At 50.5% G+C, this 56,601-nt stretch overlaps 2 protein-coding genes and 2 non-coding genes across 4 annotated transcripts; 2 read left to right on the forward strand and 2 right to left on the reverse strand.

Annotated features, from left to right (window-relative positions):
• Nucleotides 1-3,994: 3,994 nt before the first annotated feature.
• On the forward strand, nt 3,995-5,158 carry SLC35G6 (solute carrier family 35 member G6). The gene is made up of 2 exons (XM_056863624.1): nt 3,995-5,035; nt 5,102-5,158. Exons 1-2 carry the CDS (start codon nt 3,995-3,997, stop codon nt 5,156-5,158), a joined length of 1,098 nt encoding a protein of 365 aa, XP_056719602.1.
• A 20,462-nt stretch (nt 5,159-25,620) lies between these two features.
• On the forward strand, nt 25,621-50,389 carry POLR2A (RNA polymerase II subunit A). Its single transcript, XM_056863075.1, has 29 exons — nt 25,621-25,718; nt 26,858-26,990; nt 27,113-27,249; nt 29,424-29,597; nt 30,338-30,619; nt 31,120-31,281; nt 31,791-32,011; nt 32,096-32,228; nt 33,294-33,418; nt 34,551-34,761; nt 35,415-35,624; nt 36,685-36,853; nt 37,669-37,763; nt 38,638-38,841; nt 38,934-39,156; nt 39,997-40,180; nt 41,165-41,336; nt 42,043-42,148; nt 42,351-42,556; nt 42,948-43,172; nt 43,992-44,238; nt 44,361-44,461; nt 45,134-45,238; nt 45,440-45,622; nt 46,422-46,625; nt 46,740-46,920; nt 47,750-47,863; nt 48,987-49,136; nt 49,233-50,389. Exons 1-29 carry the CDS (start codon nt 25,629-25,631, stop codon nt 50,387-50,389), a joined length of 5,904 nt encoding a protein of 1,967 aa, XP_056719053.1. The 5' UTR covers nt 25,621-25,628.
• Nucleotides 50,390-53,628: 3,239 nt separating this feature from the next.
• On the reverse strand, nt 53,629-53,700 carry TRNAG-UCC (transfer RNA glycine (anticodon UCC)). The gene has a single exon. It is a non-coding gene; the product is annotated as a tRNA-Gly (tRNA).
• A 160-nt stretch (nt 53,701-53,860) lies between these two features.
• Nucleotides 53,861-53,942, reverse strand: TRNAL-UAG (transfer RNA leucine (anticodon UAG)). The gene has a single exon. It is a non-coding gene; the product is annotated as a tRNA-Leu (tRNA).
• Between the last annotated feature and the right edge of the window lie 2,659 nt (nt 53,943-56,601).

Consider the following 56,601-nt stretch of genomic DNA (forward strand, 5'->3'; position numbering starts at 1 on the left):
TTAAGTGGAATAGAAGCAACCTAGTCAGGAGCAGACTTAGGGTGAAAATGCATGGTCGCTTTATCCTCCTTTAATCCCTGTTTCAGCCAGGATTCAGCCTGGATCAAACGCATGCATTTCGCCTAATGTACGTTCGATCCAGGCTAAAACAGGGATTAAAGGAGGATAAGCGACCATGCATTTTCGCCCTTAGAGCAATAGGCGGCAATATAGATTGACTGGTTGAAAACATTAGCCGCCTTTCTCCCTTGCGGAACTCAAGGCGATTTACAATACAAATCAATTCAGTGGGGTGGGCCGCAGCCCTTCCCCCTTTACCAATGCAACTTTCTCACCGTTTCCTTACAGTAGCGTTCTATTTAACCTGTGCAAAAAGCCCTTCCGAATAATCCAGTTTTGCATAGCCAGGAGAGTGGGGGCCATTCTGTGAGGTGGGGGACACAACAGAAAACACACCCGTACAGGTGGTTATCCATTTTGCCCATTTGCAGGGTGGCCCCTCCAGAAGGCCCTGCTGTCATGGTGGGGCTTAGACAGTCCTGCAGATAAAAGGGGCCAAGGACATGGTGGCCAGTATTTTGAACTGAGCCTTATAGTGGAGGGCCTCCAGTCAATGTCTTCAAAGAAGGAGTTGATTTTTATATGCCGCCTTTTCCTGCCTCTTAAGGGAGAATCAAACTGGCTTACCATCACCTTCCCTTCCCCTCCTCACAATAGATACCCTGGGAGGTAGGTGGGGCTGAGAGAGCTGTGACTCGCCCAAGGTCACCCAGCTAGCTTCATGTGGAGAAGTGGGGAAACAAATCCAGTTCACCAGATTAGCCTCCGCTACTCATGTGGAGGAGCAGGGAATCGAACCCGGTTCTCCAGATCAGACTCCACCGCTCCAAATAAAGGTTCTGGAGCTCACACCTGCCTTAAAACCTCAGGTACACTTGGAATCTCTTCCTCCTTAACCCAGTTGCATGCACATAGACTTGGTGTGGTTGTGCAGCGATGCCCTCTGCACATGCTCAGAGACTCCCTGCTATTATTTCACCTGTTCCAGGAAGTTTTGCCAGCTCCAGGTTTGGAAATTCCTGGCGATATTAGGGATGGAGCGTGAGGAAACCCGGGTTTGGGGAGGGGAGGGACCTCAGTGGAGTATAATGCTAGAGAGGATAATGCTAGAGAGTCCTTCAAAGCAGCCACTTTCTCCAGGGAATCTGTAGACCAGATACTGATTATAACACTGAGAGATCTCCAGGCACCGTCTGGAGGTTGGCAGCCCTAGTTCCAGGCTCAACTGTTAGAACCACAAACAGATGCAGGGGCTGTGCTGCCCACCCCCGGCAAGCATTCAGTTGAGCCCCAGGCGTAGCTCCGAAATGAAAAGACAATGGTACCATTCTCTCTGCAAAGTCGTTTTCGTGAACGGACTTAGAACGGGGTCAGATGCTGGAAATCTTGAGTAAAAAAAAAAAAGAGAATCGCTCAATCATACGGGAAGGCCACAGAAGGCCTCACAGGCTGGTATTGTGGCGGCTGTGCTGGGTATGTTTATAGTAGGCGCTTAAACCGGTTTTGGCGTCATGGCTTGCTCGCACGGAATCCGGGAACTCTGGTTCTCTGGAGGACCAAGCTCGTTTTCACTGGAGATGTGCCAGACTGAGCCCAATCATTTTGGTTGCTTTTCATTGGGTGCTGTTAAACTGGTTGTGGGGGGAATTCTGGAAGGGTCCTGGCCCTGATGCCCTTTTACACTGGTGTTGTTTTTTAGACACTTTGAAAGTGTTCCTGCGCACCTTGACCCCTCAGAATGGGGCCGATGAGGCACATACGTTTTTGATTTTTAAAATATTGCATTAGGGTTAGATCGATGGCAATCGAAAAGATACTGCCCCTCCAACCTAGGGGGCTCTGTTTTAACATTTAAATTTCCTTTTCCTTTTATTTCAAGCTCATCCGAACAAAGATCTTGAGCACAACATACATAAGAAAAACAAAAACAAAATTTACAACATCATAGAGTGTTAAAATATTAAAAAGATACATAAGATAAAAACAAAATTTACAACATCATAGAGTGATAAAGTATTATAAACAATATGGATTTAAAATATTGGAATTCATAAATTATTTAAAAATTACAAATATAAGAATAGATATCTTTATAGAGAGCAATATAGACAGTACATTGATAATATTTCTGTTTAGCACATGATTTAACTTTATCTTGACTTTGAAGACAGAACTATTGCCAGATATTAACATTTATATTTGAAGGAGGCTTCCTGCTGGTCAAACTTTTAAATGCTATAGTTAAAAGAATTTTAAACATTGAAGTCTTAACTTTCTGGATTTCAATATTGCGCACTCTTGTTTTCTTAACCTTTCTAATCTCAACATCATCCATAGCTGAAATGTTTAAAAATATTCGAAGGAGAAAAAAATCCCATCTTCTAGCAGATTCATGTTAGAGAGTTCCCCCTCCCCTTCTGTATTTTATTTTTTTGGTCTGCATACGTGCGTGCGCACACAAATAGGCAGTGGTGAGAAAAAAACAACACATGAACACATGCCTTCTACTGAATCAGACTCTCGGTCCATCAAAGTCAGTATTATCTACTCAGACTGGCAGCGGCTCTCCATGGCTCTCAGGCAGAGGTCTTTCCCATCACCTACTTGCCCAGTCCCTTTAGCTGGAGATGCCGGGGATTGAACCGGGACCTTCTGCATGCCAAGCAGAGGCTCTGCCACTGAGCCACAGCCCCCATTCTCCCCAGCTTTCCCTGCCATGAAACAATTCCTTTGCAAAAGCTCCCACTGATGTTGTTACACAGAGAAATGCCCTCACCCTCACCCACCCCCCAAAAAAACTTCCACAGATGTGACCTCAGCCTGGAGAAAGGCCCCTGTGAGCTCTGGGGAAGTGATGTCACAGACAAGTGCGTATGACATCACAGTTCCTCCCAACAAGTGAGCCAGACCAGGTGTGGGGGGGTTGTTTGTACGGTGGCTGCAGAGGTAGGTGTGGCATGAGCTGACCGTTCTTCTACCATCACCCTTCTTCTCTCCAGTCTTGAATTCTGCCTCCCCTCCCACTAAGCCCCACTCCCTTCTAAAATTGGATATAGTTTTTATAAAGTGGTGTGGCCAGGTGGGGCTTGGGCCCGGCAAGGCCTCTGATTGACCGATGGAGATTTGATTGGCAGTGCAGATTTTTAACAACGTCCCTTTGGTAGCAGCTGCCACCACAGCACAAGGATCATCACTGTGGAACTGGAGGTCAGCTGCAGCAGCCATTTTGTGGCTGGCTCCGCCTCCAGTGGCAGCCATTTTGTGGCTGGGGCCACCACTCTGGGTCAGAATTCCGCTGGCTCGAAAAGTGACCCCTGTGCTGCAGAAGAAGAGAAGAAGAGTTGTCTTTTATATGCCAACTTTCTCTTCCACTTAAGGGAGACTCAAACGGCGTACAATCACCTTCCCCTCCCCATAACTGACACCCTGTGAGGTGGAAGGGGCTGAGAGAGCGCTAAGAGAGCTGTGACTAGCCCAGGGTCACCCAGCTGACTTCATGTGTAGGAGTGGGGAAACAAATCCAATTCACCAGATCAGTCTCTGCCGCTCATGTGGAGGAGAGGGGAATCAAACCCGGTTCTCCAGATCAGACTCCACTGCTCCAAGCCTCTGCTCTTAACCACTACACCATGCTGGCACTCCTCGGTTGCTTCAGAGCAGAGTACACAAGGGGCCACCACTGAGGCGGCCCCTTTCAGTTTGTTTTATTACCTTTAGAGCATGTTCATCCTCACAACAACTCTCTGAGGTAGGCCACTCTCATTTGCACTCCACACATGGAGGCTGATGCACGTGAGATTACCACAGAGGCTGTGGCAAAGGGGGGACTGGAATGCAGACCACAGATGTCTTGATGCTCTCCATTCTCCCCCCCCCCCCACAGGGCATCTGTGCTGTCAGGTCTGACCTTCCACCCACCACAGCAGGGGCCACCATGGCGCTGGACCGTAAGCCCCCTCCCCAAGCCTCTTGGACCATGGCAGACCTGTTACGGTTCCCCCCTCCGGGCTCCGCCCCACTGCCGCCACCTCCACACCGCCCGGCCTGGAATCGCTATCGCCCGTCGGAAAGCATGAAGGGCCTGCTGATCGCTCTCTTTGGGGGCGGAGTGCCAGCCGGCTTCGCAGCCCTGTTCACCCGCATGGCCAACGAGACGTCAGGCATCCCCTCCCTGCAGATCCTCTTCTTCCGCTGCATCGTCCACCTGTTCTTCATTGGCTACATACGCTATCAGAAGATCCCCTGCTGCGGACCCCCCGAATCTCGCAGGCGAACCGTCTACCACGCCTTCGTCAACATCATCTCCATCGGCTTTGCCTACACCTCCTTCATGGTGGTGCCCAGCGGAAACGCCACGACCGTCCGCAAGGGGTCTTCTACCATCTGCTCCATCTTGCTGGCTTTGTACATGGAGAAGAACCGCTTGACGGGCTACGACTGGTTTGGGTTGGTGGGCAGCACCTTGGGCGTGGTCATCATGGTGGTCCCGGACATACTGAACCTGGACAAGAGCACCCAACTCTACGACGCATTGGGTTACCTCTTGGCTTGCATGGGAGGGGTGTTACTGGCCCTGGGCCTGGTCATCTTCCGAAGCCTGGACTACCCATCCAAGCTGGTGACCGTAGCCTTCCTCTTTGGCCTGGTGGGAAGCCTGGCGTGCCTCCCGGCGATGTTCCTCCTGCAGGATCCAATCTTGCCCATGGATCTCCTGACCTGGACATGCGTGGGAGCAATCAGCGTCCTTGCCTTGGTGTCTTTCCTGTGCGCCAGCTACGCGGTGACGAAGGCCCACCCGGCCCTGGTATGTGCGGTGCTGCATTCCGAAGTGGTGGTGACCCTGGCGGTCCAGTACTACGTGCTGCAGGAAGCGGTGACGCCCTTCGACATCACGGGAGCGGGGGTCATCCTAGGGAGCATCGCCATCATCACGGCCCAGAACATCAGCTGCGATGCGCCCGATGATGACGATGGAGTGATGTGAAGACTTGTGGCGGCAAACAGCCAGTAGGAGCAAAAGCATCACGAGGCACCTCAGCAGGAAGAAGCTGGAGAGCAGAGAAAGCAGGGACTGTCTGCGGAGAGCGCGGCAAGCTGAGCGTGGTAAGGACTCCGGACCGCTGTTTGCAGAGCTGAATCCCAAGGCACGCAGCGGTGGAGGTTTTCGGCCTAGTCTTCTGGGCTCAGCGACACCCAAACTAGGTAACAGGGTTTTGGCCCTCCATCCTGACCCCCAAACCTTGGCCCCAGAATGCCTGCTGTCTTTCCTGCAGAACGTACCCAGTGGGGCTGCAGGTTTGGCAAGGAGTGGAGAAACCCCCAGTCATGGAGCTGGAGAGGACCAGAGATATTTTAAAAATAATAATAATTACAGATCTCAAATGGAAAAGGAATAGAAAACATGGTAACAATGGTGGCAAGACAACTCATAAGCAACTATAAAGGGTTTCCAAATATCTTAAAAAGTATGTTCATGTGCCACTGTCATCTATATGTAGGGTTGCCAACCTCCGGGAGGGGGCGGGTGGTGCTGAAGATCTCCTGAAATTGCAACTGATCTCCAGGCGACAGAGATCAGTTCCCCTGGAGAAAACGGCTGCTTGGGAGGGTGGACTCTGGGGGGGGGGGTGCCCCACTAGGGTCCCTCCCGTCTCCAATCCCCGCCCTTCCCAGGCTCCACCCACAAATCTCCAGGAATTTCCCAACTGAGATTTGGCAACCCTACCTATATGCTGTATGTTGACATGTTGATAACGTTGTAAGGTCCCAGTCCCTAGATCTAAGGATTACTCAGCTGTTGCCTCTCCCCTGGCATGCCTGCTGTCTCTCCTGCAGAACCTAACCATGGGTTCAGCAGGCCTTGGGGAAATCCACGCCCACTGATCTGGAGGGACAAGCACAGAAAAGCATTTGTGAATTAAATGTCTGGCGGCTGGTGGTGGTTTACCAGTGCCTTCCTCTGCACAGCAACCCTGGTATTCCTTGGTGGTCTCCCATCCAAATACTAACCAGGGCTGACCCTGCTTAGCTTCTGAGATCTGACGAGATCAGGCTAGCCTGGGCCATCCAGGTCAGGGGAGTAAGGACATACCAAGATGCATAAGAGACACTCTCCTTCTCCACCCCCTGCAAAAACTCAGTGTCCAAAGCATCTAAACAAAGCCCTCTGACGGCATATCTCCCCCCAACCTCAGTGCTAGAAGAGAACTTTCCTCTTCATGGCAACCAGATGCAGATGAAGGAGAAATTGGGGCATTTTCATTTCACACCTAGCAACCTTCTTGAGGTGGAATATATTGGTGCTGGCGCTGGAAATCTTATTCAACAGAAAAAGGCAGCTAAACAGAGAGAGCCAGGCACAGATATTGTTTGCCCAGAAGCCGGACTTGCTGAGGCCCCACATGAATACAGTCCAGGAAACTTGACCTTAGTCCTTTGGCACGGGGCTTTGTTTGGGGTTTTCTTGGTGGGGAGGAGAGACTAAAACTTAAACAGAAGCAAATTACTGATGGGGTGCCGCAAAACAAGTACCACAGGCTGACCTACCATTCTAGAAGGCATCACGAGGAGATGGGCTGTTGAGCTCCCGGGTCCAATTGCCTTCCAGTTCAGCCAGCAGGATTGGCCCCCAGCACTTCAAATGTCCGTATCAGATGGGAAGCCACTCCACATTCAGAAGACATTATAGAACCTAAGGCCACGCCAGCAGCCCGCATGCAAATCTTTCTTCTGCTCGTCAGGGGTTTCATTTTTCAGAGGTTTTATTTTACTCACTGTTAGTTTTGGGGACATGGACTGAGGACTTTAGAAGAGAAGAAGCCCAGCTTAGGGCTGCCAACCTCCAGGCGGGGCCTGGAGATCTGGAATGACAACTGATCTCCAGACTACAGAGATCAGCTCTCCTGGTTGCTTTGGAAGGTGGCCTCTATGGCATTATACCTTGCTGAGGTCCATTCTCTCCCAAACCCCACCCTCCTCAGGCCCCACCACCAAATATCCAGGAATTTCCCAATCCAGAGATGGCAACTCTAGAGCAGGAGTACGTAGAGTCCACTGGGGGAGCCGCACCAGCTGGAGAGGGAGGGGCAGCAGCCACTTGAGGCCTGGTTGTTCGGGGAGGGGCTATGGCTCAGTGGTAGAGCCTCTGCTGGGCATGCAGAAGGTCCCAGGTTCAATTTCCCCCGGCATCTCCAGTTAAAGGGACTAGGCAAGTAGGCGATGTGAAAGACTCCTGCCTGAGACCCTGGAGAGCTGCTGCCGGTCAGATTAGACAAGACTGACTTTGATGGATCAAGGGTCTGATTCAGTATAAAGCAACTTCATATGTTCATGCGTTCACCCTTTCCCCAGCAAGCAGCTCTTCTGCGTGGAATTGCCCTGTGTACAGAAATGCCTCTAGCCACATTTTGGCAACATGGCCAAAGGGGACTGGAACTAATCGGCTGGCACAGCCTAGCTATGGGAGGAGGGAAGGTAAATGGGGGGATTTGTTACTCACTGGATCTAAGGAAGTGGACGTTGGGGAGGTGGAATTTATTTCCAAAGCTTAAAAAAACCCCTGTGCGTTCAAAGCGAGTCGGGAAAGGGGCTCTCCAGGAGTGGAATGTAGGTAACAATTCCCCTTCAATGAAAGAGGCAACGCAGATTACCCAAAAAACGAGAGGTTTTTTATAAGAACATAAGAAAGGCCCTGCTGGATCAGACCAAGGCCCATCAAGTCCAGCAGTCTATTCACAAAGTGGCCAACCTGTCAATCTCCTATTGACACCCCACCCACTCCAGTGACCATCTGTCTCCACTGACACACGTGTCCACCAGACACGGGTGCACGCATCCCGATGTTACCAGCAGCCCCCATCTCCTGTTAACACCCCCCATCCCACCGTTCTCCATAAGCTTCTCTCCCCTTTATTCTTAAGAACCATTCACACACCCCTATCTACCAGACACGAGTGTGAGCATCCCGACTGTACATTATTCTGAGCTAGGTAAGGGAATAGAGGCACAACTTTAAATGCCGTGTAACATACGACTTTCCTGCCTCTAAGTTCTGTCCAACATCTGGGGTGAGCGGGAGTAGTTATCAGACAGGGCCTTGTGATCCCAGAGGGACTGGGCATATGCACTTTTCGATTGCTTATGTATTTGTCCACAAAATATTTCCCTTTTATTAAATAGCTTTTTCAGGGAAACATGAAACGAGCAGGAAAAATGCAGGGTACCAACCGGCAACTCAAACCAGATTGGGGTATTTGGCTCCAAAGAATCTGACGCATTAGTCTGGTTTTGAGAAAGAAGTTCTGTTCCTACAGGACTCCCTCCCCACGCACTCAAAGAGACCCAGAGAAGGGCAAGCTGCCCCAGTCCACAGGATCCACACCTTTAAGAGCCATTTCAGCCCGGCTTTGCCCAGAAGAGCCTCTTTCAAGAGGCTGTGTTGGCCTGCTCTGCACAGGGGAAGCGGCACGAAAAAGGAAAGAAAGGCTCTGGCCTTGTTTTGCCACCGTCCTGCCCTCTGGCGGCTCGCTGGCTGGGGAACGGAGCTGGCCGGAAGAGCTCCTGACATGCACAGCCAGACAGCGGCCTGGAAAGTTCACAACAAGCACTTCTGTTCTTGCTGGCGTTTCATCTCTTTCCCTGCGAGAACGCTGATCGACCGTGGGGGGAGCTTGGCACGGGCCACACAAGCTTCCTCCCCTCCCCCTGGCATCCCTGCTGTGCCTTCCCCACACACTCGGCAGCAAGGCCTTAACACTGACCCCAAGTTCCCTCCCTTGGGGAGGGGCTGTGGTTCAGTGGCAGAGCGGCTGCTTGGGCTGCAGAAGCTCCCAGGTTCAGTCCCCAGCATCTCCAGTTTAAAAAGGGCCAGGCAATGGGTGATGTGAAAGGCCTTTCTCTGCTTGAGACCTTGGAGAGCTGCTGCCAGTTTGAGTAGACAATACTGACCTGGAGGGACCAAGGGTCAGATTCAGAATAAGGCAGCTTCATGTCCCAGAAGGTCGGACCAGAATCAGTGGGTTGAAATTAAATCAAAAGAGTTTCCGTCTAGACATTAGGAAGAATTTTCTAACACCGATTCCTCAGTGGAACAGGCTTCCTCGGGAGTGGGTGAGCTCTCCTTCCCTGGAGGTTTTTAAGCAGAGGCTAGACGGCCATCTGTCAGCAATGCTGATTCTATGACCTTAGGCAGGGCATCTTGGCCATCTGGTCATGGAGTAGGGGTCACTGGGGGTGTGTGGGGGGAGGTAGTTGTGAATTTCCTGCATTGTGCAGGGGGTTGGACTAGATGACCCTGGTGGTCCCTTCCAACTCTATGATTCTGTGTTCACTCCCCTCTCCTGTGGCCTCCACCATGCTGCTTTCTGTGCTGAACACCCCCTCGGGCTACCTCTCCTTACTCCTTCAAGACCCCTGTCCAAATTCAATTTCTCAACTAGGCTCTACCTGAGCTTCATCTTTCCCACCCTCTCCAAGGCTCCCAAGCTCACTGCTTGGTCCCCCTGGTTGCGATGGCCGGGCAGCCTAGCCAAGGACTGCGGGAAGCAGCTCCAGAAGAGGCTCTGGCTTGGCAGATCGAGAGGCCCCAGGCTCAGCCTCTGCCTGTCTGGATCGAGAAAAGGGTTGGATGCATCCAGATGGAAATGCTTCATAGCATTTCAGGAACCCCCCCCCCCAAAAAAGCAACAGATCCCTTTGGACAGCCAATTCTCCCCCCCCCCTTGCTGCAAAGCGCAGTCCAGACTGATCGGGGCTCTCGGAGCTTTGCTGTTGCCTTGGTGAACCGCAGGCCGCTTTTCCTTCCCCTTTAGAGCCATTTGGGGGCTGGCTCCTTCCTGTTCTCACAGCACAAAATGTACCTGCAAAACGACACGGCGCTCCAAACGCCTCACATTGTCTTAGCAACCTGGGCGCTATTACTGCAGGACCGGTCAGCATTTTCGGACCGCAGCCACCGTCCCCAAGAGAAAGAAGAGGTCCGAGCCAGGGTGTCCCCCCCCCCCCGATCATCCTCTTTCGTCCCGGCAGCTGTGCCAGGCCCTGGAGAACTCCAGCCGGCTGGTGACAGGAGGCCCTTCTCCAGCCCAAGGCACAAGGGACGGGGAGGGTGGGGCAGTCCCAGAGGCTCTCCTTTTGGCCTTTGCCTGCTTGCAAATTGTGCACCGGCCTACACAGGCCTTGAGAAACAGTCCCTCTTCCACCACAACCCTGCACAGCTGCCCAGTTTTCCGGAGACAATCCTTGGCAGGTTGCGCTGCACAAACAGTCTCCGTTTTACCAGCGCGGCTCAGCCACAACCGCTGATCTTTTCTAAATTCCAAAGTCATGACTCAGTGCCTCAAAAGACATGAGAGCTGGAAAACAACAAACACAGGATCCGAGGCTTTCCATTTGCCTCCTGTTTTTTCCACCGTCCATTTTGGAACCGTTCTTACGGCCCCCGCTACGGATGAAGAACACCGGTGGTCTCTTTTCAGTGGCCGCCGTCTCCACAAAGAGGGCTTTCGGGGAGCCGATCGGCAGGGACGCACACGCAGGGCAAGATTTCAATTACTCAGAAAGGATGTTTGTTCACAATCTTTGACTACAAATTTCAGGGGGGGGGGTTCCCCCCGCGGAATGGGAAGCAGGAATTGCCACCGCAGGCGCCCCGGAAAGAGGCTCTGGTAGTGCGAGCGCCTCATTAAAATGCAAATGTAATCAGAGGCACTTTAAGGCATCAGACGTCCGTGACAACCAGATGGTATTTGTATTTATGAGCCCAAATCAAGATGCATTTCCCAGGAGAAGCGCAGCCTTCGGCTTGCTCAAGGGGGAAACTGGGTCTTTACCTTCCCTCTCTAGTAGCCCCTACAAAAGTACAGGTAATAACAGGACAGGGGTCTCCCCCTCCCTCCTTGTAGGAACCCCTTTGCGAGGAGGGTGCTGGTTTCTCCAGGAACCCGGAATTCAGCCTCCAGACCCTCAGAGTCAGGGTTGCCAGCTCTGGGTTAGGAGATTTGGGGGTGAAGCACGGGGACAGCACGGTTTGGGGAGGGGAGGGTCCTCAGCTGGGTATAATGGCACGGCACCCACCCTCCAAAGCAGCCATTTTCTCTAGGGGAAACTAATCTCTGTAGCGCGGCAATCAGTTGTAATTCCAGAAGTTCCCTTGCTACAACACTTTGCTTTAACAAGCAATTCAAACCAGCTCCCTACCCAAACCCCTTTCCTTTCAGCCTGCCAAGCCCCTGATGGGCGAGAAAAGGTGGGCAGGAGCAGCCTGGGAACGCCACAGCCGCCTGCACTGCTCACAAAAGCACCCAGCAGGCAGGCCTAAGGCCTCTTGCAGCCATTTCCAGCGCCGGCTCGGCCTGGCTCCGGTTCCAGTCTGGATGGGATGGCCGAAAGCTCAGTGAGGAGGGGTGCGGCAGTGCGCTCACGCCATCTGGCGGAGGACAGGCATCGGCAAGGAAGGAAGAAAGGAGTGGCACAGCACCCTGTCATAGTGGCTTTGGGTCCTCCCCCCTTCTGCACTTCTTTCCCCTCCTTCACCATCCACACACACCTCTGTGCAATTCCACACAGGCTTCCTGTCCCCCCAAAAGCTCCTGTCCTATCCCTCAGTTCTGAGGCCTCAGCCTGGCCCCCATCCAGCAAGACGCTCTCTGGTTCCCCCTTTTCTGCACCCCCCTCAGTCTCTCCTATTACTGTCATCACATTCTAGCTGTATCTGAAGAAGTGAGCTGTGGCTCATGAAAGCTCCTGCCCTGCCAGAAATTTTGTTAGTCTTTATGGTGCTACTGGACTCTGGCTCTTTTCTACTGTTATCATTACCCTTGCACACAAATCCCAAACCCTTTGAAAATCAAAGAGGAATCCTTTGGCAGTCTGGAAATGTATTACGAAGATGCGGGAATCAGAGCGAGCTGACTCTAGCCCTTAAAGGCTTAGGCCACAGTTGTTCTTAACCGTCTTTTTCTCCCTCTCCCAAAACAGAATAATAGAGTTGGAAGGGACCACCAGTGTCATCTAGTCCAACCCCCTGCGCAATGCAGGAAATTCACACAACTACCTCCCACCCACCCCAGTGACCCCCTACTCCATGCCCAGAAGATGGCCAAGGTGCCCTCCCTCTCATGAACTGTCTACGGTCATAGAATCAGCATTGCTGACAGATGGCCGTCTAGCCTCTGCTTAAAATCTCCAGGGAAGGAGAGCTCACCACCTCCCGAGGAAGCCTGTTCCACTGAGGAACTGCTCTGTTCTTCCTAATGTCTGGATGGAAACTCTTTGGATTTAATTTCAACCCGTTGGTTCTGGTCCTACCTTCTGGGGCAACAGAAAACAACTCGGCACCATCCTCTATATGACAGCCCTTCAAGTACTTGAAGATGTTATCCTATCCCCTCTCAGTCTTCTCCTCTTCAGGCTAAACATACCCAGCTCCTTCAACCTTTCCTCATAGGAGTTGGTCTCCAGACCCCTCACCATCTTTGTTGCCCTCCTCTGGACACATTCCAGGTTGTCTACATCCTTCTTAAATACTAGAACTCAAGGGCATCCAATGATGACGGGCACTAGATTCAGGATGGGAAAAGGAAATACTTTACACAATGAGTGATTAAAATGTGGAATTCACTGCCAGAGGATATAGTGATGGCCACAGGCGTAGATGGCTCTCAAAGGGGATTGGACAGATTCATGGAGGATAGCAGCTCCTAGCCATGGTGACTAAAGGGAACCTCCACATTCAGAGGGAGTCACCCTCTGAATCCCATTGCCAGGAGGCAACATCAGGGCCTCAGCCTCTGTGCCGTTACTGGACTGGTCGGTTGCTGTGTGAGACAGGATGCTGGACTGGACAGGTCACTGGTCTGATCCAGCAGGGCTCACCGGATGTTCTTTTGCCTTAATCTGTTACCCCTTTCTCCAAGGCTCTCAGGACAGGCTCCCTTGGCCATTTTATCCCCATAATAGGTTAGCAGGCATAAGAGACTCCAACCCAAGGCCGCACACAGATGCAGGACGTGAATCCAGGTGTCGTCCCCCCCAAAGTCCTAGCCTGTTCTAGATTACACAATGATGGTGGACAACTCTCCGGAGTGATGGGTTAGGGAACAAGCCCTTCCACAGCCCCTCCAGACCACGTCTTCTGCTTTAGCCCTTGCTCATTTGTGTTCCATTCTGGGCATCACATCCAAGATCAAAGGATAAGAGATCTACAAGGACCTTTCCAGCAGCCCTGCTGTATACGTCAGGAGTGATTCAAGAGTGCAGCGCTCCTAGAGAGGTTTCCAAGCATCTCGCTACCATCAATGTTGTGTGCGCATTACTGTATTTTAATAGGTAGCGCACTAGGGCCACATCTGTTTGGGCTGGGCTATCCTTAAGTAATGGTAACAGGAATTTTTCCCGTGGGAGTGCATGAAGATAGCAGTGTAGTAAAACGTGGGCTACCAATTCAGGTTGCCTCTTTGTGCAAACACAGAGCCTCTCTTCGTAAGGGATCTTGATGTATCTGCCTCTAGTCATTGCTGTTGGGAATAAATTTAAGCGAGCCAGAATAAACTGGTGTTTTAACATTGGAGAGTCAAACTCATCAAACTGATTACATAGCACTTTAAAAGTTAGAGGTTTTAATCAGTTTATTGATATCCTATCGTTCAAAGATTGTATTTTAATAACTGAATACAGTATTTAAAAGATTTATGCCAATAAAGATTTGATTTGATTTAAGAGTGAGGAAAGGGGCAGATTCCCCCTTCTTCCAAAAGAAATCAAGCATGGCGCGCACCCCCCCCCCCACAAGCACGGCACCAGCCTGCCGTCCCCACCTGAGGGTCCCAACCAAGTGACAAAGACCACCGCTCTCACAGGCTGCCCAACAGCTGCCTTGAACCACAAGGAAAGGCAGGATATAAAATATTTTAATAATATAAATGAATGCGCAATCCCTCCCACCACTAGCCACCATAAATTTAACCCACGCACTCACCTCCAGCACCACCACAACCACCCCACATTAGTCTGTATTCTGGCTGTCTCTTCATTGAAGCCACCGCTGTCCCAAACTTCATCCATAAATACCAAGAAATATTTTGATGAAACTGGCACTTGTCCATCCATACTTGTCACCAAACTATCTGACACAGCTGTTACTTCCAGTCTTGCCAAGGGGGCTCAGATCCTCTTGGAACATGTCAGATGGTGCACAGCTTTAGCTAAAAGGTTTTGAGGGCTGCTGGTTGCCCGTTTGGATAAAGGAAGAAGGTAGGGAGGGGCTGTGGCTCAGTGGTGGAGCATCTGCTGGGCATGCAGAAGGTCCCAGGTTCAATCCCCTGCATCTCCAGTTAAAGCACTGGTTCCCAACCAGGGGTCCACGAGAACTAAACCAGGTGTCTGCGAAACAAAGTTATAAACCCATAATAAATTAATATTTACGCAGGCGGCATGGCGGCGGCTCGCGGGCATAGAGCACGGCGGCGTGCGGTGGTGACTCGCGGGAGCGGCGCGCGACAAGTAAGGAACATGCGGGGGCGGGGAGGCCGGGGGAGGGTGCAAGCGAGCTTCACACAACCACACACAATAGGAGAAACACTCGTCAAACCTTGTTTGATGATAGCTGTCGAAGAGGTTTTAGGGATGGAAGCCAAAAAGAAAATACAAGAAATACCTCTATCGAACAACACGGTAAAAGCTTGAATTGAAATTATGTCAAATGACATCGAGGAGCAGCTTGTTTCGAAAATAAAAAATTTGCCATGTTTCGCTTTGCAGTGTGATGAATCGACAGACGTTTCTAATTGCAGTCAGTTGCTCATATTTGTCCGCTTTTTAGACGACGACAACACTATTAAAGAGGAATTATTGATTTCGCGGAAACTGGAAACAACGTCAAAAGGTATCGACGTCATGAATATAATAGCAGAGTATTTTGAGAAACATAGCATTATGTGGGAAAAGCTCGCCGGCTTCTGTACGGATGGCGCTCCAGCCATGTTAGGATCATGCTCCGGTCTAGCAACATTAATAAAACAGAAGAATCCTTCAGCAATAACAACTCATTGTATCATACATCGTCAGGCGTTAGCTTCCAAGACTCTTCCTAAAAGCCTTGTTAATACCATGGAAATGGCCATAAAAGTGGTCAATGTTATTAAAAGCAGCGCCTTAAATACACGCCTTTTTAAAAAACTGTGCACTGAAATGGATGCCGATCATGAGACTCTTCTTTTCCACACCAAAGTTCATTGGCTATCGAAAGGCAATATGCTGGGAAGCTTATTTGAACTAAGAAAAGAGGTTGAGCTGTTTCTAGCCAAGAAGAAAATTAAAGATTTACTAGAGCTGTTTTCTGATTCGAAAAGTCAGATGCATTTGGCTTATCTTGTGGATATTTTCTCACATTTGAATAAACTAAACTTACAGTTGCAAGGTTCTGGAAACATAAATTTAGCAGGTGTGGGAAACATTTTTATGTCTGAAGATAAACTGTGTGCCTTTATTTGAAAACTTCAGGTATGGGTAGGCGAAAACAATTATTCTGCGTTTGTGACATTAAAAGCACTGGTCGATGATAGTAAAGATGACATGATCACCGCAAATATACAAGACAACATCAGAAGTCATCTGCAAATGCTGGTCGATGAATTCCACCGTTACTTCCCAGAATATAACCAGACAGAATCAAAAGATACCCAAAAGCTGATTCACAAGAGGTTGCAGAAGAAATCCAGGAAGAGCTCATTGAATTCCAAAATGATAGGCACTGTAAGGATGCGTTTGAATCAGTTTCTCTTGAAGAGTTCTGGTGTAAAAAAGCAATTTCATATCCTACAGTTCGGGGATTCGCCTTGCGATATCTTATGCTCTTCTCCACAACTTATTTATGCGAACAAGGGTTTTCTGCTTTGCTTATAATTAAGAACACGACAAGAAATCGATTGGAAGCAAGTGATGATATTCGTGTAGCTCTGAGCAACAGTATTAGCCCCAGAATTGCCCAGCTTGTAAAAAGGATGCAAGCTCAAAAATCACACTGATTTACAATTAAAAGTTCTCTATTATAAAAAAATATATTCAAATATTATTCTAAGTTTAATGTTTCACTAACAGTTATGATTAAAGTTTATTTTCAAATTCTCAGAATTTTTATTTTGAACCTTGGGGTCCCTGCACTGAACAAAAATGTCCTAGTGGTCCCTGGTCAAAAAAAGGTTGGGAACCACCGAGTTAAAGGGACTGGGCAAGTAGGTGATGTGAAAGACCCTGCCTGAGACCCTGGAGAGCCGCTGCTGGTTTGAGCAGACAATACTGACTTTGATGGACCAAAGGTCTGATTCAGTATAAGGCAGCTTCATGTGTGTATCTTGAAAAACAGGTTCCACTTTCCTACAGCAGATGGAAGAGAAATCTCTTTCCCATGCAGTGAGATCCAAGAATCCCTCCCAAATCTTGGGCAGAACCCTGGGCTAGATCCAGCAGCACATTCCCCTGGCACAAGAAACAGACGCAGTCAGCAAAAGGATCCTTCTGCCACGGGAAAAGCACTGCAAAAACAGGCCTGCAGGATTCAACCCCAAATTTTCAAGGGCAGATTGCCACAGGTTCACAGCACCTGTTGAACCTCCCCATTGAAAATATCTCTGGGGTAAGGAAGCCCATAGAATTTTTGGTATGCCAACAACCACATCCTTTTAGCAATCATGGCTGTCGTGCAGGATATGAAAAATGAAATTTCCTCTCTGTAACATACAAGGGACATCAAATCTCAAAGCCCTGTTGCCAATTTTAATTGCTTGGTCTCTGCCAATTTCATTGATATTTTCACAGAGAGCTGTTAATAAAAAGGCTTCTGTTGATACTTTCCCATCCATCTGTGCTATTAATTGTTGAAAGCATTCTTTGCAACCAGTTTTCTTTATCTCCACAGCACAGCCTACCATAGAAGGGCTCCTCTTTAAGTAGTCTCTCCTACATGGTTCGTGATATAAGATCAGCAGGAAAAATACCTTTGCTCGACGACATGTAAAATATGAGTGGGAACATAGTTCTTCATAGCTTATTCTAAGGTGTCCTTTGGCTGCTGATTTTTACATATCCTATTGACCATTTCACTTTAACTTCTGTATCTTCATTGGCAAAGTATTCAATTCTTCGTGTCATATTTAGTTGTAGTGTGCAGGTTGGCATTTTCAATGTGTTTCCATCCAAAGGCAATCCCTCCTTCTGAAGCCTTTGTTACAGGTAGTTTCAGAGGGCAGCCATGTTGGGCTGCAGTAGAACAGCTAGATTCAAGTTCAGTAGCACCTTAGAGACTGACAAGGTTTTGGAGGTATAAGCTCTCGAGAGTCCAAACTCCCTTTGTCCAATCTAACACAGGGAGCTTTGACTCTCAAGAGCTTATACCCAAAAAATCTTGTTGGTCTCTAAGGTGCTACTGAATTTGAATCAATTTGTTGTAGTTCACATTTTAGCCAATATTTGGAAAGTTTTATATTTGAGGTCCTATATATACTTGCAAACAACTTATTTTAGCAATTTTCTTCTTTCAGCATTCTGTATCATTTCTGCCACGTGAATATTGTTTGAAAACCAGGGTCTCATTTCACCTTAAAAACCAACATGTTTTAGCAAAAGCTTTCATGGGAAAGAGCCTTACTTCATCAGTTGCATGTAACGAGTTCTCAGTAGGTAGCCATATATATATGAGGACCAGAACCCCCCCAAAATTGTAACTTTAGGGTCCAGGGGCCATGACATTCACAAAACACAGTGCAAAATATAGATAGGTAAAATTATTTTAGCAAAATCTGAGACTGCCAGTTTCTAGATTACGTCTGTATTTTACATAACTAAATCTCCCCATGTATTTGCGCATTTCATGGCATTCTGAGACCGCTGTGTTGTTACCTCAGCCCCTCTTCCCAGATGTGTGCTGTCTTCTCACTCCACCTTGGCTAAATTTGCAGCCATTTTAGGATCTAGCAATGCCAGGCTGTGGAGGTGAGATCAAGGGGCTCCTCAGGCGGTGCTAATGAGTGGCCAAAACCCTGGGCGGGAGATGGACTCATAGACTGGCACGTCTGCATGCCTGCCCATTCTCCCCCTCCCCCCCCCCCAGGGCTTGCAAAGCCAGGCTCAACCCTTGGTCTATCAAGGTGTAATTCCATCAGCAAATGCAAGCCTTCCTGAGTACAAAGCCTAATTACTGTCAAGCAACCAGGTGGGCTTGATTACTTTGACTCTGCCTTTTGCCCAATCTGCCTAGATGCAATCACCTATTGTTACCTTTATCTAGGCAGCCCCCTCCCTAACTCACAGTCAGGAAACCCATATATTCTCATCCAGGACCAACCCTGAATTCCTGGACTTTACAATTACTTATTTGATATCCTTTTGTGCGGGCCCCTATAACCATTGCTGTTCTGCCGGCCAGAAGTGTGCAGTCTCACCCTTCTGCTGGCTCGGAGGCTGCCTACTCAGTTCTTCTGAAACCAGCAAACCTTCTTACTATTTCCTTGGGACTTTTGAAAGCTCTGCCTAAAGTACCCTTCCCTGAATCGCTGGATCGTCTACACAGACAATGTACTCTACAGAGTGCAGCAGACTGAGGATAAGTAAACTCCTCTCTGCTCTCATTTTCTCTTAAAAACTCTCCTTTCCCCTTCTTTTAATTCTCTCTCTCTCCTCCTTGTGGCCATTCCCTGGTGCAGAATTCCCACTCAGCCAAAGCTTTGGCTCTCTTTTACTTTTGCTCCTCTCATGCAACTCTTCATATGCATGCCCCCCTCTGAAGACAATTGTACTGTTCTTATGCCTGAGTAGCTTTTGAATTCCTGTACCCCAACATTTCCCTCAATAAATTCAAACCTTCGCTTTGGAAAAGATCTGGTTGTTCTGTGGTTTCTGGTAGCCTATCAGAGGCACTTTGAGCTTGCCCACAATCCAGTTAAAGATCCCTAAATCACAAGTTATGCTCCCCCTTAATTGGGGAATGTGTCAGTCTTCAGAGTTAGCCAGGCTGTGGAAGCGGGAAGAGGCTTCCTCCGATACTGAGCTTAATTCCCCCCAAACTGGTTCTGTGTGAGTGTCTCCGATCCAAGTCAAAGTCCACATGTGTCAATACATGCGAAAGGGAGCACATGTGGTAACAGCTGTTACTTCGTTTTTTCTTCATTACCGACATGTATACATACACGTCTACCTTATGAGAACCCATCTCACACATCTGAAGAAGTGGGCTCTAGTCCACAAAAGGTGATGATAGAATAAAAACGTGTTGATCGTTAAGGTGCCACAAAATTCCTATTTATTCTTGCTGCAACAGATCAGCAAAGCTTCTTGACTGGTCTTTACACCAACAACGCAATCCCAAGAAGAGTTACACCCTTCTAATACCACTGACTTCAAAGCCCTTAGAAGGCTGTAAGTCTACTTAAGATGGCAATGTAAGGACTGAATTCAGTCCTTTTCACTCAGCCTCGCCCAATTCCCCTCCACACCATATTCCACATTACACGTGTCCTTTGTCCATGTAGGTCCTGTGATCTCCAGCGAAGACGTTTTGGTAGTCAAAAGGGACTCCCTCCTTTTCACCAGCACAAAAGCTGGTTGGAGCCAGTCTTAAGCGTTTGCTGTCCTTCTGATACATGTCACACAAATTCACTCCAAAAATCTTCTGCAATTTGGACTGGATTGCTACTGTGGAGAAAACCCCATTTGCCTTGGTTCAGACCTGAAAAACAAAAGACAAAGCCAGGCATTAGTTGGTGGACTGTAGCGCGGGAGAAAATGGTTACTCAAAAGGGAAACAGTTTCCCTGTCATGTTCAGCTTTAAAGTCTCCTGCACACATCTAACAGCTAGACTGTCTGTTCTGTGCCATTAGTTTTCACTTAGGGAAATCATATGATAGAGCCTTCAAACAAGAACTAAGTTGTTACCCTAAGAAATGGTGAGAGGGAGCATTTTTAGCTGCCATCACAAGATGGTGATTTCACCATCTTGAAATCAGATATATGGTCAACTCATAATATCACTTTTTCAAGTCTGTGAGGCTCATACATCAGGAAACCAGAAAAGACTAGCTTCGATATACTTGTTTGCACCTAGCCCCAGAACTAAATTTTTGCTTCCCTAGTAAAAATGTATTACAACTTTCTCAAAATCTGTAGAATCTCCAGGAATTAAAACAAAAGGCAACCCAGGTCAGATTGCACAGAGAAGCCATTGAAATTCATAAACATCTGCACAACTTTAACAAAAAAGAAGAGCGTTTAAGAATGAATAAGGCTTGGCTTCCTGTCCTGAAAACCTCCAGACTAACAAAGACTACAGTCCACAATAGCCATGCGGATTAGCTTTGGATTTCACACATTAACAGATCACTTTAGGATACAATGGTTCCATATTAACATACCACACCCTCATTAGCACGTTATCTTGATACTTACAGGACAATGACAATGATTCAGCTCAAACCCAACCCCTTTCTGACTATATATTACTCTTCCTACACACTTGACACTGAGAGACACTGTCCTTCAGTGTTACTCCTCTGAAGATGCCTGCCACAGCTGCTGGCGAGACGTCAGGAAAGAAAATACCAAGACCATGGTCACACAGCCTGGATAACCTACAAGAACCCGGATAACCTACAAGAAAATCTATTTATTTGTTGGATTTATATCCCGCTCTATCCATGCTGAAGCAGGGCTCGGAGCGGGTTACATCATCATAAAAAAACATACCTCATTAAAATACATATTAATAACTTAGACTTAAAAACTTCTGGTTCTAAGCCACACTAAAACCCAATGGCAGCATTCCAGTTACACACTGGTAGCAGCTAGCCTAGAGGGAAAGCGGTCAGGGATCCCTTACCAAGACAAAAGATTTGAATTAGCTAGGTAAGGTTGCTAAAACATTGGCACCTGAGAATTTAAGCTATTCTCTAGGTCCTGTACAGAGCTTACAGCTCAAAATGGGAATGCTGCTGCTGCTAGGAATTGCAAATTTTCTGGCGATGCGAATACCCCCCTTCTGTTCCCCATGTAAAAGCTTTGTTTCAGACCCCTCAAAAAACTTCAAAAAACCCCACTCTTAAATAGAATCATAGAGTTGGAAGGGACCACCAGGGTCATCTAGTCCAACCCCCTGCCCAATGCAGGAAATTAACAACTACCTCCGCCCCACATCCCCAGTGACCCCAACCCTCCCCCCACCATGCAGGATCCCACAATCAAAGCACTCCTGACAGATGGCCTTAAAGACCTCCAAAGATAGGGACTCCACTACCCTCCGAGGCAGTGCATTCCACCATCGAACAGCCCTCACTGTCAGGAAGTTCTTCCTGATTTTTAGGTGGAATCGCTTTTCTCTTAGTTTAAATCCATTATTCCGTGTCCTAGTCTCTGAAGCAATAGAGAACAAGCTAGTTCCCTCATCAACATGACATCCCTTCAAATATTTAAACATGGCTATCATGTCTCCCTCAACCTTCTCTTCTCCAAACTAAACAAACCCAACTCCCTAAGTCTCTCCTCATAGGGCATGGATTCCAGACCTCTGACCATTCTGGTCGCCCTCCTCTGGACACGCTCCAACTTGTCAACATCCTTCTTAAATTGTGGAGCCCAAAACTGGACACAGTATTCCAAGTGATGTCTGACCAATGCAGAATACAGTGGTAGTATTACTTCCCTTGATCTAGACACAATACTATTGATGCAGCCCAGAATTGCATTGGCCTTCTTAACCACCATATCACACTGTTGACTCATGTTCAGTTTGTGGTCCACTAAGACTCCCAGATCTCTTTCACATGTACTGTTGTCAAGCCAACTCTCTCCCATCCTATACTTGTGCCTTATGTTGTTTCTGCCTAGGTGAAGTACCTTACACTTCTCCCTATTGAAATCCATTTTATTACTTATGGCCCAGCTCCCCAGTCTATCAAGGTCATTCTGAACTCTAACCCTATCCTCCAGGATATTAACTATCCCTCCTAACTTGGTGTCATCTGCAAATTTGATTAGCGTGCTTTCTATCCCATCATCCTTTCTATCCCATCATCCAAGTCATTTATAAAAATATTAAATAGTACCGGTCCCAGGACAGACCCCTGTGGCACCCCACTGGTCACTCCTCTCCAGGATAAAGTGCCATTAATGAGCACCCTTTGGGTTTGGTTGGCCAACCAATTACCAATCCACCTAACGGTAGCAGTGTCCAGCCCACATTTTACTAGCTTTGTTTCAAGAAGATCATGGGGGACTTTATCAAAGGCTTTACTGAAATCAAGGTACACTACATCGACAGCATTCCCTTCATCTACCCTACTTGTCACTCTTTCAAAAAAAGATATGAGATTAGTTTGGCATGACCTGTTTTTGAGAAACCCATGTTGGCTGTCAGTGATCACAGCATTTCTGTCTAAGTGCTTACAGACGGTCTGTTTAATTATCTGTTCTAGTATTTGACCTGGTATTGATGTCAGGCTGACTGGGCGATAATTGTTTGGGATTTCTTTTCTTCCCTTTTTAAAGATGGGGACCACATTTGCCCTCCTCCAGTCTGCTGGAACTTCTCCTGTTCTCCATGAATTCTCAAAGATTATTGCCAGTGGTTCTGAAATCACTTCAGCCAGTTCTTTTAACACCCTTGGATGCAGTTTGTCCGGCCCCGGAGACTTGAATTCATTGAGAGTAGACAGGTATTCCCATACTATCTCAGTGTCTATACTATGCTGTAGTTCCCCTATTGCGTCCTCTGCTCCATTATTCTGTGAGCACTATTCCCCTTTTGGGAGAAGACTGATACAAAAAAGGAGTTAAGTAATTCTGCCTTTTCTGCCTCCCCTGTTAATAACTCATCCTCCTCTCCACGCAATGACCCAATCGTTACCTTGATCTTCCTTTTGTTATGGACATAACCAAAAAACCCTTTTTTGTTGTTTTTAACTTCCCTGGCTAGCTGGAGCTCATTCTGCACTTTAGCCTCCCTGACTTTCTTCCTACATATGCCGGCTACTTGTTTGAATTCCTCTTTGTTGGTTTCTCCCTTTTTCCACTTCTTGTACATGCCCTTCTTAAATCCTATCTCAACCAAAACTTCTTTAGACATCCACCCTGGCTTCTTCAAACCTCTACCTCTATGATAAGAAACTTGGGGCTGCTTTTTGCAAGCTTCCCTAAACCCACTTGCTCCCCTAGCTTCCAAACCTGCCTTTCTAACCTTATCCCCCCAGGGGTCTTTCTCGTCTCTGCCTCCTGACCCCCAGGCCTAGCAAACCTGCCATGTCAAAGATGACCCCCCACACACACACCAAAGTGGGCAAGAGGAAAACACTGAAGAAGAAGTGAGCTGTGGCTCACGAAGGCTCATACCCTGCCAGAAATCTTGTTAGTCTTTAAGGTGTTGCTGGACTCCTGCTCTTTTCTACTGGCAACCTTCTGCAAGAACCAGCCTTCGTTCTCCAGCTGCATTTTACTTCCTACTTCCATTACACCTCCTCTACAAAATCCAAGCTCCCACCTTTGAGGTGAAGGGACCTTAAAACCCTGAAAACCACACAGGCATTCCTGGAAGGTTACAAGTATCTTGACCCCCCCCCCATATTTACCCCTCCTCCCCCCAGTCCCAAATTTGAGTTTTCTTGACTCTGACCCTAATATTTCTTTCCCTAACAGCTCCAAACCCCAGAGAAGATTATAGTAATTTTTATCTTACCCCCCCTGTAAAGGCCTCAGCCCCATTTTCCGCCCCCAACACCCACCAGTCCCTAATCTCTCCCACACCAGCTCCGAAATTATACCGCCCTATATGTTAGAAAAGCCCCCCCGCAAGCACGTTCACTGTCCGAGCCCCCCCTCCCAAGGTCTCAAGTACTATTAACCCCCCCCCCACGACCACCCTGTAACTACTGGGACCCCAACCACATCCAAAACCAGGTCGCTTCTCCCAGCCCGGCCGACCCACATCCAACAATCTCTTCCCCACTCAGCTGCCACCCTCCGTACCCCCAAGGCGGTTCTGGGCGCCTCCGCGCGAGGGTCGGAGCCGCTCCCCGAAGTAGGCCCCGAAGCCACGTCCTTTCCTAAGCGCGGCCCCGGCGAGCCGCGCGCCACCTGGCGGCCGAGCGAACCACGCGAGCCCGAGGCTTTCAAGGCCGCTCGCCGGAGAGTTCCATCCGCCTCCACCTCGTTCTCGACAAAAGCTGGCTGTGATAGGACACCCGGCTTCCCACCCTCGGACCTGTTCGGAAACCGTCGGCAATTTCCGTAGCACAACCACATCCCTCCCTCCCTTTTGGAGGCAGGTTTATTTCCCCCACCCCTTCTTTGCAGACTGTACCATTAGCAAGGGGAGGGGGGAAAGTATACAGTTGATGGCGGCTGTAATCTCTTCGCACCCCAACTTGGGAGAAAGTCTAATTGCAATCGGTGGTCTCGCTTCCCATGCACAGCTTCGGGAAGCAGGTTGTGCATGCATGCAAGCGTCTGGAGATTGTCCTTTAAAGCATAAAAGAATGCATCGCCCGCTCAGAACGAAATGATTCCAACTTCGAAGTAGTGAAAATAGTTTTTGAAGGAGGGGGGCGGGGGTTGCAAGTGGATGGGGGGTCTTGGGGAACACAAACCAGGCAGCTGTTAAAGGGGGGGGGGCTTTGAAGCAACTTTTTGAGTTGCAGGGTTCTTCAAGTTTACAACAAAAAGACGTAATGTCGTCTGTTACTTGCCCAGGCTTAAAATTTTTTTGCAATAAGCTTTGCTTGCGTAGAAATTCTTAGGAAGTGTGTTATTATTTTCTTATAGTTGCAATCTTAAGACCAGTAAATTCGACCGTAAACGTCACTGAACTCAGCGGCCCTTGCTTACAAACAAAAAGGTATCTGACGAAGGAAGCTTTGACTCTCGTAAAAGCTCACATCTAGAACATTTTGTGAGTCTCTAACATACAAATCAAACACACAAAAAAGGACAAGCAGAAATGCCAAAAAAAGAAAAACACGGAAGTTAGCGCCTGGCACCGGGCTTCCTGCGGCTCCCTCCCTCCGACGCTTGGTACGGTCCTCTACCCATCCAGGGGACAAACTTAGCATAGCTGCGTTTCCTTCGGGCCGCCTCTGATTTGAGGACGCAACCGCAGCACCGCCCCCTTCCCTGCGCTCGCCCTTGCCGTTCGGCTCCTGTAGCCCCGTGCAGGGGGGCGAGACTATATAAACCGGCGTCTGAGCCAACCGCGGCTCAGTCGCGCTGAGGAGCGCGGAGAAGGAAGACCAAGGGAGGGGAAGAGGCGGCTGGACGTGGTCGCGCGCGGGAACCCGGAGGCGGACGGGAAGCCCTTTTATTCCTCCTCCTGTGGGCGGAGCGCCGCCTCGCCGCGTGTGACGAGTTTCCCCCCCCTCCGCCGACAGCGGCGGGTTCGGTCTTCGGGGGCCGCCGGGAGTCGACTGGGCCTCGGCTGAGCGGCGGCGGCAGTAGTGGACGGGGGGCGGGGCGTTTCCTGCCTAGCGACTGAGCGGGGCGGAGGCGGCGTCTTGCGTCACGTGACCCAGCAAGAAAAAAAAAAAGGAAGCGCGCAAAGATGCACGGGGGCCCGCCCTCCGGGGACAGCGCGTGCCCGCTGCGCACCATCAAGCGCGTGCAGTTCGGCGTCCTCAGCCCCGACGAGATGGTGGGTGGCTTTTTTGCAAAAGTGGGGCGAGCTCTGGGCTTTGCCAGGCAATTCGTGGCAAACCCTTGGTATTGCACTGGGGCGCATCCGCTTAGAATCCAAATAGGCTGGGGGGATTGGACTAGATGACCCTGGTGGTCCCTTCCAGCTCTATGATGCTATGATTGCCCCCAAAAAAGAAAGAAAGAAAAAGCTTCGAAAAGTGCATTCAATCAGAAGTCCTAACTGTTGGGTGACAGCGCTTTTGGGGTGTGTGTGATTTTTTTGGGAGGCCGGTGTCCCTTGAATGAGCTCCGGATAATTTCAGCCGGTGTGGTGGTTTGGAGTGGTGGAGTCTTATCTGGAGAACCGGGTTCAATTCCCCACTCCACATGTGCGGCGGAGGCTAATGTGGTGAACTGGGCTACACATGAAGCCGGCTGGGTGACCTTGGGCTAGTCACGGCTCTGTTAGAGCCCTCTCAGCCCCCCCTACATCACAGGGTGTCTGTTGTGGGGAAGGGAAGGTGATTGTGAGCTGGTTTGATTCCTCCTTAAGTGGTAGAGAAAATCCGGCGTATAAAAACCAATTCTTCCGGGGAAGATGCTGATACTGAGTGTTTGCAAAGGACTCGGTCTTGGGGCATTTGGCGGTTCTGAAGCAGTTCCACGTGCTGCTGGGACTGTGTTTTGGAAGAGGGGTGGGTGCTGTTTGAGGTGGTCTGTGGCCCTCCCTGGTTGTTAAGGCGCAATAAATTTTTGTGTTTTAAAGGGTACATGTTGGTATCCCTTGCCCCATACTGGAAACCTTGTCTGTGTGCAGCCATGCTGTTTGCAAACTCATTTTTCTTAGTCTGTAGTCTTCTCGGTAAAACAATTCCAGTTGGTTGTAGTATGTAAAACAGCATAGAAACTGCTGTGTTTAATGACTGTGGAGGAAGTGGCATAATTGGATGCACCTGTGATTCTGTTCTGTTTGCGTGGGCCTCTTTCTACGTCTTGAACTTATGCGTCCCATCATAGAACCTGCATGGTTGAACTTCTTGGGGATGTAGTCAGAAAAAAGTTTTCCTGATATCGACCCCATTTCTGAGGAGTATATTACTATGGTGTGCCTCCATGTTGGGTACAATCCTGTTGTTTTTTTCCCTTCTCTGTTAGAAACGGATGTCCGTGACTGAAGGGGGGATTAAATACCCGGAGACAACAGAAAGGGGTCGCCCTAAACTGGGGGGATTGATGGACCCTCGCCAGGGGGTTATTGAAAGGACCGGACGCTGCCAAACGTGTGCAGGTGGGTGGCTTGGAATTGTATCTGGATGGGTGGTGGCAGTGGCTGGATACTTCCTGCAGTCTCCTTAGATATTGCCTGCTAGCATGGCCTGATGGTGCCCCCCATCCTTTCTCCTTGGGCAGGCAACATGACTGAGTGCCCTGGCCATTTTGGACACATTGAGCTGGCCAAGCCAGTCTTCCACGTTGGCTTCTTGGGCAAGACGATGAAGGTCCTGCGCTGCGTCTGCTTCTTCTGCTCCAAGCTGCTGGTTGACTCTGTGAGTACGAATGGTCCCAGTAACATGGCTGACCCTGGGTCTTTTAGTAGCCCCCCTCACCGGTGTTATTTGACATCTTAAAGAGGAGGAACAGAACCAACAATGTCCCAGTTTGCAAAGGGTTTGTTTGCCTGGCTGCCTGGATTTGATTTTTACACGCCACCTGTGAGCAGGTGGAGAGCTGTTTATAAGTCCAGATCCTGGTCTTGATGCTGTCTATTCCACCTTTATAACTTCTCAATCTGTTGTTTTCATATTGCCAAGCCCATTTCTGTCTCCTCCCTTTTCTGTCTTGGTGACATCCTAATGCAGGCTTGTCCAAACTGCGGCCCAGGACGGCTATGAATGCGGCCCAACACAAAATCGTAAACTTACTTAAAACATTATGAATCAGCTATCGTTAGTGTATTTTATGTGTGGCCCGAGACAATTCTTCCAGTGTGGCCCAGGGAAGCCAAAAGATTGGACACCCCTGTCCTAATGTATGTTAGCCCTGTTAGAACTTCTATTTTCCCCAGCAGCTGCCACCCCAGCAGCTCATGGGGATGAAGGGTGGACAACTTTTTTAGTCTAGCAGTTCTTAATGTTCCTGGATTGTTTATTTGAATGATCAGAATAGATCTTCATCTCTTTCTGGTAAGCGCTTTTTAGTAAAAAATGAGTACTGAAGAATCCTTGGATATTGGTTCTTGTAGGTTATCCGGGCTGTGTAACCGTGGTCTTGGAATTTTCTTTCCTGATGTTTCGCCAGCAACTGTGGCAGGCATCTTCAGAGTAGTAACGCTTCAGTGTTACTACTCTGAAGATGCCTGCCACAGTTGCTGGCGAAACGTCAGGAAAGAAAATTCCAAGACCACGGTTACACAGCCCGGATAACCTACAAGAACCAATGAACTCTGACCGTGAAAGCCTTCGACAATCCTCGGATATTCCTGTACGTTTTCACTAAGTATTGATTTTTCTGGATAGGGGTTGGGGAGTGCTGCTTTGCATACACAGTTTATGGGCAGTACCAGAAGTAAAGGGAGAGCGTGCATTTTCGAATCATTCTACAAGACTTAACTGGTACTGGTGACCTCAATTCAGGCAAATAATGCTCTAAATTATGTTAAAAGTTTCATTTTCTGCTTGTTTGGTGCTCAGATTACTTTTTTAAAAAAAGTACTGGAGCAGAAATACTACAGAGAAGTACTAGTTGCCGAAGAAGGGAAAATATTCACTAAGGGGAATTGACAGCAAATCAGCAGCAGTCTGGGGAGTGGTGCAACGACAGGCCCAGGCCTCGGGGGGATGGGGGAACAGGCTGTACACTCTGGGTCTCCCTGCATGCCCACCAGCGGGCGCTTCAAGAGCAGGGCCTCCAGAAGGCAGCAGGGGTGGGCAGACCTCAACTCTGCATGGCTCGGTTCTTCTCTTGAATGAGGGTTTTTCTATTCATCTGTCATTTTAAAGCTCTCAGAGCGCAAGTTCACATTTAGGCTCTCTTAAGCGTTAGAGCATACGTAACAGGGTTTAGACGATTTTGCGTTCGTACGCCTTTTTTTAAGAACACAAAGACGTTGCTGGGCCAGACAAATGACTGTCTTGTTCAGGATTTTTTTTAACAGATTGGGGCTCCAAGTATCCCACTAACTGGTAGATGCTAAGTAATCCACCAGAAATTGGCCAGTGGCCCATGGGTGAGACCACAGCCTCCCATAAAGTTCCAGGAGCCAGCCCTGAATGTGCACACATGGATAAGGCAAGATGTGTGATACTGAGTGCCAGTGTTTTGTAGTGGTTAAGAGTTGCGGATTAGGACCCTGGACAAACTCAGGATCAAATTCCCATTTATACCATGTGACATCACCCCGTGGGTCAGGAATGACCTAGTGCTTGCACAGGGGGGACTACCTTTACCTATCAAGGAAGCTCGCTCTGTGACCGTCACAATCTTTTGGTCTGGCCTACCTCTTAGGGCTGCTGTGGGAAGATAGAGGAGGGGAGAACAATGTTTTAAAAACAGCTTTGAATCAGAGCAGGGGAGAAAAGCAAGGTACAAATAAATGCAAAATGCTTGTTATATGGTGTTTGGGGCACGTGGGGGGCAGATGGGGGGGCTGGGAGAGTTCAGACTCTGACTTTAATCACCCCTTTCTCATGGGGGCCCTCCTTTTTCCCCTTCCTTTCTGCAGAATAATCCCAAGATCAAAGACATCCTGGCCAAGTCTAAAGGGCAGCCCAAGAAGCGCTTGACCCATGTCTATGACCTCTGCAAGGGCAAGAACATCTGCGAAGGGGGGGAGGAGATGGACAACAAGTTCGGAGTGGAGCAGCCGGAGGGTGATGAGGACTTCACCAAGGAGAAGGTCAGATGCGCAGAAGGGGGAAGGGGGGCTGGACTCAGGGGCCGACAGCCTCTTGCGCTAAAACCCACGGTGGGGGTTCCATTCAGGTTTTTGGGGGTGCTTGCGTCACACGTTCTTCAGTAATTTTTCAGTTCTTTATGAGGCAATTCTATATAAAGCCTAGGATAATAAAATGTTAAATTACAGAATGTTAACATTGGAGAGCATTTTTCATTGGTCTTTAATCATAGTTTGAAAACCATAAAAAATACTCAGGACCTAGATATCAGTCCCGTTTATGGGTCATAAGAACTTAAAGAAATGTTTATTAGCAACCTTTCTACCTTATAGGAACTCGAGATGGTTTACGTTGTAAATTGTAATGAAATACAACAGAATAAATAAAAACCTCTAATTAAAAATACTCATTTAAAAATTGCTTTTAGGCCAAAGAACTAATCAAATGCCTTCAGCGGCTTCCTAAAGATTGAGAGTGGGGCCAGGCACACCTCCCTAGGGAGGTTGTGCCATAACTGGGGCTGCCACTAAAAGGACCCATTTCCGATATTTATTATATTTTAGTGCAGGGTCTCAGATTTAAGTCTACTTCTGTGAATACTTCCATCTAAGAGCAGGGCTTCCAAAAGTGACCCCAAAACTGAACAGAGCATCAGCCTGAGGTCCATTGTGGGGGGGGGGCTGCTCAGGGGGGCAGGCTGTGACTTATCAAACAGCCCTCTTGGTTTCGTTTCTTTCTCTAGGGTCACGGTGGCTGCGGGCGCTACCAGCCAAGAATTCGGCGTTCAGGCTTGGAACTCTATGCTGAGTGGAAGCATGTGAATGAGGACTCTCAGGAGAAGAAGATCCTGCTGAGCCCAGAGCGGGTGCACGAGATCTTCAAGCGCATCTCCGACGAGGAGTGCTTCATCCTTGGCATGGACCCAAAATACGCCCGGCCTGAGTGGATGATCTGCACTGTGCTTCCGGTCCCTCCACTGTCTGTCCGGCCTGCTGTTGTCATGCAGGGCTCTGCCAGAAACCAGGTAAGGTGCCAGGCTGGGCTTAAGAGGAGAAGCCCAGTTAAAAGCCAGGCTTATTTTAGTGCCTACTAAATGCCCAGGGTAGCCCACTCTCATCAGATCTCAGAAGCGCTAAGCAGGGTTAGCTCTGGTTAGAACTTGGAAGGGAGATCACCAAGGAAATCCAGGGCTACTACACAGAGTAAGGCGATGGCAAACCACCTCTGAACCTCTCTTGCCTTGAAAAACCGTACTTGATCTATGTAAGTTGGCTGCAGTTTGACAGCGCTTCTCGCCATTAAGTGTAGATTGCAATCTGGGCACGAGGAAATCAAATAATCACTCAGTTGCTAATAACTGAAACTGACAAGCAAACTGTCTGTCTCTTGTAATATTTGTCTTAGTTGAGCTTCAGAGCTTAACAAATCCCTGGTTTAGCCCTGAGGGTGGGGGTGCGGAACGCTTGAGGGTGTTTGTCTGGGAATTCCCTTCTGCAATTGAACCTCCATCCCCAACCTCCTCAGGATGATTTGACTCACAAACTGGCTGACATTGTGAAAATCAACAACCAGCTGCGGAGAAACGAGCAGAACGGGGCAGCTGCTCACGTCATCGCAGAAGATGTGAAGCTGCTGCAGTTTCATGTGGCCACTATGGTGGACAACGAGCTGCCCGGCCTACCACGAGTAAGTGTCCTGAACTCCTGAGCCAGCGGATGCTGTGCTGTAGCTTTAAGGAAGCCAATGTGCTTTTCCCCAGGCGAAGAGAGCCAGTGACTTACGGGCTGGGCTAAGATGCAGTGGTTTGGCTGGGTTGTTCAGGTGCTGCTTGCTTGGAGAACTAATGAACAACTCTATAAAAAATACTACTAAGGATTAACATTGCAGATGCCATTCAGAACCACATAGAATACTCCATGAGTTCTTCATGTACATAATCATAGAGACTCATGGTCCTCCCCTGCCGCTCCCTCCCAGCACTGGTACTCAGAGGTCTACTGACTCCACATGGAAGCTCCAATGGCTGGCAGCCATTGATGGATCTTTCTATCATGAATCCATCTAACCCCTTTTAAAATCATCCATATGAGGTCACTCTGTAGCTCTATACCACAGCATTGCAGTTATTGGCCGTTCCATTCTCAGTTGTTTTCCTAATGATCTCCAGCTCTGTACCTGCCCCTCCCATCTCGTAGGCAATGCAGAAATCGGGGAGGCCTCTGAAGTCCCTGAAGCAGAGGCTGAAGGGCAAGGAGGGGCGCGTGCGAGGGAACCTGATGGGGAAGCGAGTGGATTTCTCTGCGCGGACAGTCATCACGCCGGATCCCAACCTCTCAATCGATCAGGTGGGCGTACCCCGCTCCATCGCCGCCAACATGACCTTCGCTGAGATCGTGACGCCCTTCAACATTGACAGGTGAGGCACCTCCGACACTGGCAGCAAACCGGTGTGGCGCCGTCTCTGGCAGGTGTGTCTGCTGACACCTTTTTGCCCTTCCAGGCTGCAGGAGCTGGTGCGCAGGGGGAATAGCCAGTACCCCGGAGCAAAGTACATCATCCGGGACAACGGGGATAGGATTGACCTGCGTTTTCACCCCAAACCCAGTGACCTCCACCTTCAGATAGGCTATAAGGTCAGTGTGGGGCAGCGGATGCCTGACCAGGGAAAGAATTGGGGACGCCCATATTGCCTCTCCCTGTGAGGTTTTTTTGTCAGGAAAGAGAAGACTTGACAGAGGGTGGTAGTCTGTGTCTCTAGAGAAAGAAAAAGGCAACCTTTTTAAACGACCTGCAAAAAAAAAGTGCAATAGCACAAAAGGGGGGTGAACCAACCAGCCACTGCAACGGAAAATGTATTAAAAAGTCTGTTTACGAAACACAATTGCATGGGAGAAGTCAGGATGCAAGTAAATCCAATTACTACTCACCAGAAAACATGAATGGGAGAAACACAAAAGATCTGAATGACATCGTAGCAAGTCAGCCACAAATCAAAAAGCTGGAAGCCTGACAAATAACCTACTATGGCTGCTAGCAGGACATTTTGAATTATCTTTTTTTCAGATGAATAAATGTTATTTTTTCCTTTGAGTATGAAATGTGCTTATTTCTTTCTTGAATGAAACTCCTGGTAAAAATTAAAAGCAGAAAGTACAAGTTTGTCTCTTAACAGATTAACACAGTGTTTTTTTCCTTGCCGGTAGTGATTCGTTTTGCTGGTATTCCGGTGTATAGATTTCTCCCATGCAATTGTATGTGTTTTCTAAGTAGACTTTTTATACATCTTCCATTGTAGTGGGTGGCTTTTTCCCTTTTAGAGTGATGTTTCTGCCGCCTGGCGGCATTTAAAAAGCATCCCATAACACTGTAGCCCGGGCTGTCTTGAAATGCAGCCCTTCCATTCCTACAGATTTTATTCCTATGGGTTTTGTGGTAGACCGCACAATATATTTTTTTTTCAATAAAGCATATACCATTGCTGGGTGTGCCCGTCGTGTTTTATTTCTGTTGCTCTCTACGTTGAAGATGTGGAAGTTATAAATATGCAGTCAGCGCGTCAAATACAGCATTGGCTGGGGCCGGATTGTGCCCCTTGTTGCTTAGCTTGAGAGATGAGCCAGTGTATTCCCTGCCCCCCCGGGTCTGTGCCTGCCCTTCTGAGTAAATAGCCATGCTCGTCTTGGCTTGTCCCCCTCCAGGTGGAACGGCACATGTGTGACGGAGACATTGTCATTTTCAACCGGCAACCCACGCTGCATAAGATGTCCATGATGGGGCACAGGGTGCGGATCCTGCCCTGGTCAACTTTCCGCCTGAATCTCAGGTGAAGCAAAGAGGCAATCTTCTTCTGTTCACCTTTTGCACCAGTATTTTGGGAGGAAATGAAGAGAGTTCCAGGCCTTGTTCTAAGAAGGGCTTGGGAATCAGAGAGCTGGTGGTTGACACAAAAAAGATTTTCTGGATCAGCTGAAGGGAAATTTGGGGGCAGCAGCTTAATTTACAATCTGGTATTCAGCTTGATATGAAGTCACTAAGGCCCCTAATCTAGTTTTGTACTGTAATGCAAAGTTGAAAGGAATTCCCTTTCTGGCTGCTACACATGCTTCCGTTAACACAGCATCAGTAGAAACACATCTGAAAACATGAATACCGTACTGAATTTCTGCACAGCACATAAACGGACAGGAATGATGTTTACACAAGAGTTGCAGCACAGACAAGGGAATCTTCCTTTCGGACCTGAATGTTCAAATTTATTTTCTGGTAGTATCTTGTATAGATTCCTCCTCCAGCAAAGTGCATCCTTCAAAGGGTGTTCCCAGACAAGGCTTCCACAGACTTGTCTTCACAATCTGCTCAATCCTGTGTTCCACTGAAGGGAGCTATATCTTTGTCTGTGTTTGTGCTCAGAGTAGGAAAAAGATCCCAGGTTCTTTGCACACACAAAGTTCCAGTTTCAATCCCAGCTATCCCCAATGAAAGGATCTGGGGCTGCTGGGCTTGGGAAGGATTTTCCCCTGCCTGGCACCCTGGAGAGCTGCTGCCAGTCTGAAAAGACAATGTCGAGGCAGGTGGGGAATGGCGTAGCTTGTATATTGAGGGGTTGAGCAGCACTGGCTTCATATACAGCTTGTGGTGGTGGTGGGGGGGGGAACCAGTTCAGTAACTCTCTGTGAAGATAGGCATTTGACGATTCATTGAACACACACAGACACATGAAGCTGCCTTACACTGAATCAGACCTGTATTGTCTGTTCAGAGTGGCAGCCACTCTCCGGGGTCTCAGGCAGAAGTCTTTCACATCACCAGCTGCAAGGTTCTTTAACTGGAGATGCCGGGGATTGAACCTGGGACCTCCTGCATGCCAAGCAGATGCTCTCCCACTGAGCCACAGCCCCTCTTTGCTGGCCCTTGACTAGAGCTTCGCTTCTGACGCTTGTCTTCCCTCCTGACAGCGTGACGACCCCTTACAATGCTGACTTTGATGGCGATGAGATGAACCTTCATCTCCCCCAGTCCCTGGAGACGCGGGCCGAGATCCAGGAACTGGCCATGGTGCCCCGCATGATTGTCACTCCGCAATCCAACAGACCGGTCATGGGTATTGTGCAGGACACCCTGACGGCCGTCCGCAAATTCACAAAGAGAGATGTCTTCCTAGAGAGGGTGAGTAGAGGAGGGAAAGCGTCTGAGGGGGTGCGTGATAAACACACTATTTTGTTAGCAGAAAGAATGTGGCTTCCGGCTCCCAGATTTTTCATTGTAGTTCTCCTTGCCAGCTTCAAGTTCTTTTTTAAAGTTTATTTACTTCATAGTCCAGTATTCTTACTGAGACTCAAAATCGATTTATTTTATTTAAATTATTTGTAGTCCACCTTTGTCATTGGGACATGAGGCGAATTGCAGCGCAATAGGGTCTGTATTGTAAAAATCTGGAGCCAACCATAAATCTGAAAATAGAACTCAAGCAAAGCATAAGCATTAACACGATGTATTAATGCAAGCAGTACATAGTAGGGTTCTGCGGTTTTATTTAGGACTGTATTCAGTTAAGTTTACTGGCAGTCCTGAATTGTGATTTTAAATTTTGGTTTTTATGTTTTTCATGTATTTTATCTATGTTGGAAGCTTCTTTGAGCTCTGTGAGGAAGAAAGGTGGCTAGTAAATGTTTAAAATAAATTAAAAATAATTATAGCATCAGGAAGCATGGAACTATACGCAGTGGTATAGGCGACATAAAGGGAGGAGAAATAGGGAGGCCGGCACTGCTGGTAACCCTTTACTAGCTCGTTAGCACCCTCTCTACTCTCTTCTGCAGGGGGAGGTGATGAACCTGTTGATGTTCCTTTCCACGTGGGACGGCAAAGTGCCGCAGCCGGCCATCTTGAAGCCACGCCCCCTCTGGACCGGAAAGCAGATCTTCTCCTTGATCATCCCGGGCCACATCAACTGCATCCGCACACACAGCACCCACCCAGATGATGAGGACAGCGGGCCTTACAAGCACATCTCTCCCGGGGACACCAAGGTACTGCCCTGTTCAGCAGCCAGTCTCAACTGTCGTGTGATTTTTCTGGGCTCCTAGAGCAGTGGCTTCCCAGAGTGTTTTCAGCTGATTTCATTTATACCCCACTTTTCTCCCCAGTGGGGACCCAAAGTGGTGTACGTTGTTGTCTTGGCCTCCATTTTATCTTCACAACAACCGTGTGAGGTAGGTTAGGCTGAGAACATGTGACTGGCGCAAGGCCATCCAACAGGCCCACGTTTGATGCCAGCCAGCCTGCCTGTCACAGCCAGGGGAGGAGGTGGTGTGTTGGGGCGGGGGGTGGTAATCCTGCGTGGGAAACAGTGTCACTCTCATTGGTGTGGCTGTTGTGCATACTTACTGCCATACATGGCATGCATGGTTCCCCCCTCCTCTGTGGGGTGGGGTGCGCTGTGTTAAGAGACTGGCCTAACGTCACCCGGTCATCTCCATGGTTTGTAGGGATTTCAACCCAGGACTCCCTGATCTTGGTCGTCCACAGCAGCCACTGTTCCGCACTGCTTCTTACTGGAGAGCCATCACGGTTGGGGAAGATCCGTATTTGGGTCTCCACAGAGTTCACTTGAGTGATGTTGAGCCGCTCCTTTGGAGCTTAACCTGCTTCACACTAAAATAACGGGATCACCCCATCCAAGGACACTTCTCTAAGCTCCTTGGAGGAAGGGAGGTGGGATGTAAATGCAAGGAATGAATGAAATGAGAACTGGCCTTGTGCCCCACGTCTGTGAGGGAAGGGGTTGTGGCTCAGTGGTAGAGCATCTGCTTAGCATGCAGAGGGTCCCAGGTTCAGTCCCCAGCATCTCCAGTTAAAGGGACTAGGCAAGTAGGTGATATGAAAGACCTCAGCCTGAGACGCTGGAGAGATGCTGCCAGTCTGAGTAGACAATACTGACTCTGATGGACCAAGGGTCTGATTCAGTGTAAGGCAGCTTCATGTGTTCATGGGTCTGTGAGACTCGTACGGCATGGCAAACCCAGCAGCTGTGGAAGGCTTTCCTCACAGGTCCATGCCAAGCAGTGCCTTGCACCTCTTCCCTTGCAGGTCATTGTGGAAAACGGAGAGCTGATCATGGGGATCTTGTGCAAGAAGTCACTGGGCACCTCGGCCGGCTCGCTGGTCCACATCTCCTACCTGGAGATGGGCCACGATATCACCCGCCTCTTCTACAGCAACATCCAGACTGTCATCAACAACTGGCTGCTGATTGAAGGTGAAGCTCATAAACAGCAGGTGGTGGCTTCCTCCAGAGGACGCTGGGAATCGTGGCCCTGAGGGTTTCAAGTGATCTGTCATGGCTTCCTCCATAGGACCCTGGGAATCGTCCTGAGGGGTTAAAATGCCCTGCTGTGGCTTCCTCCAAAGGACCCTGGGAATTGAAATCCTGAGGATGATGCTGGGGGGGCAGGTGGCCATGGGGCTCTTCGCTTGTCCCCTGGGGCTTCTGGGAGAGGCTTGCTGCCTAGACAGAATGTGAAGGGGCACTTGGGATTAAGTGCTGCCGAGTCTGTCAGTTGCCAGGGTCCTCCAGTTTCATTGGGTGTTTTATTTAAAATCCTGGCATGAATGCTGCCGTGGCATATCAGATGGAACGTTGGGCCAGGATCCTGGAAGGCTCAGGTTTGAATCCCTACCTTTACCATGGAGGCTTAGTTGGTGATTTGGGGCCCATCACAAACCTTTGGCCTGGCCTACCTTGCAGGATGGTTGTTGTGAGAGAACGGGGGGAGAATGATCATTTTAAGCTGCTTTGAGTGCCAGCTGGGGAGAAAAGCGGGACATAAGTAAATGCAAATGCCTGTGGGGCCCTTGTGATCTGGGTTGAGACCGAGCAGGAGAAAATGGAGACCCACGCTAAGAGTAGGATTTTGGGGCCCATAAAAAGCAGGTTTGGAGAGGGGCAGCTCACCAGCATGGGGAAATAGGTGCAAGGTACGCATTGTGATTTGGGTCTTATGTAAGAATTGGCATGCTACTAACCACCTGCCTTTTCAAAGAGCCGGGTCTGAAGCTTGTTGCCTTTCCCAGGTCACACAATCGGTATCGGGGACTCCATTGCTGATGCCAAGACCTACCAGGACATTCAGAACACCATCAAGAAGGCCAAGCAGGATGTGATAGAGGTGAGAAGGAAGGGAGGACAGGAGGGGGATTCCACCCCCAGCTGGCCCTTGGAGGGTCACTTGAGGAGAGGAAGATCACAGAGAAGAGGCCCTCCCACATGTCCCATCAGTCAAAGTAGTTTATTTGGCAGTTATAGGAGAAAGGGCCTTTTCGGTGGCAGCCCCACATTTATTTATTCATATTTTGATCTATAACCCGCCCTCAATCCCCAACCAAGGCCATGCTCAGGGCAGCTAACAATATCAAATATTCAATACAATACAGCCATATACATAAACTTTACAAATTTAAAACCAATTTCCAGTTCCAGATCAATTACATAATTAAAATAAGTGGCTCTCATCATAAGGGTCCCCACGTATAAATTGATGGGGACATAAAGGGAGGGGGGCCAGGGAGGCCAGAACTGTTGATAAACTGTGGCTGCCCTCAGCTGTAGGCCTGGTGGAATATCTCCGTCTTGCAGGCCTGGCGGAATTATGGAATAACCTCCCCAGGGAGATTCACCTGCCCCCCTTAAGGAGTCAACCGAAGATGGTTTTATTTAGGATCGCATTTGATTAAGTTACTAGCTGTCCTAAGGGACCAGGGCTTATTTTGTTAATGGTAGGTAGGGGAAGACAGTCTAGACACCCCAGGTTGTTGGGTGCTGGCTCTGCAAATCCTCTACTCTGCTTTTGGGGAAGGGGTGTTGTGTGGCTGGCAAAGTTAACACAGAAGAGGCTTATGGAGACAGATCTGAAATCAGGTAGTCAAGGCAGAATGGTGAGGGAGAACAGGTAGACTTTGCTGGCTGGGCTTAATTGGGGGGGGGGCACTTTTGAAAGGGGTACCAAGCCCTTAAGAGGTGTTACTTCTCTTCCTTGCCAAAAGGTCATTGAGAAAGCCCACAACAACGAGCTGGAGCCCACGCCTGGAAACACGTTGCGGCAGACCTTTGAAAACCAAGTCAACAGGATCCTCAACGATGCCCGAGACAAGACCGGTTCCTCTGCCCAGAAATCCCTCTCTGAGTACAACAACTTCAAGTCCATGGTGGTGTCAGGAGCCAAAGGCTCCAAGATCAACATCTCTCAGGTAGGCCTTGGCCCACCCCTCGGGTCGGCGAGCCTACCCTGGCCAGAGCTGTGTCTTTGCTCGTCCTAACTCTCCCCATTCCCACTCCGCAGGTTATCGCCGTGGTGGGTCAGCAGAACGTTGAAGGGAAGCGCATCCCCTTCGGCTTCAAGCACCGGACGCTGCCCCACTTCATCAAGGACGATTACGGTCCGGAGAGCAGAGGCTTTGTGGAGAACTCCTACCTGGCTGGCCTCACCCCGACTGAGTTCTTCTTCCACGCCATGGGTGGCAGAGAAGGCTTGATCGACACAGCCGTCAAAACAGCAGAAACTGGTGATTTGGCTGGCGATGGGCACAGTGTATGGAAGTGGCAAAGGGTGTAGAGCAGGGATCCTTAATCTTCTGGAGTCTTTGGGCACCTTTGGCATGCCGGCATAGGGCGGTGGGCGCATGCCACAAAACGGCTGCGGCAGAGCCAGTCGCAAAATGTCATGGAGGGAGGTTATGCTCTCGCAATAACTCTTTCATGTTTCAGGCAGAAGCTTGGTTTAACAGGGTGCCTTTTAAAAATTTTGATTGGCCACTAGTGTAGTGGTTAAGAGCAGAGGTTTGGAGCGATAGAGTCTGATCTTGAGAATGGGGTTTGATTCCCCACTCCTCCTCCACATGAGCAGCGAAGGCTAATCTGGTGAACCGGATTTGTTTCCCTGCTCCTACAAATGAAGACAGCTGGGTGACCTTGGGCAAGTCACAGCTCTCTCAGCCCCACCTACCTCATAGGGTGTCTGCTGTGGGGAAGGGAAGGTGATTGTAATCCAGTTTGATTCTCCCTGAAGTGGTAGAGAAAGTTCCCTGTGTTGTTCTCCGTGTTGTGGCAGCTGCTGCCAAAGTAACTTTTTAAAAATCGGCACAGCCTCTCAAAAGCCCTGTCTGCCCCCACCTGCTTTCTAAAAAGACTCATTGGGCATCAGGAAAGTGTTGGTGAGCACCACGTTGAGGGCCTCCGATGTAGAGCTAGGAACACTCGGGAGGTGGCTGTATTGATGGGGAGATAAATCGCCTCGTATCTCAGCCTCACACTGGTGACAGGTTAACAACTGCAGCAGGGAATCCCTCCTGCTTTTATCAACGTCGATTCTGGTCCATAGCTTTAAATCCACCTTTGCCCGCCAGGCTACATCCAGCGTCGGCTGATTAAGTCTATGGAGTCGGTGATGGTGAAGTATGACGCCACAGTGCGCAACTCCATCAATCAGGTGGTGCAGCTGCGCTACGGTGAGGACGGGCTGGCGGGGGAGAGCGTGGAGTTCCAGAACTTGGCCACCCTCAAGCCTTCCAACAAGGCCTTCGAGAAGAAGTAAGTCCTGTGCGGAGTTTGCAGGGGGTCAAGGGGTGGGAAGGCAGGGGCTTGTGTTCCAGAAAGAGGCCTTCCTCCTTGACTTTATGCCTCGCCCGTTGGAGCGCGGGATGTCCTCCCTGTTGCGCACAGCTATGAAGAGCCAGCGTACTGTAGTGGTTAGAGAGTTCAGGTAGGTTCTGGGAAACCAACCCAGGGCTAGTCGGTGCTCTCTGATTCGCCTTCCTCACTCAGTTACAGTGAGGACAGAATGGGGCAGGCAGAACCGTACATTCTGCCATGAGCGCTTGGTATGAGTGGTTTATTTGCATATAGCCTCAGGCTGTTACAAACATGTCAACAATACCACAAATACGTAATAAAAGGAAAACACTAGGTTAAAAAATGTTAAATTGATAATAAAGATACATAATAAAACTATGCTAAATTGATACACGCAGAGCGATAATAACTAAAAACTGCAGCGGTGTCCCAATTGGCCAATGAGACCTAGCAACCATTAAAATCAGCTCAGAGGATCAGCTCTCTTAGCAACCGTGTTGGGCCTTTTTTTCTTTGCCGCCAGAGCATACAGGGAGGCCCTATAGGAAGAGTGCTTGGTAGGAAAGACAGGATATAAAAAATGCTTGAGAGACAGGGAAGAGGCTGTTTCAGAGTTGTCGTCCTCTCGAACTCGGGTCTTTTTAGCACGCACAGAAGGCCCACAGTCCTCTCTCGGGTATTGCTCCTGTCCTTCTAAGGGAGAGTTTGGGTATCTGGAGTCATAAATACCCACGAGCTGAGGCAGGAACCGCCTTCCTGAGTCTATGACCTTAAGCAGATGATGAGAGGGAGGGCATCTTGGCCACCTTCTGGGTATGAAGTAGGAGTCACCGGGGGTGTGGGTGGGGGAGGTAGTTGTGAATTTCCTGCATTGTGCAAGGGGTTGGACTAGATGACCCTGGTGGTCCCTTCCAACCCTGATTCTGTGATTCCTCTTCTAAGGTTCAAATTTGACTACACCAATGAGCGGGCGCTGCGGCGCACCCTGCAGGAGGAGATGGTGAAGGACATCCTCAGCAATGCCCACATCCAGAATGAGTTGGAGAGGGAGTTTGAGAAGATGAAGGAGGACCGGGAGGTGCTGCGGGTCATCTTCCCCACGGGAGACAGCAAGGTGAGTGCGCGAGGCCCAGCCCTTTTTCTCTTGGCACCCTGAGTAGAGCTGGGTGCATGTGTGTGCACGCTGGGACTCTGTTTTCCTGACCCATCTGCGCTTCTGTTGTGGGATGTGACTAGGGGGACTGGTCTCATCACCCCCTCAACCCTTTCCCCCAGCTACAAGAAGAGTACCAGAGCAGGCTTCTGGTCTGCCTTCCTAGCAGCCGCTGCACACTTTCTCCTTGCAGTACCACTAAAGCCAGAGAGAGATGTGCCCGTGACCCCAAATATGCCATAGGTTAGGGGTCCCAAAACATTTTGAGCCTGTGGGCACCTTAGGAATTCTGACAGTGTGATGGAGCAGCCACAAAATGGCTGCCACAGGAGGCGGAGCCAGCCACAAAATGGCTTCCACAGCTTACCTTCAGTCACTCAGTGAAAATCCTTGTGCTGTAGCGGTAGCTGCTGCCAAAGCAATGGTTTAGAAAATCTGCAAATCCCCACCAGGCCCAGCCTACTTTCTAAAATCCCTTTGCAGGTGCCAGGAAAGGTATCAGGGTGGGTGCCATGGCACTACGTCAGGGGGCCCTTCCATAGGTGAAGGAGCGCAAGCAAGGCTGGCCAAAAACGTGCAGAGGTCTCAGCTGGTGGAAAGGGGGGGTGGCTGATGCAAGCCCCGTTCATGGCTGCACTGATCAGCCCACTTTTCCTTGACACGACAGGTGGTTCTTCCCTGCAATTTGCTGCGCATGATTTGGAACGCCCAGAAAATCTTCCACATTAACACACGGCTGCCCTCTGACCTGCACCCCATCAAAGTGGTGGAGGGTGAGTGACGTCCTGGGGAAAGCCTGTCCCTGGTAGAGCCTAGTGGGGGGAGGTTGAGGGCCAAGTGCTGGGGGGGGGGGTAGAACGAAGACTTCTGATTGGAGGGTGCTGCGGAGCTGCGGAAGCTGGTTTTGGCCAAGAGGCCCTGCAGCCCAGAACGTGCCCTCATCCGTCTTCCCCTCCCACTTCCTCCTCGGCACAGGAGTGAAAGAGCTGAGCAAGAAACTGGTGATTGTGAACGGGGATGACCCGCTGAGCAAGCAGGCACAGGAGAATGCCACGCTGCTCTTCAACATCCACCTGCGCTCCACGCTCTGCAGCCGGCGCATGATCGAGGAGTTCCGCCTCAGCGGGGAGGCCTTCGACTGGCTGTTGGGGGAGATAGAGTCCAAGTTCAACCAGGCTATTGTGAGTGGCGTGCAAGGCACCACTGCATAATATCATTACAAAAGCTGATTGCAAACTGGGTTAGAGGCCGGAATGCATAACAAAAAATCAGGGATACAAATGAGTGGGGGGCGGGGGAGCCAGACTTTTAGTAGCACTTGGAACTTCCTTATTCCTTCTGAAATGAGTGGTTTGTGTAAAGATGGTGGCAGGATGGGAAGTTGTTTTTATGTAGTCTGAGAATGGCCCGGTGCTGTCACAGAAGGTGAAACACCCCAGAATTCTCTTGCTCCAGCAGACAAGGATTATTTCTGGAAAGCAAGCGGAATAGGTTCAGGGGGTGGGGAAGACCCTCCGGTCGGGTTGGTGGCCAGACCCTGCGTCACAGCTTCTGCCTCCGCTTTCCCCGCAGGCTCACCCGGGCGAGATGGTGGGGGCGCTGGCTGCCCAGTCCCTGGGCGAGCCCGCCACTCAGATGACCTTGAACACCTTCCATTATGCCGGTGTCTCGGCCAAGAACGTGACACTCGGGGTGCCTCGTCTCAAGGAGTTGATCAACATCTCCAAGAAGCCCAAGACTCCCTCGCTGACCGTCTTCCTGCTGGGGCAGTCTGCCCGCGATGCTGAGAGGGCCAAGGTAAGGGGAGAGGGGGCAAGCACTGCAGGGCTGGCCGAGGAGAGTGGGGAGAGCAAGGACTTGAAACTCCAGAGGCTGGCATGGAAACTTTGGCTGAATGCTTCTGAATCAATATCATGGAACTCGGCGCTCTCGACCTCACATGCTTCTCTTCGGACAGCGCAGGGTCCCGCCAGCTTTCTGGCCACAAGCCCCTTTCTTTCCAGAAAGTTGTTCTGTTCCAAAATCCCATGATTGGCCAGATTCAAGTCCAGCATAGTAACTTAGAGAACGAGATTTTCAGGGTATGAGTTTTCAAGAGTTAAAGCTCCCTTATCTGATAAAGGGAGCTTTGACTGTCCTCTACCTGTTCTTCTGCAGGCCAACACAGCGACCCTCTGAAATTAACACTCCATGAAGTTCCACTTGTTCGTGCGTCATGTGAAATGTAAACACACTTGTGCAAGCAATCGAAAAGAGCCAGAGTCCAGTAGCACCTTAAAGACTAACAACATTTCTGGCAGGGTATGAGCTTTCGTGAGCCACAGCTCACTTCTTCAGCTGTGGCTCACAAAAGCTCATACCCTGCCAGAAATTTTGTTAGCCTTTAAGTTGCCTCTGAACTCTTGCTCTTTTCTACTGCTATTGGCAGACTAACACAGCTGGCTAGCCATCATGATTTTTGTGCAAGCAAGCCTGCTTTATGGAAAGTGAAGTGGTGAAAATACCCTGAAAGGAGGCAGGATTGCCAGGAAGGAATCTCTGCCCATTGCTGAAGGTTTCCTCCTCATTCTCCCCTTGATAATCTCCATCACCTGGTTCCCCTCTCCATCTTCCCAGGATATCCTTTGCCGCCTTGAACACACAACCCTCCGCAAGGTGACAGCCAATACAGCCATCTACTACGACCCCAACCCGCAAAACACCGTGGTGGCCGAGGACCAGGAGTGGGTGAACGTTTATTATGAGATGCCTGATTTTGACGTCACCCGCATCTCTCCCTGGCTGCTGCGGGTGGAGCTGGACCGCAAGCACATGACAGACCGCAAGCTCACCATGGAGCAGATCGCGGAGAAGATAAACGCCGGTGAGCAGCATGGTGTGGGAGGTGGGGGCAGCACGGGGGCAGCTGAGCCCCCCCCCCAGTTTGGCTATGGGCCACCCTTGGACAAATGTGAAAAATAAAATGGAATGTCCCCTCCCGTGCAGGCTTTGGGGACGACCTCAACTGCATTTTCAATGATGACAATGCTGAGAAGCTGGTGTTGAGAATTCGCATAATGAACAGTGACGAGAACAAGATGCAAGAGGTAGGGAAAGTGGTGGGGTGCGAGGGAGGAGCCTTCTGGGCGCCTTACTCAGCTGGTCTTTGTGGCTGGATGCTTCCTGGTGTAGTCCCAAGGGAGGGGACATGGCCCATGGTGGGGGACAAGATTGTGGGCAATGGTGAGGACCCTCTGGAGTACTTTCTGGTAAAGAGAGAGATGTATAAATGGGCTAGCCCTGGTGTGTGTTTTTTTGTTAGGAGACCAGAACTATCGGGTAGGGCAGAATAACTACTTGGTCTCCTGGTACCGGAAGGTTTGAATCCTGGTGTTGGAATCCAGGAGTTAGTCTGTTACAGACTGCTTTTCCTTACTGGATGGGAAGTCACTGGGCTAGTTCCTGTTACTGGCAGTCTCTGGGAGAGCTTGTTTGAGTGGGTGGTGGTCACTTGGCATCCACATACTGCCGTGTTCTGGGATTGCCACAGAGGTGATCCAGCCCAGGGGGTTAGAAGAGGCCCAATGGCCCCCATCCACAAGCGGGCCACAAAGAGCAGAGGTGGTTTGTGTGGCCCTCTTCCGGTCATGTTGTCTTGATGGTTCTGTTGGATGTTTGGGAGGCGTATAGCTGTGCCCTGCAGCAGCCGGCAGGAGTCAGTGGCGCGTGGGCCTGATTCCCTGGGAACGGGACTAACCCTCCTTCCCCTTTCTGTTTAGGAGGAAGAGGTGGTAGACAAGATGGACGACGACGTTTTCCTTCGTTGTATTGAGTCCAACATGCTGACAGATATGACCCTTCAAGGCATTGAGCAGATCAGCAAGGTGAGGGTGGTGGGGATTCCCTCTGGGAGCTCCTGGCTGGGCCCCCAGAGCCCTCTCCTCCCCGGGTCTCTAGCCCAAGGGTCCCCAACCTTTTTGAGCCTGTGGGCACCTTTGGAACTCTGAGACAGCACTCCATGCTGGAGACCCCTGCAGCTAGCCTTGACCTTCTCCCCCATCCCTTCTGCCCTGCCTGCCTCGTAGGTATACATGCACCTGCCCCAGACGGACAACAAGAAGAAAATCATCATCACCGAGGATGGGGAGTTCAAGGCCTTGCAGGAGTGGATCTTGGAGACAGACGGCGTGAGCCTCATGCGAGTGCTGAGTGAGAAGGACGTGGACCCCGTGCGCACCACCTCCAACGACATAGTCGAAATCTTCACGGTGGGCATCTGTGAGGCAGGGCTGGGGCTGGAACAACAGGCCCCTGAAACTGCTGAGGAAGGGGTGGCGGCCTTGCTGTGAACTCGATGACAAGGGATTCGGAAAATAGCCAGGCAGCACGTTCTGCTAGCTGCAACCCCCAGGGACCGGGACAAGACTGTCCAGCCTGCCTTGGGCAGGGTAGGACCTGGTCAAGAGTATAGTGGGGGTGGGCACAGGTGAGCATCCTGAGCAAGGGTAGCCCAAAGGCCCAGGCTAGGCTAGGCTGTATGTGGGGCAGAGGGCACAGTATTCCGCCCCTCTCGTGCAGGCAGCCTCTCTTAAATGGACTATCCTGGGAATGGCCCCCCACATGTGCACACATGGACTCTCCTATGACACCGTAGCATGATTTATGTAGGGGTCCCCAACTATTTGAGCCTGCGGGCACTTTTGGGATTCTGACATGGGGTGGTTCGCACAACCACAAAATGGCTGCCGCAGGAGGTAAAACAACACACAGAAGCAGGGGAGAAGAGGGGTGCTTTAAAAAACTACAGTGGGGGAAAAGGAGTGAGAGAATTAAACCAGCCCTGTGGTGACTGACTCCACTGGAATACTGTTGTCTTCAGTGACCCCAGTCAGAAGTTGTGCTAGATAACAGCCCCACCCACTTTCTAAAACACTTGGTGGGGACCACAGAAGTTGTTGGGCACCACTTTGGGAACCCCACTGCCTTATCCTCTGGGGGATGATGATGGAAGGGGTAGCTCTTGCTGCCGCTTCTCTGACCACCCGGAGCCCGCTTTCTCTTGCGCAGGTGCTGGGCATCGAGGCTGTGAGGAAGGCCCTGGAAAGGGAGCTGTACCACGTCATCTCCTTCGACGGCTCCTACGTCAACTACCGCCATCTGGCGCTGCTCTGTGACACCATGACATGCCGCGGGCATTTGATGGCCATCACTCGCCACGGCGTCAACCGCCAGGACACCGGGCCGCTCATGAAGTGCTCCTTTGAGGAGACGGTGAGTGGCGGGGAGTGGGGAACATCTCTGTATCCTCCAGGCGGGGTGGAGGAAGGAGAAGAGCTGTGAGTAACCTCGGGACTGACCCTTCCTTGTCTTGGCTGCCTGCCACAGGTGGACGTCTTGATGGAAGCAGCTGCGCATGGTGAAAGCGACCCCATGAAGGGGGTGTCGGAGAACATCATGCTGGGCCAGCTTGCCCCTGCGGGTACCGGTTGCTTTGACCTTCTCTTGGACGCGGAGAAATGCAAATACGGCATGGAGATCCCTACAAACATCCTGGGAGTGGGTGGGCGTAAGTATCAGACTCAGGGCGAGCAGAGGGCAGAGCGAAGAATCCTGGCTTCCCCCAGCCTCAGGAGGGTAGAGCGCATCGGGGCAGAGAGCGCTGGGGCTCGGTACTGCTGCAAAACTCAGTGGACTCTTCGTGATGTCCCTCTTGCTCAGAGGGACGAAGCGAGATTGCCTGGTGATTCCTGCTTTTGGTTCGTGACCCCCACGGGAGAGAATCCATAGGGTTCCCTGGAATGGGGGTCACATAGAGCTCTGCAAGTATATATGCTTGTAAGGTGGACTCTGGATTAAACCCCTCTGGGTAGGAGTGATGAGAAGAGGAAGGGACAGCATGTCAGACTGGGATCTGTGAAGCCCAGGTTCAAATCCCCCCTTGTGCTATGGAAGCTCTTGCTGGGTGACCTTGGGCAAGTTACAGCTCTGTTAGAGCTCTCTCAGCCCTACCTACCTCACAGGCTGTCTGTTGTGGGGAAGGTGATTGTAAGCTGGTTTGATTCTGCCTTAAGTGGTAGAGAAAGTCGGCATATAAACAGCTCTTCTAGAGAGAATAGGTATGCATCATGAAAGGGGGGGGTCACAGCTGGCAAATTCCAAGGGGCAGCTTCAGCCTCTGGGGAGAGGAGAAATCGGGGGAGTATGTAGAGGTTGGTATGGATGGGAATTTGAGGAAGTGTTCTGTGAAGCAGGATAGATAAGTTTTGGGGAAAGGCACAGTTTCCATCATCCTCTGCAAATGACTTCTCCCATCTGCACCCATGTGGAGGGAAGGGGCCTTCCCCACAGGGTGGGGGCCAATTCATTGTCCTCTAATGCTTTTCTGTCCTTCGCAGCCACGGGCATGTTCTTTGGGTCGGCTCCCAGTCCCATGGGGGGAATGTCTCCTGCCATGACTCCATGGAACCAAGGCGCCACACCGGCATACGTAGCGTGGTCCCCCAGTGTTGGTATGTATCGGGGGCAGGCGGGTGTTAGCACAATAAAATTTCCTCCGGGATTTATTTTTGTGTGGCTTGGCTCCTTTCCCTCTATTTTGCCCTCCGAAGATTTCCTGGAGGCAACCAGAGGGGGGAAGCACGGGGGGTGGGGTTGTCTTACAGGGCCTTCCTTGTGCCTTCAGGTGTTTTTTTCGCAGCCAAAATTTAAGTGCACGAATATACTCTGCCCATTTTTAACTTAATTATTCTCGCCATTTTGTGGTCTTAAAAGCCCAAGATTTCATTCCCAGTGCGACAGTCTGGATTTCAACCCGTAGTTGCAAAAGGGAGAGCTTTTAGGTCTGTTACAGTCAAAGTCATTAACTGAAGAGGCAAGAGGTTGAGGAGAGAGAGAATCTTTTAAAGCCCTCATGTCCACGATTAAGGAAAAAAACAACTGACGGAACACAAATGCGTCCTTAAAATATTGTCGAAGGCTTTCACGGTCAGAGTTCATTGGTTCTTGTAGGTTAGCCGGGCTGTGTGACCGTGGGCTTGGTATTTTCTTTCCTGATGTTTCGCCAGCAGCTGTGGCAGGCATCTTCAGAGGAGTAACCCTGAAGAGACATTGTCCTTCAGTGTTACTCCTCTGAAGATGCCTGCCACAGCTGCTGGTGAAACGTCAGGAAAGAAAATACCAAGCCCACGGTCACACAGCCCGGATAACCTACAAGAACCAGCGTCCTTAAAAGTCTAAGCAGAATCCTATTTACAAAAATAACACAAGTATTGCAGCTTCCCTAAAAGACAAATCTCCCCTCAGTTCACAAACATAAACCAGCTGCACTTCAGCAACACCCAAATTTTGTTTGGTGCTTTAACAGCTTTGTAATATAAAGTAAAACTGCATTCATTGTCTACACAGAAGTATGAACTCTGCAGAGTTGCCATAAAATGGGCAGCGGTTAGAGATTTTGTGGTGTATTTGGGGACCCATAAGGGAGCCATAGCTTTTTTCTGTCCTTGCCGTTCCCAAAGCAGCTTGTGGGCACCACCACCTCTGCCAAGCATGAACAGCCTCCGCCCCTGGTGTATCAGAGGCTGCCCTCCCCCCCCCAATCTAGTTTTAATGCCTTCCTTTGTTCCTGTGTAGGTAGCGGAATGACTCCGGGTGCTGCTGGTTTCTCTCCCAGCGCCGCTTCAGATGCCAGTGGCTACAGTCCGGGCTATTCTCCAGCCTGGTCTCCCACTCCTGGCTCTCCTGGATCTCCCGGGCCTTCTAGCCCATACATCCCTTCGCCAGGTGAGCAGTCAGTCACATTAAGACCCCCTGCGCACAGTTCTTGGGCCTTAAAAGATCGATGGTTAGCTAACCTCTGTTGTTGTTCCTCTCCTCTAGGTGGAGCCATGTCTCCCAGCTATTCCCCAACATCTCCTGCTTATGAGCCCCGATCCCCTGGGGGATACACACCTCAAAGTCCTAGCTACAGCCCCACATCTCCTTCATACAGCCCAACATCTCCCTCGTACTCTCCCACCAGCCCAAATTACAGCCCCACCAGCCCAAGCTACAGCCCCACGTCTCCTAGTTACTCTCCAACCAGCCCCAGCTACAGCCCCACGTCGCCTAGTTACAGCCCCACCAGCCCCAGCTACAGTCCCACGTCGCCCAGCTACAGCCCAACCAGCCCTAGCTACAGTCCGACGTCGCCCAGCTACAGCCCAACCAGCCCTAGCTACAGTCCGACGTCTCCCAGCTACAGCCCAACCAGCCCTAGCTACAGTCCGACGTCACCCAGCTACAGCCCAACCAGCCCTAGCTACAGTCCGACGTCGCCCAGCTACAGCCCCACATCACCGAGCTACAGTCCCACCAGCCCCAACTACAGCCCAACATCTCCAAATTACACCCCGACTTCTCCCAGCTACAGCCCAACGTCTCCCAGCTACAGCCCAACGTCTCCTAATTACACGCCTACTTCTCCAAACTACAGCCCGACTTCCCCCAGCTATTCCCCTACCAGCCCCTCCTACAGCCCCACCTCGCCCAGCTATTCTCCCTCCAGCCCTCGCTACACCCCCCAGTCGCCCACTTACACCCCCTCGTCGCCCAGTTACAGCCCCAGCTCACCCAGCTACAGCCCGACCAGCCCCAAGTACACCCCGACGAGCCCGTCCTACAGCCCCAGCTCCCCGGAGTACACCCCGACATCGCCCAAGTACAGCCCCACCAGCCCCAAGTACAGCCCAACCTCGCCAAAGTACAGCCCGACTTCGCCCACGTACAGTCCCACCACGCCCAAGTACAGCCCGACCAGCCCGACCTACTCGCCGACGTCACCCGTCTACACGCCGACGTCTCCGAAGTACAGCCCCACGAGCCCCACTTACTCACCGACATCCCCCAAGTACAGTCCGACCTCGCCTACCTATTCGCCGACTTCCCCCAAAGGCTCCACGTACTCTCCGACTTCTCCTGGCTACAGCCCTACTTCGCCGACCTACAGCCTCACCAGCCCGGCCATCAGTCCAGATGACAGCGATGAAGACAACTGAAAGCGCCCTGTGGGGTGGGGGTGCTCCTGTTACCCTGGAGATCAGTCGGGGTGTGATCTCTCTTCTGACGATCTCTGGAAATCAGTGGCTGGGGGGGGCGAGGAATCTTGTGTGGGGATACTTCCCCCCCTCCCCTCTGCATTAGTTTTTTTTTTCTCAACAGAGGAGTTTAAAGCTCCACGTTCTGCCGCTTTTGGCATTTTTACCTTAAAAAAAAAATCTCTTGTAAATAATCACTCAGACTACCTAATAAAAGCCCCCATGTGTACCCTATGGGAGTTAACCTCATTTGCAACTTGGGGGCAGCAAAACACCCGCCCTCTGCTGTTAGCAAGATGAAGAAGCCAAATCTGATCTTTTCAGAATCAGGGAGGAAAATCCAGCTCCCCACAGTTCTGATTTTGGTGTCCCCTTTTCCAGCTGCAGTTATACAAAATGCTTTTTTTGTGTGTCCGCCAGATATTATTTATGTTTTAAAAAACTACAAAATTTCTTGACTTTTTACGTGCTTTCTGTGGTATTTTTCTTTCAATCTGGGAATAAAAAGCTCTTGAAATTGTTTTTAAACTCTTAAACTTTTGTCAAGTTGGCAAACATATTTTTCCTGCATAGCATGTTAAAAGTTGAGTCATTTCCTGGGTCCCTTTTCTGTTCCCATTATTGGGGGGGCACGTATGCGCAGTCTGACATTACTTTCATTTCCACTTTGTGCTGGGGGGGGAAGTGTGACTTATGTTGGCTCGAGGACTATTTAAAATCATTTCGTTGGGTGTTTGAAATTCTTGCTTTCTGGTAGTGCAAAACCTGTACCTTTCAGGGGGAAAAAATAAAAACTTTTTTATTAATTTGGACTGTGTTCGCTACAGAACTTCCTTGTAAATCGTTTGACCTTTTCTGCTGTTTCAAGACCTCAAGGTAGCTTGCAATAGGATGTAAAAAAAATACTTCGAGAACATCAGAAAAAAAATAGTTTCATAGAATCATAGAGTTGGAAGGGACCACCAGGGTCATCTAGTCCAACGCAGGAAATTAACAACTACCTCCCTCCCACATCTCCAGGGTAGCTGTGCTGGGGTTCAGTAGGACCTTAGAGACAAATGAGATTTTGGGGGGTATGAGCATCCCTCCCTTCGACTCCCAAAAGGCCATACCCTCAAAAAATCTTGTTTTCTAAAGTGCTACTGGGCTCAATATTGACTCAATAAAGGAAGCCACAGCCTTCAATTTGCAAGATCTGAGCAAGGCTGTCAAAGATAGGACATTTTGGAGGACTTTCATTCATAGGGTCGCCATGAGTCGGAAGCGACTTGTCCGCACTTAACACACACACTGGGCTCAAATCTAGCTGCAAAAAATTAAACCCTCAAATAGGCACACCTTTTAAAAATAATATTTTATTTATATTCCACCTTCCCCCCTGCCAAAGTAGGGCTCAGGGCAGGTTACCACAGGATATTACATACCACCAAAGACAATACAACATAAAATACAAAGAGAATGAGGATATACTAAAATTCAGTGAGATGACAACCTTAAAAGTTTGGGAAGACTTCAATTTCTAGAAGGCCAGGAATGCGTGATTGGGGATGTGTGGTATCTTCTGTGACAATCTGTCCATCAGTGTACATGTTAAATTACTCCTGTTAACATGCCTGATGTCTTGGGATAGTAAACAGGAATGTTTAAATTATGAGAATTGGGGGGACGGCTGTATGTGAGGCTGGATTTTGCAGCCTGTTTATATATTTACATCCTGTCTGTCTCCCCAGTGGAGGCCCAAAGTAATTTTTTCCCTCACAACAACACTGTGAGGCAGGTTAGACTGTGTGTATGTGTGTGACTGGCCCAAGTCCACCCAGCAAGCTTCTGTGGCCATTGCAATGAAGTGTGTGTAGATGGTTGTCCAGCGATCTCTTTGCTGTCTTGAAGAGGGGGCAAAAACCTGTGGCTTATGTTTTTCCAGTTTGGCTTTAATAGCAAGGGCCAAGACCGTCAGGCTGTGCGGGAATCGGCTCTCGGTGCCCCTTCGGATGCAGTCACGTGCCTATTTACACACACGGCACAGCACTTCCCTAGCCGTGGCGTCTGCAACGTTTCCTGTTGGAAGGCTGATTTTTCAGGCCAACTTTGAGCTTTGTAAGCACTTGTTCCCTACACATGACCAGCTAGAAAACGGAAGTGGCCCAGCTGCTCTGGAAGAAGCCACTGCAAGGCCCACCATCGATGCCCACAGTGGGACCAACAACCTGCAGATTTCATAGGGCAAGGGTTGGCACCTCCCTTGCCCAAAGCAGTCCATAGCGCAAGGGGATAGTTAGGCACGGTGTGCTCCTGCCAGAGGAGTTCTCCCTGCCCTGGGTATCCAGCTGCCCCCCAAAGGAGGAGCCGAGGCCTGTTTTGGGGAATGCCGCAAAGGCACTGGCTAAGGAAGAATGCAGCAGAAGCTTCAACAAGGGGAAGAGCAAGTCTGTAACAGGAGATTTTAGGTACCAAATGTCTAGTCTTGGCACAATAATTCCCAACCCGAGTCATGGGGAACCAAGGGTCTCGAGAGAATACTGACTCGCACAGAGGCTTCCTGCTGTATCTCTGCATGACTCCCCGTCCTTGCCTCCTGCCAATTATTAGCCTATGGGGAGAGGTTAGAGAATTCTGTCCTGGTTTTGTGCTGGTATGATTGGAGCCTTCAACTGTTCTTGCTCCAAAGCGGCAGTAGAATCAACTCCATTCCCAGAGGGAGGCTGTCTGTTGTATACCTGCATGAGAACCTATTCCAGGATTGTCTGTTTCCAGTCTGGCAAGGGGAGAGCTCATACCCCCAAATCTGGTTGGTTTCTAAGGCGCTACCGGACTTGAATCTAGCATACACGCTGTAACTTTCCCCAGGACTGTGATTTGGGTAGGAGGGTGGTGGGAAGGGGGGGGGGAGATCTGCCACGGACAAACACATTGCTGGTCAGCAGGCCTCTGCTTTGAATCCTGAAACTGTTCAGGAAGCTGCGGAGGCACCAGCGTGCCAAAGTTAGCTGGAGACTCATTCCCACGCCCACACAACCTGGCTTTAAATAAACCTGCTACCCAGCCAGAGTGACATAAAATCCCTTTTCAGCCAGAGTTTGCCCGTTCGGGTCATAGGCAGATCCTTTGCCTTTTATAACAAATTAGCAACTCAAAGGTTGGATGGGGGTGGGCAAAAAGGAGGAGGAGGAGGGAACCAGGAGAGGAGAAAGAAAATCAGCTGCGTTGGCCGGGAATCGAACCCGGGTCAACTGCTTGGAAGGCAGCTATGCTCACCACTATACCACCAACGCTGGATGAGAAGAAAGGGCTGCTGGAATCTAGAAATGCGGGAATTGACGGAGGTTGGGCGGAGCAGATGCAGCAGCGGGAATCTCCTCCTCCCCTCCGCCCCCATTGGAAGTCGCGGCAGCTCAGCAAAATCCTACAGTAGCAGCAGCTGAGAAAAGCATCTGGCAGCGGTGGGATTCGAACCCACGTCCCCAGAGAGACTGGAGCCTAAATCCAGCGCCTTAGACCGCTCGGCCACGCTACCTTAGGTGGGGGTGTGGGTCATCTCAGTGAATCACGGAAAGGTGAAAGAAGGTACCCCCCCAAGGGGCAACATTTGAAATTATCTCCTGGTGATTTCATGCTAAGCAACAATGGAGAAGCCCCCCCCACACACACCCTTTTATCCAAAGGAACTTACAGGTTTCTAAGAAGCATTCCCAGTAATGCTTCTTAATCACTCACTGGTTGCTGACTAATAAGAGGAGGAGGTTGGAACATGGCTATTCTGTTGCATGTAAAATCTTTAGTTTTGCAAATGCATATATAGGATTGCATCCAGTGTAGGGTAATGGTGTCATACTAGGATGTGGCCTTTGGCCAGTCACACACTCTGTGCCTCTCCTACCTCACAGGGTTGTTGTGAGGAGAAAACGGAGGAGAGGAGAAGGATGTAAGCTGCCTTGGGTCCCTACTGGGGAGAAAGGTGGAATATAAATGAAATATGTAAATAAGCCAGACACAGAGATGGGATGGATGTGGTGGAACTGCTGGGGGACACGGGGGGCACATTTGCAGAGAGGTGCAAGAGGGGCTGGGGAGTGAGGGGTCTAAGTTCCTGCCTCATTCCTCCTTTGCTGCCCCAACCCAGAGCTACAGGTGTTTGTGGGGCAGTGAGGATACAGCTGCCCTGGGTTCGATTCCTCGCTGCTGCAACTGGCTGCCTGTTCCAAAGCAGTTGAGCCTAATTGTGCCCACACTTTTTGAAGAGTGACCCACTTCTAAACGATTTTCAGAAGGGGCTTTGGCTCATTGGTAGAGTCTCCGCTTGGCAGCCAGAGGGTCCCAATTTCAATCTTTGGCATCTCCAGTTTAAAAAGGCCCGGGCAGTAGGTGATATGGAAGACCTTTCTTGGCCTGAGCCCCTGGAGAGCCGCTGCCAGTCTGAGTAGACAATACTGACCTGGATGGAACGAGGGTCTGATTCAGTATAAAACAGCTTATTGGGTTCGCTCGCCACTTTCCGCCTCCCCAAGACAAAATGTGAGAATCCCTCACCAGGTAACTTTGGAAGAGGCCCCCCTCCCTTTAATAGTTATAAATATCTGGCATACCTGAGTGGCAAGCCCCATTTTATGGGCATTGTGCAAAAAGGAGCACAAGTAACCGGGCATTCTCGTAGTTTGTGCCAGGCTGTCCAGCCTCAAAGGAAGATGGAGGAATCGCAGCCCTGCCAACCTCCCGGTGGGGTCTGGAGCTCTCCCGGAATTACAGCTGATCTGCAGACGACAGAGATCAGGTCCCCGGAGAAAATGGCTGCTGCGGAGGGAGGACTTTATGGCACTGGAACACACCCAGCCCCCTCCCCTCCCCGGATCTCCAGGAATTTCCCCACCCAAAGTTGGCAACCCTAGGTCCTCAACCCACACGCACCAGGGACGTCTGGAGAGCAGCAGCTGCGGTGTCCAGCAAAAAACAAACAAACCCAAAAACTTTTCTGGCCTCCAAGGCCGCTTCCCCAGATGCGTGATCAGCGGCTCCGTCCAGACGTGCGCCGGGAGTGCCGTGTTCGCCAAGTGCCCGGGGGGCCGGGAGCCGCGCGCGTCTGGCCGCGCCAGGCCCGCCCCGCCGTCCCGCCCCAGGCCTGTTGTTCCTCGGCAGGCAGGCAGTTCCCGGGGGGGGGGGCTGGGCTGGGCTGGGCTGGGTTGGGGGGCGCGCCGGGGGCCGAGCGGGGCGGCTCTGCTGCCGGGCCCCCGGGGCGGCCACGTGCGCCGCAGCTCCCAAACACGGCGGCGGCGGCGGCGGCGGCGGCGCTTCCCCCCGCCCCGTCCGTGCGGGCCCGTCGCCGCTGCTGGCAGGCGGCCGAGCGGCCCGGACGCGGCCTCGCCTCGCCCCTCCGCCGCCGCCTCCTCCTGCTCTGCTCCTCCCGCGGCCGCCGCCGCCGCTGCTGCCGCTGCTGCCGCTGCCCGTCCGCCCCGTCTAGCGCCCGGCCCGCTCCCGCCCCGGCCATGGGGAGGCGCCGCCGGCCCCGCCAGCCGCCCGCCCGCCTGCCGCCGCCGCTGCTGGCCCTGGCGCTCGCCGCCGCCGCCCTGCTCCTCGCCTCGCTCAGCCTCCTGCTGGCCGCCTCGCCCCGGCCCGCCGCCGCCGCCGCCGCCGCCCCACAGGTGAGCGAGGGCACCGGCCGGGCGGGGAGGAGGGCCAGGACGCGCGCCCGAGCCGCTCCCACGACGCCCGGGCACGGCACCGCGCGCGCCGCGCTCTGGGCACGGGGACGCCGGGCGGGCTCGGCAGCGGGGGGGGGGCGGCCCCGAGCGACTCCCGGGACAGCCGGGAAACGGTTGAGGGGTGCGCTTGGCCTGCTTCCCGTTCGAGCAGCGGCAGGCGGACATTCAACCCGTGCAGCCCCGTGGGTGGAAGCGAAGCCCTGCAGGTTGGCCATCCGTCAGCAGTGCTGTGACCTTAGGTGGTTCATGGGAGGGAGGGCACCTTGGCCATCCCTGGGCATGGAGTGGGGGTCACTGGGGGGGTGGGGGGGGAGATAGCTTGGAATGCCCTGCACCGTGCAGGGGGTTGGACTAGATGACCCTGGGGGTCCCTTCCAGCCTATGGTTTCTGCCCGATGTGCAGCTGAGAAAGGCACAGGAGCCCTGCTGGACCCAGAGAAGGGCCAGCCCGCCTTACAACCTTAGCGTTTAAAAACGCAC

The sequence above is a fragment of the Euleptes europaea genome, chromosome 18 (assembly GCF_029931775.1).
Source record: "Euleptes europaea isolate rEulEur1 chromosome 18, rEulEur1.hap1, whole genome shotgun sequence".
Lineage (NCBI taxonomy): Eukaryota > Metazoa > Chordata > Lepidosauria > Squamata > Sphaerodactylidae > Euleptes > Euleptes europaea.

Excerpts from the sequence above, each read along its gene's own strand:
- SLC35G6 (XM_056863624.1), top strand. The coding sequence starts at position 3,995 with ATGGCGCTGGACCGTAAGCCCCCTCCCCAAGCCTCTTGGACCATGGCA. Across the intron at positions 5,036-5,101 it reads CGCCCGATGATGACGATGGA|GAAGAAGCTGGAGAGCAGAG; the intron begins GTGATGTGAAGA and ends GCACCTCAGCAG.
- POLR2A (XM_056863075.1), top strand. The coding sequence starts at position 25,629 with ATGCACGGGGGCCCGCCCTCCGGGGACAGCGCGTGCCCGCTGCGCACC. Across the intron at positions 25,719-26,857 it reads TCCTCAGCCCCGACGAGATG|AAACGGATGTCCGTGACTGA; the intron begins GTGGGTGGCTTT and ends CTTCTCTGTTAG. Across the intron at positions 32,012-32,095 it reads ACGCCCTTCAACATTGACAG|GCTGCAGGAGCTGGTGCGCA; the intron begins GTGAGGCACCTC and ends TTGCCCTTCCAG.